At 39.6% G+C, this 70,764-nt stretch overlaps 5 protein-coding genes across 8 annotated transcripts; 2 read left to right on the plus strand and 3 right to left on the minus strand.

Annotated features, from left to right (window-relative positions):
• The first annotated feature begins 8,916 nt into the window (after positions 1–8,916).
• LOC122030301 (potassium channel KAT3-like) lies at positions 8,917–11,539 on the plus strand. The gene is made up of 9 exons (XM_042589481.1): positions 8,917–9,093; positions 9,171–9,386; positions 9,468–9,623; positions 9,719–9,776; positions 9,862–10,179; positions 10,256–10,594; positions 10,683–10,901; positions 10,983–11,217; positions 11,295–11,539. Exons 1-9 carry the CDS (start codon positions 8,924–8,926, stop codon positions 11,399–11,401), a joined length of 1,818 nt encoding a protein of 605 aa, XP_042445415.1. The 5' UTR covers positions 8,917–8,923; the 3' UTR covers positions 11,402–11,539.
• Positions 11,540–11,620: 81 nt separating this feature from the next.
• On the plus strand, positions 11,621–13,762 carry LOC122030302 (probable hexosyltransferase MUCI70). Of its 2 annotated transcripts, XM_042589485.1 has the most exons (5): positions 11,623–11,945; positions 12,042–12,245; positions 12,352–12,918; positions 12,989–13,283; positions 13,379–13,756. In XM_042589485.1, exons 1-5 carry the CDS (start codon positions 11,699–11,701, stop codon positions 13,428–13,430), a joined length of 1,365 nt encoding a protein of 454 aa, XP_042445419.1. In that variant the 5' UTR covers positions 11,623–11,698; the 3' UTR covers positions 13,431–13,756. The 2 variants fall into 2 exon arrangements, with proteins under 2 accessions (XP_042445416.1, XP_042445419.1); XM_042589482.1 differs by having other exon boundaries at positions 11,621–11,945; positions 12,352–13,283; positions 13,379–13,762.
• Positions 13,763–16,282: 2,520 nt separating this feature from the next.
• Positions 16,283–22,091, minus strand: LOC122030182 (mitochondrial dicarboxylate/tricarboxylate transporter DTC-like). The gene is made up of 6 exons (XM_042589352.1): positions 21,855–22,091; positions 21,574–21,657; positions 18,173–18,234; positions 17,060–17,421; positions 16,728–16,942; positions 16,283–16,590 (listed from the first exon to the last, which is right to left on the minus strand). Exons 1-6 carry the CDS (start codon positions 21,972–21,974, stop codon positions 16,534–16,536), a joined length of 900 nt encoding a protein of 299 aa, XP_042445286.1. The 5' UTR covers positions 21,975–22,091; the 3' UTR covers positions 16,283–16,533.
• Positions 22,092–24,417: 2,326 nt separating this feature from the next.
• LOC122030231 (50S ribosomal protein L17-like) lies at positions 24,418–27,561 on the minus strand. Its single transcript, XM_042589403.1, has 6 exons — positions 27,401–27,561; positions 27,273–27,327; positions 27,132–27,182; positions 25,526–25,617; positions 25,337–25,414; positions 24,418–24,706 (listed from the first exon to the last, which is right to left on the minus strand). The coding sequence occupies exons 1-6, from the start codon at positions 27,454–27,456 to the stop codon at positions 24,556–24,558; spliced, it is 483 nt and encodes a 160-aa protein (XP_042445337.1). The 5' UTR covers positions 27,457–27,561; the 3' UTR covers positions 24,418–24,555.
• Positions 27,562–64,140: 36,579 nt separating this feature from the next.
• Positions 64,141–66,641, minus strand: LOC122030454 (cytochrome b561 and DOMON domain-containing protein At4g12980-like). 3 transcript variants are annotated; one of them, XR_006125426.1, is made up of 4 exons: positions 66,195–66,641; positions 65,899–66,068; positions 65,468–65,810; positions 64,141–64,346 (listed from the first exon to the last, which is right to left on the minus strand). XR_006125426.1 is itself a non-coding variant. In XM_042589654.1 (2 exons), the coding sequence occupies exons 1-2, from the start codon at positions 65,621–65,623 to the stop codon at positions 64,236–64,238; spliced, it is 267 nt and encodes an 88-aa protein (XP_042445588.1). In that variant the 5' UTR covers positions 65,624–65,850; the 3' UTR covers positions 64,141–64,235. The 3 variants fall into 3 exon arrangements, 1 of the variants encoding a protein (XP_042445588.1); XR_006125427.1 differs by having other exon boundaries at positions 66,168–66,641; XM_042589654.1 differs by lacking the exons at positions 65,899–66,068; positions 66,195–66,641 and having other exon boundaries at positions 65,468–65,850.
• Between the last annotated feature and the right edge of the window lie 4,123 nt (positions 66,642–70,764).

The raw sequence follows: 70,764 nt of genomic DNA on the forward strand, positions 1-70,764 counted from the left end.
ATTAGTTCTTTGAAGGTTTTAGAAGATAGTGTTGTTACATTTCCAGACCATTAAGAGGCATTTCCAAGCTATAAGAGAATCAAGCAAGTAAGGTGTTCAATTGTAAAGTATTATTACTTTTATATTCATTTGTGTCTTGTATTTCTTGCAATCTTCTTACAAGAATGCATTGTAAGAGGCTTCTCCGCCTCTGGAGTGTTTATGAGAAGGAGGGAGTTTTTAGTGGATGTGATTGCTAGAAGTGGACCCTTAGATTAATCATCTCAAGAAAGTGGATACTAAGTAAATTCCGGATTTGTTCATGTGGAGCCGAGATTGAAGCAAGGTTTTTACTGCACATTCAATGACAAGCACAAAACATTAAAGAAAAGGGATATAAGCTATTCACCCCCCTTAACTTGCATGAGTCCTAACAAGTGGTATTAGATTGAGACCGCTCTTTATCAGATTAATCTCTGTTAGAGCATGAGCTAAGGAAGAGGAAGTTGAAGTTTTGAGCCTAAATTTCAACAATTTAAAGGGCTAATTTTCAAAGGAACTCAACTTCAAAATGGAACTCTGAGATGAATTTAGATATGATATCCGGATACCTTCATCCTTTGGATTTAGAAGCTTTGATCTTTGAAAGTCAAGGATGGAATACTTCCTCATGATGGGCATAGAACAATAGTTTGCTTTAACAAAAGGATTTGAATATCCGAGAGATAGCCAAGGAAAACTTCTCAAGAAGAAAAAATAGTCTAAGGAGCAAGTTCAAAGATCCAAGACTCATGAAAAGGTAATGAAAGTATTGTCAAATATTTTACCTAACGATATCTTATGTAAGATAAGTTAATATCGGGATGCAAAGGATCTATGAAACAAGCTTGCAAAGCTTCATGAAGATCCAACCTCAACGCTAAGTGAAAATGAATCTAAAGAGGGAGACTCTTTGGATCAAGAGCGTGAGGACTCGGAGGTTGGGAGGTGTTCAACATCTAAGGATGAAATTGAAGAAGAGGGGAAGAGCTCATTGACACCGAAACAAGAAGAACCCTCAACTTCTGAAATCGATGAGGAAGAAACATATGCCACCTCCACAAGTCGAGATATCTCAACTCATGAAAGTATAACAAATTTGTGTATTAAAAATAAAGATCATTGAGTGTACAGAAAGAGAACACTATAAGAATAAATATCCCAAATTGAAAAAGAAGAATGCTCAAATGACATCCAAGGTGAAGGAGAAGCTAAAGGAAGCCAAAACCTTGATAATAAAGGGCAAAGAGCACATTGTGTGCTTCTTATGCATTCAAAAGAGACATTATAAAAATCAATGTCCAAAGAGAAGATCTTCAAACAAGAACAAAAAAGGAAGCTCAAATCAAGTGGGAGCTTCTAAAAATAACACTAAGGTACTATTAGTTAATTGTATTGTCTTATATCATGATAAGCATGTTAGAAATAGATTTTACCATCTTGGTGCAAATTACCATCAAAATAAAAAAATTTATAAGCATAATGAAAATTTTAGGGTGTTTAATGGTAGACCTACAAAATCTAATGATAGAAATAATCTAGGCAAGAACCATATATAAGGAAATTAAAAATATGCCTAAAAAAAGGAATATCTAAGGAAATCATGAAAAATCTAAATTTGGTGATTTAAGAATTAAAAATTAAGTTTTGAGGTTAAGACTTGATAAATTAGAGAAGACCCTAGAAAAAAAAATGACAAATAGTATCAAAGGGTCCAAGAAACAAAACCTAGGTTTAGGAAGACAAAAGTTATCTAAGGGAAAGAAGGGTTTTGGATATAAACCTAAGTCCAAGGTAAGCATGACTTCCTATCATAGAGTTATATATAGCTATGAAACTAACTCTAAATTTATAAATCAAGCCAAGGTTACAAGGAAAGTTCTCCCAAGAGTTGACCTTGAGGAGACTAGTATGACTAAGGCTTCTAAGAAGCTTATGAAAGTCATTAGGAAGATATCTAGAGAGGTTATCCCTAGTGAGTACTTAATGTACCCAAGGAGCATCAATAGCTTTCGAGTTCCTAAGAGTGTATTCTCTACACCCTAGATGAGTTTAGGGTATGCTTACCTTAATTGGAAGGATAGTTAACCAAACCATAGTAAAGTTGATACTTTAAAAAAAATTCAAGGTATATTGTGACACCTTGAAAATGAGAAGTTAATTTTTACTCTTGAAAAGTAAAATATGCCAATCAAAATTTTGAAGTATTGAGGTTGATCAAATTGACACAAATATAATATAATTCAAAAGTAAAAGAGATATAACAGAATTATCCAAATTGACCGGATCAAATTACCAAATCAAATCATATTAGTATTTGGATTAATTATAACAGAATTATTAGAATAATTAATCCAAATACTAATATGATTTGATTTGGTAATTTGATCCGGTCAATTTGGATAATTCTGTTATATCTCTTTTAAAAAGAATGTTAAGTTGATATTTTGGTACATTCTAGGGAAATGGGGCAACTTATGCTTATTTTGGCTTAGTAAATTAGTTGATAATACTTAGATATAAAATCTAGGTAGTTTTTCTTATGATCCATAAATATTATGATTGTGTGTCCTATAACATGCCCTGATATCATATCTTGCATTCATATTATTATGAAAAATACTACATTTCATATCATACATGCATTATTATTTATGATAATCTTTTTTTGAAAGTATGCATTATGATGTATGTCATAGTCATTGTCATGCATTGTGTTAATTCCTTATAATTAAGTATAATAACATTAATCGACATCCTAGGTGTTGGATCGTAAAGTTCGCTGGAGGAGGGGGTGAATAACTATCGTTGAAACTTAATCGAGTAAGCAGCGGAAATAGAAAAATATGAACAATGCTAACACACCAAATTTTTACTTGGTTTGGAGTCTTCGTCGACTCCTACTCCAAGGCCCGCACTCGTCGAGTGCTTTTGTTAGGTAATCCACTAATAGTTCATACAAAGAGTTATAAGATTAGTACAAGAACTTATAAAACTAAATTACCGACAACAAGGAAATTAAAACTGAGTCGCAGGTTGTCGGAGGTGCTTCGTAGCATCGCAGGAGCGTCTTTGGAGTAGTGCGCAATAGAGCAATCGTGGTAGAAAGTTGTATGTCATGCTCTGGCGAAAGGCTTCTTATATAGGTAGCTCTAGGCGCCGGATCACTTTCGGGTGCCTGGACTATGACCTCGGCCCAGCCAATCAACGCTCTTCACGTTTGCGACGAGATAAACTTTTGCAAGAAAAAGATTAGTCCAAGGCAATAAACATTATACTACCCTGCAAAACAATGTTAGCACAATATAGCAAATAGAGTAGTAACTAGATTTTATCTTCTCGAGACCAGAATCTAGTCAAGATCACAACTTAGATTTTCCAAATGGATCTAAGTTAGATCGACGCCTACTATTCTCTCAAACAGGGAACGCGTCCTCACAAAGTCACTCTCCTCTAGTGACTTACCATAACTTACCGTCTTACCTTAACTTACCGACTTACCTTGTCAATCTCATTATCCATGACTCCCCCTGAACTGCTGCTTTCTTTCGATGTCGCTCCCGCTTCATCGATGCTCATTTCGGAAGAGCTTTCTTCATATTCGTCTTGATGACTTGCCATCAACACAAGCTCGGAGAAAGCCTCAACTTTTGATTCGGATGACGTTTCATTCAACGTCGCCTTTAAAGTCTTGTATTTGTTCGTTTGGACAGCCTTCTTTCCTTTGTCCTTATCCTTGTTCCTTAGCTTAGGGCGGTTGTCCTTAACGTGCCCTTCTTCGTTGTAGTGGTAGCATCTGATTGTCTTTTTCTTTTTACCCTGTGGACGATTAGTTTTTTTTATTTAAATAATTTTTTAAAATGATTTACCATCATTACCATTTTTTCATCATCAAGAGAGGATTTTGACTCATGTTCGTCTCTCATTGCTTTGAAGGTGATGTTGTGCTTCGGCTCCTTCGTACCTGCACATCTTGATTCATGCACTTCAAAAGTTGAAAATAATTCTTCTAAGGTAATAGACTCTAAGTCTTTAGAGATATAGAAGGCATCTACTAGTGATGCCCATTTTGTATTTCTAGGGAAGACATTAAGAGCGTACTTTAGCGAATCTCGGTTGCTTACCTTTTCTCCGAGATTCAAAAGTCCAGTGATGAGCTCCTTAATCCTCGAGTGAAGTTGTGTAATCATTTCATCTTCTTCAAATCGTAGGTTGGTGAGCTGGTTGTGAAGTAAGTCCCATCTCGCGAGCTTAACTTCGGACGTCCCTTCGTGTAGCTCAAGGAACTTCTTCCAAAACTTCTTTGCTGAATTATAGATGCCGATCTGGTTGACTTATTGTGGCGGAAGGACGCTCAGCAGATGAAATTCTGCTTTGCCGTTTGCCACGTAGTCGGCCTGCTCCTTCTTCGTCCACTGGTATTCTTCCTTACCCTCGGGTGCTACAAAACCAAACTTCATTATTAAAAGTAATTCAAAGTCGATTATAAAGAATACCTACATTCACTTTTTCCATCTAGAGAACTCCCCCTCGAACTTCAGTGGGTATATGCTCGGTCCGACCATTGATTCGATACTTCGATTGGTGGTTAGTTTTCTTGAAACATCCTAGCTCTGATACCACTTGTTGGGACCCGTTGGTCGGCTAGAGGGGGGGGGGTGAATAACCCCTGCACAAATACAAAAACAAACAAATATTTCTCGGACTTAAAAGAACACTTGCATAAATAAAAGATAAACTGAAAGACAGAGACATTGAAGTTTTACTTGGTACAACCGGGGAGATTGCTAATCCAAGGAAATGGAACGCACTAATATCTCCTTCAGACGAAGAAGCCTCTTTACAAAAGTGAAAGCTTAGAAAAGAAAAAGCTAAATGAAAATTGAAAGCGTACAAGTGTTGTATCAAGAATTGCTTGTTATTTTCTAGCTTCTGGACCAAGGCTGTTTTTATAGCCTTGGTCGGGGCACCTGGAAGGGTTCTAGGCCCCTGGAGTGGGATAGAATTCTATCCCCGATGTGTCGGTCAACGTCCACGTTGAACATGATAAAAATCAGGTTTCGAGAACCCAGAAGGGTTCCAGGAGCCTGGAATGGGTCCGGACCCTTTGCTCCTGTTCTGCTAGCCTCGGTCCGGGTCTTCCGCTCGCTTGGGTGATTTCAGCCATCCGAAATAGGACTCACCCGAACCCAACTTCCGACCTTCTCGAGCAACCTTCCACTTCGACTTCTCGTCCCTCGGAAACGTCGCGCGCCTCCTTCTTGTTCGCCCGTGTACTCTTCCGTAGCACCTCATCCCTCAGACACACCGAGCCCGTCGGCTCTCTCTCGTGTCGTCCTTCTCGCTAGCTACATCTTTTGCTCGACTTCTTGTGCTCATAAGCTCTTGCACACTTAGACATAAGGTTAAACACAACAGAACCTAACTTAACTTGTTTGATCACATCAAAACAACCTTGGGGTACCAACAAATATTTTGCAAGGAAGAAAATTATCTTCAGATGAACAGTGTTCGAAGGCGCCTTCGTACTGTTCATAAAAGGTGTCTTCCATGGCTATAGAAGGTGTCTTCCACAGGATAAACTTTTGGCATCAAAGAGAATAAGTGTCGGACTATTCGGGATCAAACTTGTCTAATTGAAAGCGCCTTCCATACTCTTTATAAGGTTGATCGCCCAAAGCTTCAAGAACAACACATATACGAGCTACTACGAGTTCATTTAAAGTTATGAGTGCTCCGGGCTCCTGCTACGACTCCACTGCAAAGTTGCTGCAGCCGACGACTGCTCTGAGGACTTTCGATCACGGCCGGCAGATCGACATCGACATGAGCGCTCTCACTTCAATCTTTAAAGTGTCAGCATTTTTTAATTAATTACTACAAAAGAACAAGTGTAGTGTGTTGCACTTGTTCAATTTTCTTTTTACTCGATTTCCTCTTTCGGAGGTATCAGAAGAGGCCTTTAGTGGATTACCCTTCGATAGGTCCGCAGGACCTAGGTCTTGGAGTAGGAGTCGTCAAAGGCTCCGAACCAAGTAAACCATTTGTGTCTTCTCGTGCTTGCTTTTCATATTTTTCTTTTCCGCTGCGTACTCTACTTTGATTTTAAAACAACAAAAAGAGAATTTTAAAAATCATGTGATTCACCTCCCCCTCTCACGTGCGTAATTGGTCCAATAGATTTCAGAAAGTTTAGAGGTCGTTCAGTGGTCAAAGACTATATTGCTAATCAACTGATGGGTAAAATCAGTCGACTAATGGCAAAAATCAGCCCCAACTTAAAGGTTTTAAAGAAGATGTTTTAAGGAATTTTTCATTGTCAGTTCTTGGGGGTCTTGGAGGATAGTGTCATTGCCTTTTCAGACTATTAAGAGGCATTTCCAAACTACAAGAGATCAAGCAAGTAAGATTTACAATTATAAAGTGTTATTACTTTCTTATTCATTTGTGTCTTATATTACTTGCCCTTGTTCTTGTAAGAACACAGTATAAGAGGTTTCTCTATTTTCGAAAAGTTTCCATGGAGGGATTTCTTAGTGGATGTTATCGATCACTAGGAGTTGACCCTTGGATTAGTTATCTCAAGAAGTCAAGTAAATCTCGAAGTTGTGTATATGGAGTCGAGATTAAAGTAAGGTTTCCACTGTACATTCAATGACAAACACAAAGAATTGAAGAAAAGAAATCCAAAATGAAAATATATTAATATCCATTTTACTATTCACATCGAAAATAATTCTAAGCCTTATTAGTAATTTCCACAAATTCATCAATCAGTGATCTAGAGTTCAAGACTTGACGTATTATTCAGAATTTTTCTCATTAGTCAATTAGAAATTTACTTTATTCTTATTAGTTTAATATCTGATATAAAAAATTAAAAGGAGGTATAATCCTCAGAAATTAAAACTATTTTTTATAGATCAATTATTCTTCCCTAAGATCTTTTTCTATATTAATCCATCTGATATAAGGGGCCTAGCTCATGTAATGTGTGTGCACAATTCGTTAGTATAAATTAAAATTTTATGACATTAGCTTCTTTCGTGATAATGCATATATAACTTAAAAGTTAAATCAAATTAAGAATGTATCGAGTTTAAAAGTTAGTTTCAGTTCATTTAAAATTTTATTTTTTAAAAAATATTGATTAATTTAGATAATTGTCTTGATTTAAAAAATTCTAATTTCATTAAACAAAAAATAATAATGGACCTACAACAACAATCACCATCACATTTTAAAAAATCAAACGGAATGTTTGAAGAACATGAGTCTAATTGATTATGAAAAAATATATTATTTTGATTAATGATAAATTAATCAATATTTTATCCGTTTAATTTATTCAGCTTTTAGTAAAAAATCCTCTTGATTTGTTTAGTTCGAAAATATTCATTTAGTTCGGTTCAATTTAAATGATTCAATTATTAACTAATTTCTCATCCCTGAAAATATTCATTTTAGTTCGGTTCAATTTAAATGGTTCAATTATTAACCAATTTCTCATCCCTAAATATAAGTGATTAAAAGTACAATTCTATTTCTTTTATAGAATAAAATCATATTAATAAATTATTTTAATTGATCTTCGACGTTGAAATCAATATATGACTGAGCGAAAAATGGAGAAGAACTATAATAAAATTAAGTGAGCATAGTAAGAAAAGAACTAGAGAAATAGAGAAGTTTTAAAAATAAAAATGATAAATTAGGTGACATTGAATTTGGAATTGAATTTAGGATGATTGATTTAATCCATAAAAATTTTCTATCGATCATAGACAAGGTACACCGAGCTTTAAAGGCTTGAAGCAGTAAGTACAAAGTTGAAAAGATCATCAAAGCATGAGGTAAATATCAATTTCGTTATTGGTACATTATTTAATAGAATTTTCTCATAAACCCATCTAACTTTGTCTAAATCTAGTAAATAAATTTTTATTCCTCGGTAATTCAAGCTCAAATATCTGTGAACTAGTAAGTATTCAAATAGCGATGATCAAATCAACGTACTTAACTTCTAAAATTTCGAATTTCAAAATTTTTCTAATGGTTGCCGAACTATAATTAGTACATATCGATATAAATGATACATATACAGATACCTACTTCCCGTATACACTCATCATCAGGCAAAGGAGTCAAAATAAGGAGAAAGAGGTAGGAATCCACTTCGGTGGCTTGAATTATGAACCTGGACCACACGAAATGGATGAAGAGCATGACATAACCTAAATGAAACCACTAGTACTCATTCATCTTTGAGACCAAACTATGTACGTTGATGTGGATTTTGTAACCCACTTAGAAACGACCACTATTATGTGCATTTTTCATGTCAGGCCTTTCAATAGAATTCACTTAGCTTCTATGTTGTTGAAATGCCTATTGTAAAGAGTCAAGTGGACATATTTTTCCATACAATTCCCATTTAGACACCATTTCTCCATAAATCCATGCCTTTTGTTCTTCCACTTTCTTTCCCTAATCTCCCACAAACACAAAATCGCCATCAATTGCCTTTTTTTTTTTTAAAGAATTTTTTTTTAAAAAACCTAGAGAGTTCTACAATATTACAAGGTCCTGTGGCCATGAAGAAACTTCACGAGATTCAACTAAAAGCTAAAGCTAGCTTTATCTCAAGCCAACAACCTTACAAGAAAATGAGATGTCCCGTGTTAATCAATTATCAAACAAAACTTCTACATTTACCGACTTTTCTAAATCTCGAGTCGGTCTAATTGAGTCGGAGGAACTTTTAACTTTTAACTTTTAATTTTACAGTTTGCTGGGCTCCGAACCTTCCCAACTTTTACCGGTCAACTGCGCGTTTCAGTTGTTATATATACTCACTTAGCTCCACAACATATAGCTCATCATCATTAATCCAACCATAGAAAGCATGCTCGAATCGCACCTCCATCTCTCCGGCCCTGGTGCCTTCCACGACGACGGCGACGACAGCAGCAACTACAGCTTCTCCGGCGAACTCTTGCCGTCGCTGGGAGCCAGCATCAACCGGTCGGCTAATCCGAGGAAGTTCATAATCTTGCCTTATGATCCACGTTACAGGTACCTAAACCTCCCTCACAAATCTTCTACGAAGGAATTTTATATCAAGCATTGATGATTTTTATTTGCTCGATCAGGGCATGGCAGATGTTCCTAATTCCGCTTGTTATTTACTCGGCGTGGATTTGCCCGTTCGAACTCGCATTCTTAAGATACTTGCCTTCGAAACTCTTGTGGCTCGAGAACATCTTGAACAGCTTCTTCGCCATCGATATCCTTCTGACCTTTTTTGTTGCTTATCTCGATCCTAGATCCTATCTCTTGGTTGATGATCCAAAGAGAATTGCAGCTAGGTTAGTGTTTATATATATATAGATATCTTATATTTTGAGTTCTGTTGCCTCCGGACACGATGAACACCATGCATTTTGCAGATACTTGTCCTCCTGGTTCATCTTCGACATCTTGTCTACTGTTCCATTTCAAGCAATCAGCTTTCTCTTCGAAAGCAATGACAATGTTCTTGGCTTTAAGATACTGAATATGCTCAGGCTATGGCGGCTCCGGAGGGTTAGTTCATTATTCTCGAGGTCAGCGAGCATACACCGATACACGTATACTTACTCCCAAGTGTTCTTGAAACTTGCATAAACTGATATATATTTTTCTTCAAAAATATATATAGGATCGAGAAGGATATCAGATTCAACTACTTCTGGACTCGATGCACAAAGCTGGTCTCCGTAAGCATCCGAACTCTTCTTCTTGGACGAATTGTAGATCAGATCTAGCTCCTTATATATATATATATAAATTTTTGGTGCTCAGGTGACTGTCTTTGCCGTGCATTGCGCCGGGTGCTTCAACTATCTAATCGCCGATCGGTACCCGAACCCGACCAGAACATGGATAGGCGCAGCGATGCAGGACTTCCGATCGCGGAGCCTGTGGACGAGATATGTTACTGCAATGTATTGGTCCATGACGACCTTAACGACCACCGGCTATGGAGATTTGCATGCGGAGAACACGGAGGAAATGTTATTTGACATCTTCTACATGTTATTTGATCTCGCCCTGACTTCCTACATCATCGGCAACATGACGAACCTCATCGTCCACGGCACCAGTCGCACTCGAAACTTCGTACGTGCCATAATTACATCATAATTACTTCATTTGGACAGACATTTAATTAATCTGCTAGCCGGTTTTGTAACAGAGGGACACAGTCCAGAGTGCTTCCGAGTTTGCAGCCAGGAACCAGCTGCCGAAGCACATCAAGAACCAAATGCTGTCCCACATTTGCTTGAGGTTCAAGACCGAGGAGCTGAAGCAGCAACAGATCTTGAGCAATCTCCCAAAGGGAATTCGATCCAGCATAGCCTGCAACTTGTTCTTCCCAGTTGTGCAGCGAGCATTCCTCTTCCACGGAGTTCCCTTCGACTTCCTCTACCAACTCGTTCCCGAAATGGAGGCTGAGTTCTACCCACCGAGGGAAGATGTCATACTGCAAAATGAGGCGCCCACTCACCTCTACGTACTGGTATCCGGAGCAGTCGTGAGTAAATTAAAGAAAGCTTTTAGTTGATTTCATTACACATTCACCGAGTCCATGTAGAATTGATTAATTGTAAGTTGGTCTACAGGATTTGAGAACAAAGACCGATGGAAATGAGCAGATTTGTGCGAGGCTCACTACAGGAGATGTCTTTGGGGAGGGAGCAGTTCTAAGCGGCACGCCACAGCCATATGCCGCACGCACCGTCGAGCTCTCACAGATTTTGAGGCTGAGCAGCGATACATTCTTAACCATGCTCCGAGAGAATGTGGAAGTCAGTAAAATTATCGCGAACAACCTTTTAAAGGTAGTGTTATTTGCCATTACCTTTCTACACCCTCACCAACCTGCAAAAGTAGCCTCTCACGCTTCTTTTGTGCTTCTGCAGAAACTGAAACCGGCAGATGAGGAAACCGATGAAATGATCAATGATCCACATTCAGCTAATGGGATACCCGAATTCCATATTCATGAACAACGAGTTCATGAAAAGATCAACAGAGGCAACTGTTCAAAACGAGCCATCATTCACATGGCATCCAGAATGCCACCGAGTGCCAGAGAACAGATTGGGAAGCTCATCAACTTACCTGATTCTTTGGAAGAGCTCTTCAAAATGGCAGGCAAGAAAAAGGGACGATTGGCTAGTTTTTATTAAACTGTGTAATATAGTGTTTGAGCTCAGTTCTGTCCGGTGCAGGTGAAAAGTTTGGCTGTCGAGAGCCGTCGAAGGCGGTGAGCCAAGATAACGCAGAGATCGATGACATCGGAGTCGTTAGAGACGGAGATCATTTGTTTCTGCTATAGTTTGGCAGAGTAGCTTCCATGATACTTAGTTTAACCTTAGAAGAAGTTTTAGGTTTAGTTTTACAATTCTAACCTTGATATTTACATAACTTTGTATGAAAATAAAATTTCATTGTTTGTGGAAAAATGCATGATTTTATTAGGGAGGTGCTTTTGCCCGATTTTGGGTAGAGGTTTGCTATTTTTACCAAGTTTTATAATAAATAATTCTTTCTTTAAGTGGGCGAGAGAAAAAAGGGGAAGATTTACTTTCTCTCTGATCTAACACTGCAAAGGAGAGGCAGATGAAGCCAAGAAATGGCATTTGTTTATGTGACGACCCCCCTCCTCTTCCAATCCAAACTCCTCTGCCTCTCTCTCCTCTACCTGCTCGCCACCCTCCCCCTCGCTCTCTACGTCTCCTTCTCCAAGTCCACCTGCCTCTTCCGATCCCCAACGCCCTTCCCGACCTCCCGTCGCTTCTCCTACCCGCCATCGTACTCCGAGCACAAGTACTCCCTCCCCACCGCCCACTCCGATTGCTCCTCCTCTGTTCCCTTCTCTGGTAAGCTCTCCCTTATGCCTCCCGTCCCACTCTCAATTCTCCATTTCTTCCATCCGAGACTTGATTCCGATACGTTTCTCTTGATTGTTGGATAAGATTACGGCGAGGTTCTGGACGAGATCCGCGATCGCTGCCGGAATTCGACGTCCTCCCCTGTTCTGAGATATCTGGAGGGAAAAGGCGACAGCTTTTCCGGCAACTTCTCTGCCCAGAAGAGGAAGTCTTTCTTCCGTCACAGACATGGCGATCAGGTGGCGATCCCGTGCGGATTCTTGCAGGAATTCCCAGTTAAGGAATCTGGTTCGTTCCTTCTAAACGTTTGGAAGAATCCCAAACAATAAAAAACAATATGGGCCTCTACTTTTTTGATATTTCTATTGTTTGATTGATGTGCTCTTGAATCCAGATAGGTTGGCCATGGAGAAATGTGACGGAGTGGTGGTCGTATCCGCAATCATGGGCGACCACGATAAAGTCCGGCAGCCAAGAGGCTTGGGATCTCACACGCTCGCATCGGTTTGCTTCTTCATGTTCATCGATCATGCCACCCGCAAAGTCCTCGTCGCCCACGACATCCTCTCCGACAAGGAAGGGGAAGTGAACATGATCGGAGTGTGGAGGATCGTGACACTCCGCGGTGGCCGATTGCCCTACGACAGCCCGGCGATGAACGGAGTGATCCCCAAGCATCTGGTGCACCGTCTCTTCCCCAATTCCAAATTCAGCGTGTGGCTCGACGCCAAGGTGCAGCTGACGGTGGATCCTCTGCTTCTGATCCACTCCCTCCTCGTATTACCAGATGCGGACACAGCGATCCCGAAGCACCCGTTTAACACACACACCATGGAGGAGGCCGTCGCGACTGCGAGGTGGAAGAAATGGGCGGACGTCGAGTCGCTGAGGGTGCAAATGGAGACATACTGCGAGAATGGGCTGCAGCCATGGTCGACCAGCAAGCTTCCTTACGAAACAGGTGATCACTCTGCCGTGATTGCTTCTCAATCAACAAAGAAACCGTGCACTATCTCCCTTTCCTTTTTCAGATGTTCCGGATTCTGCACTGATACTAAGGAGGCATGGATTGAGGAGCAACCTCTTCTCCTGCCTCCTCTTCAACGAGCTAGGAGCATTCAACTACCGAGACCAACTCGCCTTCGCCTACGTTCGGGATCTCATGGTGCCCAAGATCAAGATCAACATGTTCGAATTCGAGGTCTTCGAGCACGTGACCGTGGAATACAGGCACAACCTCAGGCCCGAAGGCAGCCAACGGTCCGTCAAGATGGCTTCCTCGCGAGACGTCAAGGGCAGCAGCTGCGATGACTACCTCTTAAAGATGTGGGGAGAATCCACTGACAGACTTTTTTGTTTTTTAATTAGATTTGTTTGTACAAATTCTACAGAAAACCAATCGTTGCTGTGGAACATAACAGGTCGCAGATTAAAGTCAATGCCCGCAGCAGTACGACATTGAGGGACAGATAAACTTGAGACTTTGCAGTGGCCGGGAAGGGTTGTGTTTGGCATCTGGGGAAGGAGATATTGGTGTGCACTGCACCAGTTGAATCTACTAGTTACATTATTTCAGATTTTTTTTTGTTTTTTGTTTTTTTGGTTGTAGTGAGGCACAACACATAAACTTGAGACTTTGCAGTGGCCGGGAAGGGCTGTATTTGGCGTCTGGGGACGGAGATATTGGTGTGAACTGCACCAGTTGAATCTACTAATTACATTATTTTTTTTTTTTGTTTCGTAATGATGCAACAATAGAATAGATGAGGTGAACCACATGGTGCTCGTGCTTTTGCCAGAGTTTGAAAGGTCCGAGGTTATAATCCGTGCCCTCTTATTCCTGCGTCAAAAAGTGACGTGCTCACTCCTGTCTTTCCGCTCAAAGGCATTGAAAAAACAGAAGATAGGTCAGGGTGATTTTCATTTTTTTCCCCTCCGAGATTTTATTTTCTAAAAAAAAATATTTTTTGAAGGAATTTAATCCTTACTTTTATGTAATAATCTACCATTCGAATAATAACTCAGTTATACTCATAGGAACTTTCTTATTTTAGTAATCCAAGTATTTAGTTCTTAATCCTGATGACCGATTCATTTTCATCGAAATTTTTCACTAACTAGTAGAGTAATTTGAGAAGCTTGTAGAGGTTCATCCAGGTGGCAAGCGTTCTTAGGATTATTGTCCCACTGGAAAAAATTTTTTATAGTGCATCGTAGTTGAGATTCGATTCTTAGATGTCTGATTATTTATTTGGAAAGTTTAACTACTGCATTATTAGTGTTTGGCCGACTCTCACAGAGTTGTAGCTAGAATTCGACCCTTAGATATCTCATTAACCACTTGAAATGTCTAATCACTCCACCATTGCCTCGAAACCCCGTTTATCCCATTCTTTTTCTATAAGAGGTCATACGTTGACTCCGAGTGCCCCATACAGCAGGTCTCACAGCTATTTGTAAAGAGTTAAATCATGAAATCGAGTACCCTTGTATCCGATTCTTTTTCTGTTCACACTGGACGCCACACACGGTTGGCCCACAATCATATGTAGAGAAGTAAATTACAAAATTGAATAGATCATCACATACGAGGGTATTTTTTTTCTTCGATTTCATCGGAATCAACCCTTATCCATTTTTACAAATTTACCACGTGCTAACTAATTCATCATGGGGCTCTCTTATCTCATTCTTGGAGCTTCAATTGGTTTGTCAATGACCGTAGTCACATTCATTTTGGTGATGATGATTGGTTAGGTTTTGGTAGGGCTCTAAATGAACCAAGCGTTCGTTAACAAGTTTGGTGTTCAGCTTGGTAAGAGCTTGTTTATGTTCGTTCAATATACACAAGATTAATTAAATAAACACAACTCGTTAAACTAAACAAACAATCTTGAACACATATGTGTTCAGCTCGATAACGTTCGTAAACAACGTTCGTGAACAATGTTCACAAATCATGTTCATTAATAAAACTCTTTTTCAATATGTTAAATAAATAATAAAATAAAATAAAATAAACAAATAAGTTTAAATTATCAAGTTCAATAACCAATCAAACAACTAAAATTTTCAAACAATCAAACAAGCTTGAATTGAGAGTCCGATAATATCTAAATAAACCAAGCTTGAACCAAGTTCGAACCAAGCTCAAGCCAAGCTTGAATTGAGAGCTCGATAACATCTAAACAAGCCAAGCTCAAGTCAAGCTTCAAACAAGCTCAAATTCATAAAAAAATAAACCTAGTCAAACTTGAACAATCATTTCAAAAGTTTGGTTCATTTTAAACTTGGCTCGGTTCGGCTATCCTATCAAATAAGTTTGAATACCTCAAAATTTGACTCGGCTCGTTTACCGTCTTAGATTTTGGTTTAACTCTCATAGGTAAACACTCGACCAAGGCTCTTTGAATTAACATATACCCTTCCTACACATCTTAATTATGTTTTTTTTCTGGCTTTCTAACAGGATCAGCTTCCTTAACAATACGGACTCGTGCATTTAAAACAAAACAGAGGCAATGTGCAATAGCGACTCATGCATTTGAAATAAAACAGAGGCAATGTGCAATACATAATTGAATCACTTTATAATTTTCTCATTTTAGGGAACACCATTCGGTTGCGCCGTGAATAGCGACTCGGTTGTTCCGTATCTCACAATATAATGTCCCTTTCTTTGGAAACTTTGACAAGGGAGACTTTAAGCAAGAGAGACGACACATGCTGGCTCAGGTTGACTATGGTTTGTAGCTGGAAACCATATTGTATGCCCTGCATGATCGTTTAGAAGGAAGTTCAAGAGGTTCCTTTTTTCAATGAGATTCAGTGACCTCTTAAACTCCACGAACACTATAAAATGGGTTGGCAACAACTTGAATGATCTCTCATTGCCATTTATAGATATCAAATGGTGCCAAATTTTCTCTTGCACCCAAACCAACCACCCTTAAGTCACTGAAGTGAGCACCACCGAGGTCATGCCCACCTAATTGCTACAGCTCTACCCAAGCCAGACCTCGAACAAAGACTTAACCAGACACAAGACTCTGATGCACAAGTGTTCAGGAGTGACTTGGCTCCATTTATTATAGACTATTCACCTTTTGGCTTTTACAACTGTTTATTAAAACGCTTCAGAACACCCACTAAATTATTATTTTGATGTATACATCTATAATTAGATGCATATGTTTTGAAAAACTTTTACCCAAAATGTTACAAACACACACACGCACATATATATATACATGTTCTTCATCAATAAATTTCCATACTTATTAATACAACCAAAATGATTTGAGCATATAGCAATGACATTGCAATTGCTTAGTAACTGAACGATTCAATTGAATATGATCGAAAATAAGAATGTCTAAATTTCCAGATTATTGTGAAAACAAAACCTGTTATTGGCAATGATTAGTCTTTCGCCAAAACCTGTGATGAATTGCTCTCGAATACAACAACAAAACCCTATGTTGTGATCATAGAGAACTAAGTGCTACTAAAAAGGTACCAAATAGCAATGAGCAGAATCGAATAAATCTGTGTTGATTTTTAGAAGTTTCAGACTTTATAATCCCACGGACTTTTCAAACTTCTGGATTTGATTCAAAAATATCCAAGTCATCTGTAATATGGAAATAAACAAATAATTAGACAAGAAGCATGATATACTGCATTTTGGGAAATGTAAAACAAATTAATTGTGCCACTAAAAGTAAAAAATAAATGCTTATTCAATACAAGATTGGGTAGAAAGTTTACCATGACATGAGGAGCAATCCTGACACAGTAGACAGGGAACCCAGTGTAAAACTTGAATGGGCCTCCACTCTTCAAAGTCTTCATGGTGCAATCCAAGGATCCGGTGTAAGGATACTTCCCATTTGCATCTGGCTGCATCTTCTGTATTTGTGTCTTGACATAATCAAATGGCAAACTGCAAGCGGACGCAAAGAAGCCTGAAACAGCACTTGCCCCTGCAAGTAAGGTGATATGGAATACACACTCAATAACAAGCCTTTTAGAGTCACCAATAAACAGGGGAAAAAAATGTTAACAAAATTATGTTTTTTTTTCAGTTACTAGCATCTTACCGACTACAGTGCTAATTTCACCAAAACCAAGTGAGTCCCGAAAAAGCTCAACACTCTGATCATATGATGCAAGCATACCCATGTTCAATGCCATTGCTCTCACCACTGTGGGTCCAGCACCTTTCCACAGGGACAAAACCCCTTCATCAGCAATAATACGATAAAGTGCATGAAAAGCATTTTTGTAGTTTCGTCGCTGTGCTGCAGGCAAAGTTGCATCAGCCTGCATCCGAATGAGTGCCAAATCAGCTGGGCTGCCAAAACATGCTCCAATTGCTCCAGCTGTGAGACCGATACCAGCTTTCTGAAGTAAAGGGAGGGGTTTCCCATCATTAGCCTCAATAGCTTTATTGGTTAATACCCTAGATAAAACAGAACATCAATTATTAACTGAGAAATCAACAATACAGCATGCTTTCTAAAAATAAAGTATGTTACTAAAAGTTGCAAGTCTTTGGTATCACAGTTGATCAAAGTGTATGTGTGAAGTATCAACTGATTGTCAATGATGCAAACTATCCTGAAAACATGCCTCCATCCATTATATCAAACACAAACTGAAGGTTGTAAAATTTTTCAAACACCAATGAAGGAATTAATGTTTTGGACAGAACACACCAACCGGTTATCCAATGTGAAATATAGTTGTCATGGTTGAGTAAGCAAGTGTGAACAATTGAACTAAATACGACCTTAGAATTAAGAATACAAACCGTAATATATGATTTGCGTTAATAACAGTCTAGGTACATAGAAATCATGGTTGATTCAAGATCAATCTTCAAAAGGACAACAGGATGTCAATTTATGTGATTTTCAGTCAAACTAGTATCCATTTGTGCATTAAGGAAAGTGAAAACAAATACCTGGTTGAACTGTATATTAATGCAAATTTGGTAACAAATGCATTTTTCATCTTGTATATAGTGAAGAAATTATTGGCACGTAAATGCAGATATGAAGGCCGAGTTAAATGCAGATATGAAGGTCGAGTTAAAATTAAATTTCAAGATTTGATATGGAGAGAGCGAAACATCTTGTTACATGTTGTCAGATAGCAAGTATTGTGGAACAGTTAACATAGAGACTAGCACTTGCAAGAGGTAGGCATACCTAAAAGAACCAAGTCGTGCAGTTGTATAAGTAGCTTGCCTCAGCAAACCCGCAGATAAACCCTGTACATGACAATAAATCAGAGAAAAGTGCATATCATAAAGAAACATTAAAAAAGAATAGGATAAAAAGAAAAGAGCATCAGAATTGGTTGCAAGGAATAAGGGTATCTGTTGGACTGCGTAACCAATATAAGCTGGTTGATGAAAAGTTTTAAGGAGAGCAATAAATCATCTTATACAATGGAAGTACTGCATGTTTAAGGAATCAATCTCTCCATTCTGAAATTTTCTCAAGTAAACTAAAAGTCAAGTTAAAACTTAAAAGGAAGCATGAGCCATGCCCAGCATGAGTCAGGTCCTTCAGGAGAAAAAATAAATAATAAAAATTATGAAAAATAAATAACAATCTTAAAATCTTAGAATTGGGACCTGTTTGGCCTGGCAAACCCAGCAAGCAACTCATGCCTAGCCCCCAACCATGTCAATCATCGCATGACCTGACTTTCTCTTGACCCGTCACAACATGTGGGGATGTGCATCAGGCACAAACTGCAAGCCTTCCCATGTTAGGCACAGCCAGGGCTATTTACAATGACATCATGCCCAGCATTGACCGAGCCTGATTGACACATCTTGCTGTGCTCTCTCCCTCCCGTATGTGCATCCCAATCTTGATCAAAATGTATTCTCCGTGAGACATCTCGCAAGCTACTATCTCTTTAGCACAACCTTTGACCTAATACAAGTGTCAAGTCCTGCTAGGATGGGCTGTGGCTGGCTTGATCTAGTAGACACCACAATTCACTACAATCTCCCTGTCTCCTTTCTCACATGCGCATCCAATCTTGATAGGGTTGTATCTCTTTAGATCACTTGCAAAATTTCCTCTTTCACACAAGCTTTGTCCTCTTTGCAATCTAACAGCAAGAAAATCACTCCCTTGGGTAAGTATCACAGGCAAGCCAAGGGAGCAGTAGAGCCTCCTCTTTTTCATGTAAAAGAATTTTTGAGAGTTGTTGTTCCTCCACCTGTTTGCAAGTAGTAGCATAGACTTAGGGTATCCACCCTCCTTTAGTGAGTTGATCTACTCTCTTAGGTGAGTTCCTGAGATTACCACCTTAGATGAGGTTTAGTAAGAGGTATTTTTAATGATTGTGTATTGAAAGCAGCCTTGATCTAATTGGGGTAGCAGCTGGAAGGATCATCCGGTATCTTTTTGTTGCAGATACACAATCTCCTCTTGGTAAGTACTAGGTTAGATTGTGCTTTGTTCCTGAGTTAGGGCTTTTGTTAAGTATTACTTACATTTGATTGCAAAATACATCTCTTTACCTAGGATCTTGTGGCTAATGGTAAAGGAAGGCTTGAGAATCAAACTATCATCCCTAATCTGCTGTGATTTGGGAGTGAGATTGAATTTTAGAGGAATTTAGCATTGCATTTGGGGGCAATGTAATAGTGAACTAGAGGTTCTCCATCAAAGTGGGTGATTCTTTCCTGTCTTCTCTTACAAGACCTTCTGTGCATGATTAATACTAGATAAATAATTTAAATTTCTGATTATATAATGCCATCCTGTTTTGAAAAGAAAAGATGATGTTTAAAATTTTGTGAGCTACAGGTTATCCATCAAAGTGGGTGCTTGCTTATCTTCGCTCACAAGACCTTTTTTACGTGAATAATACTTGATAAATAATTGAAATTTATGATTATATAATGCTCTCCTGTTTTGAAAGGCAGAACAAATGACGTTTAAATTTTAAAATGGAGTGAAATTCAGATTAATAAAGAGGCTATAACTTGAGTGAATGATAATTAATGAATCTTCTCTATTTTCATGTTATATGCTATCCAGCATGGGCATCATCCCAGGGGTTTATTTCAAAAATAGGCAACAGTTACCTTGGCCCTGCTAATTATTCAAAGATGGAAGCATGTGAATTAAAGCATAAGTTGATAAAAAATGAAGTAGAAATGATAAGAGTTTACTTGAGACTGAGGTAATTACTATACAAAAAGAATAATAAGTGGAATGGTAAACACTGTTAATCAAACTATTAGATCAAGAGCATTGTCTCAAACTGCACAAAATGGAGCTTCAGCCTATATGCACCCAAGCCAGTCTTTAACCCATTTATATATTCTCAGTTGTGGCTTCAGCCAAGTGCATGTCGTGGGGCCTCAAAACATTTATATTCTACTATTGGGGCTTCAGCCCATGCATCAGCTAATGTAAAAGAAGACGAATTGTTTATAACCTAAAGTAGTAAATGGCAATAACATAAAGAAATAAAAAGGATACAAATTAGGGAAGATAAAGGAGAGGGAATGTATAATAAAAATAAAAAATATCATAAAATTAGAGATCCCTTCAGCATGCCAAATTCATAGATAGAAAGAGATTTTGTTGATAAAGACTTTGCAACATTCTTCCTAGTATATGTTTTCTAGTATTAGAATCAATAATTTATGTGAACATGTTGCTTTCTTCCATTTCAGAAATGTTACTAATTTTCGCTGTCATAATTGTTCTGCTTCAGTTCTTGTTTTACCCTCCTATACTTCTTGATGAGATAATCAACTCTTACATACTATTTTGATTTTCATCAACTAAAAACCATGTGAGAATCCATGTCCATAGAGCTTCTGTGAAAGCATAATAAAGTTAATATTCACAAAATTTAAGATTTCTGCATCCTGTTCTCATTTCAAAGGCTTGAATGTTCTTGCCTATGTTCTATGAAGATAAGCCGAAATACTTTTCTCTAGATGTTAACTAATCCATTCCGGCAAATGAAGTAGAGTTTTCACAATTCTCCTAATTTTTTTCCTAAGAACACTAGTTTTTGTTTCTTTAAACATTTAAAAACCATCAATATCATTGTAAACTATTTGCTTTATTGCAAGAAATGATGGATGCATAACAACTAACAATTATATTCAATTCAAGGATGTATGCTAAACTGGATTTCTCAACATCTGGAAAAAAAAAAAAAAATCAGACCTGCACTTTTTCAGTTTAAGTAGACTTGGATTTTAGTTTTGTGACTATATCTTCCCCCAAGTGGTAAAAAAACATAAAAACTGTCATATGCCTTGTTCAACCTAAGACATTAACTTACTTTGAGTATTTAGATCCAAAGTTAAATCACATGCACGAGAGAAACAGGAAGATGAAGATAACTATATGGTAGAATTATATAACCCAATGATTAAACTACAATCAAGGACTAACAGAATTTTTGTTTTGGTCCCTAAATATAAAGATTCTAGATTCACATTGGTAACCATTCAAATAGCATCAACCGACTTTAAATCCTGCCGAAATCCATGAAATTTACAAAGCAACAGCAAACCCACCAACCCCATTAAATAAAACAAAACAGAGAATAATCGAACCTTATAAAATGAACCGAAACCCTCGTTCGCAAGCATATTCTTTGTGATTTGTACTGCTGATCCCTGACCCAATTGGATCCTGACCTGAAATCAACTACACATAGGTCAATGACAAACCAGAGACCAAGCACGCCTTAGCAAAGATCTCAGATCCAACAAACATCAGAGGTGAAAATCCAAAAGTTACCATCTCTCCGATTTAAATCTTTATTTTTTTTCTATAGATCCGCAACAACAAAGGCAAAGTTTCTGGAGGAAGTTCCGTTTCCAAAACTTCTTACCTTGACCATATCGATGGGTTGGATAACGCAGGTGGCAAGCATCCCGGAGGCGCCTCCATTGACGAAGGGCTTCACGGTGCTCCAGACTCCGGTCTGCGCCTTCACCTTCGCGTCCGCCATCTCGCCTGGATCGATGCAAAAACGAGAGAGAGAGAGAGAGAGAGAGAGAGAAGCAATTGATATGCGAAACTTTGGAAAGTTTGGTCGGGGACTGCTGCAATTTAAATAAAGCGACGAACGCCTCGAGGATCGCAAGGTCGCGTGTTAAATGCTCGAGTCCGCACGGAGTTGGCGGATGCGGGGCGCCCTATGCGGCTATGCGTACTTTTACTTCGCTCGCCGTCAGTGCTTTAGGCAGGCAGGCAGCCCTTTACGCAAAACCACGTGAAGGCCCACCGTCCCAGTTTTCTTGGCCAGATTTATACCCGACTCCGATTTGGATTTGACGGTTTTACGTTCTTGATCGATCATTTAACTATCACTTACTGTGAACTGTTCACAGTTTTGTTCCCGGTTTATATTATTATATTAAAAAAAAAATAAATTTATAAATTTATAAAAAAAAATAATAGAAAAAGATTTAAAATCAGTTGTCTATTTATTCCATTAAAAAATAGGGGAATTAAAATTTACCAAGTTCTCTTATCTTTTAATCGTTTACCTCACTTTCGTTTTTTATCTCCATAGTATTTGTTCCTCCCATATCAAATTTTTCGATTTTATTATTGGAAAGTCATATTCCTTGGATTTTTTTAGCTATGTTTCAATCTTTGAGTAATATTTGGATTCCTTGGAAAGTCTATTTTTTATTTGTATTTCATAGTTTATATAAAAACTAATATTATATTATAAAATTTATTAAAACTAAATCAGAAATAGAATAATAAAAATTAAAAAGTTGTTCAATTTTATTATTAAATACTTTTAAAATATCATAAATACTATTATAAATATTTCATTAATAATTTATGAAAAAAATAAATATAATAATTCTTTACAGGTAGCCGACCCGACAATGAATAGCCAATCCTGTAATTGGATCAACAGATAATCGAATAATCGACTTGTTGACCGGTAATAGGTCCAGAGTCCTAGCCAAGCCAACCCTACGCAATAAGACCTTAATAAGACGAAGAACATTTGAAAGTTTACAGAATAAAATAAAATGTAGTGCAATCGTAGATGAAAAGTCGAAATTTAAAAAGTGAAAAGAGAAAATTTAGGAAAACAAATGTGGATTTCTGACGTAGTAATGATTTCTCGTATGCACTTGCGAACACTAATGCAATGTTTACTCCAAAACACGAATGAGAAAAAGGAAAAGAATCTATGATAAAAAATTATCCTTGGAGGAAAGGAAGAGAAAGGGTGAAAAAATCTCTTCTTTTGCATGCTTGTTTATCATGTTAGAAGGTGTATACCTGTAATGTAATTTTGTAAATAAAAAAAGGTATATGCGTCATTTTTTTAAGTACATGATATAATTTTGTGAGTTAAAAAAGATACGTCAGTTTTTTTAGATATATGGCGTAATTTTATAAATGAAATTTTTTTTTTTCCATCTACTGTTTTCCGTCCGATTTTGAGATGATCAATTTTGACTTCTAAATCATCCGTTGATAGATTATGTTTTTTTTCCATCTGAAAATTTTAATGAAGTAAAAGATGAAAAATTTTCTACTTTGAAAATTTTTCCTTAATTTTAATTTTTACTCTCCCAAGTAAACTAATATAATAGTTCTATTATGAAAGAGTTTGAAACTTTGGGACATCTAAAGCGCGACTCCCGGATTCATGTTTGTGAAGGACGAGGCGTTTTGGATACTTCTCGGTAGTTTCTCGAGTACTCCAATTTGGCTCTGCCAAGAACTTCCTTCAAGATCTTGTTGAGAACAGATGGTGGTCAGCACCGACACAACTGGCGGGTGGCTCCACAACAAAGGGTACTTCACAGACAAATCTCAAATCACCCACTTCCTGGATATCTCCGAACCTAAATACCATTTGTTCTGTACTGATTCATCATATAAGAACGTTGAATACGACAAAAAAAAAAGGAGTTCCATAATGTGAATATTTCATTTGCATAGGAGTAAAACTAACCAAACAAATCAACGATGTATTATAATGCAAGTGTTGAGCTGAGTAGATCATAACTCAAGCGCATTCCAGAGAATCCTTAAAAATTAACAATCCATAAGCCAACATAACAACTTAATTAACTATCACTAAGATGCTTTCACATTAGTACATACATAAATGTCCTTATCTATTCACCAGTTACATATTGTGTGCTGAATTGTGCATATAGTAGTAGTCAGATTGCAACATGGATAAATCTTAACCACATAACAATGTATAAGAATTACTAAGAGTACATCCTTGGTTTATCAGTCTGCTAATTCTAATTGTGAGCAGAGAGAGAAAGCAACCTTTGATATTTGTCGTCTTTCAGGCATTCTATAAGGCATCAACCAAAATAATTACTAAAGTTGGACATCAACATTTACATGCCATATTATTTACCATATTACAAGCTCATGTGTATCAACTTGTACCCAGATTAGATTGGATGAATATCCCTTTGATTTTAAGGACTAGTAATAACAGACAGTAACATGAATGCCCATAAATGTCTGCAACATAACAAGGTATATCAAAGTTGTGCATAAACGCTAACAAAAAAAATGAAATAAAACGACTAGTTTTTTGATGCAGACTTTGAATTGTCTTTAGGAGAGGCCCACTGTTGGCTAGCACGTGATTTTGCCCATGGATCAAGTGGGGTCCTCTGAGGTGGCTGTGGCTTTGGTAAGTTGGCCTCTCTAAGCTCATTCTCCCTGTCAACAAACCTGCATAAAACTTGGAACAAATGATTCAGAAGCTAATAATTGCATTTTTGTCTGATTACAGGGGTAATGTTTTTTCTGCTGCTAGAAAAAAATATATATTTAGTTAAACTTAGAAAGATAAAACGACTTTAGAACAATATCGGCCAAGGATATAACAAACAGCATTTGACTTGTCAGTACCTTTTGGATTCAAGTTATAGATTTAAGCAAAATTAAGTCAACAGAGATACTTGAAAAATAAGAAGCTAAAGGCAAAAGTCCCAAATTTCATAAAAATATAATAAATATTGGAACTATCAGAATGCATGTACACTTGGTGCTATAATTGCTAAAGTGCATACATACACACAGATCCACAGATTGCCTTTCCTTCTACAAAACTAATGGTTGAGAAAATTTATCACTGATTAACTACCATTGATTCAACTAAAGAAGTATGAATGACAACAAATTAAAAGTAAGATTGATAAGAGTCCTAATAGATGATAACAAGGCATCTAGAAATAGAGCAGGAAATGGAATCTTCTGTAACAGGTCCATTATGTAATGAGAACACATACATTAAAAGGTGGGTAAGCAATGCCACAATAAGCACCAAGTAGCCAACTAAATTAAAAAAATGAACATTACTCAATGTAAGCCATTGGTGCAGCATCCCCCATTCGTATGCGTGTCCGAAGAAATCTTGTATATCCACCTACTCGGTCCCTGGTACTCACAACAATTTTACTTAGATTTAGCAATGTATCCAGCTAAACAAGTTAATAGGTTATTATTCTCACCAAGAAAAAAATGAAAGAAAGAAATGTTAAACATTACTTGTAGCGATAAGCAAGCTCTGTGAACAGCTTATGAAGAACATCATCACCACGAACAAAGGCTGCAGCTCTGCGTGCAGCATGAAGTGTACCCTGAAAATAAAATTGTGTAAAAATAATTATACCCATCTAGTCATACTACAACTTATGCATAAATATTAATAACAAAAGAACATTGTTTGAACTAAAGTTCAGTATGACTCAATTAATGAAGATATTATTGAGAAATCATGCAAATGTAGAAAACATCAAGCAGATAATAAAAGATGTCAGACAGACAGGTGACCTATATTCATTTTCCCTGAATTTCAAGAAGATTTTTCCACCATTGGCCAACTAGACTAAAAGGAATTGAACAGAAAACCTTAAATAACAGAAGCATATGCATGTGGTTAGAATTTAGAGTTTAGAAAGTCCTCGTTGAGTTTCTTGTGTTACAAAACAGGTGTATTATGTGTTATTGCACTAACTCTGATTTTGCTTTATACTTATAATGACATAAGGTAAAATTGAGTTATTTGTAATGAATTATTGATTTTCACCGATAGCACTAAGAATGGAAATGCAAGGTACCCAACTTGTTAAGAACATAATAACAAGAAAAAGATAATCAAATTAGTACAGATATAAAGATCATTGTGATGACAAATAAGGAACGAGAGTGCACAAAACAGAAAATTGATCTGTATATAAATTTTGAAAATAAGCTCCAAGCGAACATGTGATAACAGCCAAACTCAAATTTCTACCAACAGATCTTTAGATATTCAGTCCATTCCCTATGAGAATAAGAAAAAATCATATTACAAATGAGGTTTGAAATATTGAACTATGTAGGAGTTTCAATCTTTCACTAGATCAATACAGTTTCAATAGCATGTCAAAGTGCCAAAGCATGAGCCAGTGGTGAAATAGAAGTGGAGGGAGAAAGAAACGAGATGATAAAGAAGAAGAGGAACCACATTTTAGGATCTTAGGATATGCCTAAACTAACTAGAACCTGGAAACGACAACAGCATCAGCTTCACTTTCAGGCTTGCTTATCCGATGTTCTACTAGTCCAAGCAAACCCTTTTTACCCAAAATGTCCAACAAATTCATTATGATAACTTTATCTCAACATTATAGTCCCATGGTGTCCTTCCTAATCTAATGCCCAAGAATCTATATGGATCTTGTTTCTGCTTATATTTGATATCTATGGTAGAATCAACACAACCTAGAAAATAAAAGACAGAAAAGTTTAGTACTGCCTTGAGAACCAAAAGTTCAGCGTTATAAATCTGTTATGAGAAAATACACTGATTTAAACAGGGAGCAAGTGAGTGCCTACACTTTCCGGTCATCTGTTCAGTGGTTTAGGACACCGAAAACAATCACAGATTCCTTATCCTGTAGAAATACATCAACAAATGCAATGGATGGCAAATATTATCTTGCGAAACAGCTAGTAGAGCTACTATTTGATCTATAATTTTGGTTCTCCTTAAATTGATCGAATAAGCATTGACAGAAAAACTCAACCTTTGAGTTGCTCTCTAACATTTTAGAAATGATGCATCACACACACACACACACACACACACACAAAAGTCAATCAAACGCACCTCTTTTCCAAGCTCCACCATGTTATCGGCAAGTCGTCGGATTTCCTTCGCCTAAGAACAAGCAGGAAATTTTAAATAAAGGCGTCCAAGAAAACGGTAAGTCTCCCTCCCTTCCTCCCTCCAATAAAAAAATTAAACTACCTTGGCGACCGTGGTCTCGATGCGCTCGTGCTTCACCAGTTGCGAAACCATCGTCCTGCAAGGTGAAACAGGAAACTGAGTATATTCCAATATAAAAGAGAACCCAATAGAAAGATCGTGCACAGAACTTGAGCATGGAGACGCGGTGAGCGGCGGGGCGGCCGAGCTTCCTAAATTTGGTCATGGTGACGAAGAGAAGCCGCCGCCGGTGTCTCAAGTAAGGGTTTTGCTTTCGAGGGCTGCTTTTGCTGTACGAGTGAGGCGACGGTCAATTAACTGTCCTTGTGTCGAGTTTTAATAAATCGGACTCGGTTGCGTTTCCGGATCGAGTCTCTAAGAACCGGATCCAAAGTGGTAATTTACAAATTAACCCTGCTACTTATCTGCAATTTAAAATATTTCTTTAAAATTTTATTTTAATGATTTTTTTCCTTAAATTAATAAATGTGTAATTTAAATAGTAATTTAAAAATCAAATTAATATTTTAACAATAAATTATAAATTAATGGCATTTCAACATTAATTAAATTCTAAAATATATTTTTAAAAACTAGTTAATGTTAAAGATAATTTAAAATTTACGTTATTTTATTTTAATAGTCTACTATACATTTTTCTTGATATATATCTAATCGGTTAAGAAGTTGGCTGTAATAAGATTAGCTCGAACTTTGATTCTAGTTTTTATATAAACCTAATCATTTGAATTTCAAAATTAATTTAAAACAATGAATTGTATTTTAGGAAATAAAGTAATTCCTAAAACTAATTTAGGAAGCAAGTTTTAGAAAAGTATTCAACCATTTTAATATGATAAAAAAAATATTGATTGATCCGATGGTAAGATGAGACCCACTTGAAGAAGGTCATGGCCACGTAGAAGGTCCGGATCAAGGCAGTCAATGTTCTCGGATCATCGTCTAATCGGACGCCCTACTCGTCCGGTCGGATCAAGGAATTGTCGGACCAACATCACTACGGCTCGCCCAGGTACCAAGCTTCCGACGCTTAGAGAAGTTCATCGCCGAAGCATGTGCCGAGCGCCCGTCCCGCTCGAACTCTCACCAAGTCCCGGATCCTGCAACGCAGAGACACGACTCCCTCGTTCGGCAACAGGGGTCAGATCAGTCGAATAGCGGCCGAGCAGTCTTCCCGCTCAGCCCTAGAGACGACAACGCCAGGACATCGGCGGTTAACCGAATGGCTCTTCCACTCGGCCACCATGAAGAGTAGCCATCTGACGGGCACGGATCGGCTGAGCGGCTCTCCCGCTCGGCACTCTCCCACTCGGACCAGTAACGGACAAAAGGTGCAATTGGGAATATCTTCCTACGAACCAGTGTTGGCGACAGGCGGAACGGCTGGCGGCATGGTCAGACAGAGAATCATATGGTGGAAGCTTCCATTGTCACGTCAGGGATATACTCGGGCTGTTGAGGTATGACGTCAGGCATACTTTTCTCACACGTCCTTTCAAGGTATGCTTTGAAGGTCATGGCCACGTGGAAGGTCCGGATTAAGGCAGTCAACGTTCTCGGATCATCGTCTAATCGGACGCCCTACTCGTCCGATCGGATCAAGGAATTGTCGGACCAACATCACTATGGCTCGCCTAGGTACCAAGTTTCTGACGCTTAGAGAAGTTCATCGCCGAAGCATGTGCCGAGCGGCCGTCCCGCTCGGACTCTCACCAAGTCCCGGATCCTGCAACGCAGAGACACGACTCCCTCGTTCGACAACAGGGGTCAGATCAGTCGAATAGCGGTCGAGCGGTCTTCCCGCTTAGCCCTAGAGACGGCAGCGCCAGGACATCGACGGTTAACAGAATGACTCTTCCACTCGGCCACCATGAAGAGTAGTCATCTGACGGACACGGATCAGCTGAGCGGCTCTCCCGCTCGGCACTCTCCCGCTCGGACCAGTAACGAACAAAAGGCGCAGCTGGGAATATCTTCCTAGGAACCAGTGTAGCCGACAGGCGTCATGGCTGGCGGCATGGTCAAATAGAGAATTGTACGATGGAAGCTTCCACTGTCACGTCAGGGATATGCTGGGGTTGTTGAGGTATGACATCAGACATGCTTTTAAGAGTGTACACGACTTGGGAAGCATGCATGCGTCTCCTAGGAGCCCTATATAAGGACCCCAGGAGTTTCGACGGAGGTATGTTCATTCTACTGTAACTACGATTACGTTGCCGCTTTCATTTCTTTGCTTGCTGCTTCGCCAGAGATATGACTTGAGCGTCGGAGGGCCATCGCGGGAGAGCCACTCCCTGGCTCGACACTGATGCTTTTGTGCTTGCAGGTTAGTCTCGTCGGAGGTCCACGCACGGTCAACAGGAGCCCCACATCCCCAGCGTCTGTCACCTTGACTCTCGGACTGGATCAAATTTGGCACCGTCTGTGGGAACGCACGTGCATCCAAGCCGAGAGGATGGAAGAAGCTAGACGACTTCACACGGTGACGCTCACTCAAGAGGAGCTCAACTCACTTGTACAATCGCGAGCGGCAAAATTAGTCGAGCAACAGCAGCAAAGATCGTTAGCCGATCGGTTGGCTCAACAATCAACATTAGCCTTGGGAGGTTGAGCGGCCTATGAAGACCGACCGGAGCAATTGTCCATCTGGGGGCAGAATAAGGGGTCGACCGACACTCAAGGGGAGGCTCTACCTGCGCCTATTCCATTTCACCGGACCTTGTTTCAAACGCCCTCCGAGATTGCTCAAGCTAATCAAGGAAGGGGCTCTTCCTCAGATGAAGCACCTGTGCGGGACGCAAGGAAAGGCAAGGCATGCCGAGCTGATTCGTCGCCCGAGTGGATCAACTACCAATTCTCTGAGGCAATCCTACAAGATCCACTGCCAAGGCACTACACTCCCTTGGCAATCGGAGAATATAACGGGTCGAACGACTCGGACGACCATCTTGGTAAGTTTGATAACGCCGCTACTCTTCATCAGTACACAAAGGGAGTTAAGTGTCGAGTCTTCCTCACCACGCTTTCTAACTCGGCACAATGATGGTTCAGAAGGCTGCCAAACGGGTCCATCCAAAGCTTCAAGGACTTTCGAACGACCTTCTTGCACCATTTCGCTAGCAGCAGGCGCTACCAAAAGACGAGCGTCAGCCTATTCTCTATGAAACAAGGTCCCAGAGAGTCCCTTCGAGCATACATCCAACGCTTCAATCAGGTGGCCATGGACATCCTGTCGGTCTCGTCCGAGACCATGATGAACGCGTTCACCCAAGGGCTCGTGGATGAAGATTTCTTTTGATCTCTCATCTGAAAGCCACCTCGGGACTACGACCACATGCTGAAGAAGGCCAACGAATACATAAACGTGAAAAAGGCTCAGGCGGCAAGGAGGAAAGAAACGTCGTTCAAACCATCGGCATCGATCGAACGGAGGCCACCAATCAGCCATCAGCCACCACAAGGGCCCTGAGCCAAAGGGGCGTGGCTACATCAGGAAGAAATGCCTCATGCAGTTCAGCAAGTGGCCGCTGAGCGTCCAAAGCCGAAAGGAAAGGTATGGGCCCCTATGTTTTGTTCCTTCCACCAGTCAGCAACTCACAACACGCGCGACTGTCGCGGATTCAATTCGGTGGCCCAACCGGCGCCTAGAAGTTATCACCGCCAGTCTCCCTCTCATGACTGGCGATACGAGCACCACGACGCCGAACGACAAGAGGAAGTAAGGAGATCATCGCAGCAGCCCCATCGAAGGAGCACCGAGCCCGATCCAGCCGCTTGTAAGCGAAGCAGACCGTCCGCTCGGGAGGAGGAGAATAGGAGCAACGTGGTGCGAGGCGAGATCAAAATTATAGCCGACGGACCGACCAGCAGAGACTCTAACTAAGCCCAAAAATCATACGCTCAGCGGCTAGAGATCCACGTCATTGGCTACAACAGGGAGAATGCGAGCGGGCTCGAGATCAGCTTCGGTCCCAGAGATCTCGAAGGAGTCGAAGTGCCGCACGACGACACCCTCATTATCCGAGCGATAATTGCAAACTATACCATTCACCATGTATTCATTGACACAGGCAGCTCGGTCAATATCGTCTTCAAGAGGGCGTTTGATCAACTCCAAATCGATCGGGGGCGAGCTGCTACCGATGACAACCCGCTATACGGGTTCACCGACAATGAAGTCCAGCCGATCAACCAAATCAAACTGGCAATATCACTTAGAGAGGAGTCGCTCTGAAGGACGAGGGCCACAAATTTCATCATGGTAGATGCCGCCTCAGCTTATAACGTCATTTTGGGCCGACCGGCCCTCAATGAATCCAGAGCGGTCGTCTCAACCTTCTGCCAGAAATCAAGTTCCCGGTAGAAGATCAGGTAGGAGAAGTAAAGGGTGATCAGTTGGCCGCTCGGCGATGCTACGTCGAGATGATCAAGACGGAGACCAAGTCCGCCCGGAAGACTCCTCGGCTAGTAACACCATAATTGAAAAACCTCCTACTTTGATTTATGAAGAGAAGGAAGAGGTGCAAATCCACCCAAGCCGAGCGGAAGCTACTACCTTCATAGTTGCTGATCTGAAGGCCGAGCAGAAAGCCGAGCTGATTGAATGTCTCCGACGGAACCACGATGTCTTCGCGTGGTCGACACATGAGCTCCCTGGCATCTCTCCTAAGGTCCTGTAGCACGAACTCTATGTCCGACCAGACGCTCGGCCGGTGAAGCAGAGGAAGAGGGACTTCATTACCGAACATAATTTAATCATCCGAGTAGAGATAGAAAAGCTCTTGGAAGCTGGCTACACCCGGCAGGTTCAATTCCCAAGTTGGCTTGCAAATGTGGTGCTGGTCTCCAATTCCAGGAATAAGTGGAGAGTCTGCATCGACTTCAGAGACCTTAATAAGGCGTGTCTGAAGGACTTTTATCCTCTACCTTGGATCGATCAAATGGTAGATTCAACTGTTGGGTGTGAGTTGATATGCATACTGGATGCTTACCAAGGCTATCATCAAGTGTCGCTCGCCCGGGAAGACCAGGAGAAGGTCAGCTTCATCACGACCGATGGAACTTACTGCTACAACGTCATGTCGTTCGGGCTGAAGAACGCCGGCGCTACCTATCAGAGGTTGATGAACAAAGTCTTCCGGCGGCAGATCGGCCGCAACATGGAGGTATACGTCGACGACATTTTGATCAAATCCCTCTGAGCTGTTGATATATGGGCCAATATCAAGGAGACGTGCCAAACGCTGAGAACATATGGGATCAAGTTAAATGCGAATAAGTGTCTGTTTAGTGCGAGAAGAGGACGTTTCCTAGGCTACATAGTCACCGAGCGGGGCATTGAAGCAAACTCGAGCAAAGTGAAGTCACTACAAGATATGTCGCCGCCCAGAAATCTGAAGGGAGCCCAACGACTCACCAGACGGATAACTGCCCTATCACGGTTCATCTCCAAGTTGTCCGACTGGAGCTGTCATTTTTCAAGATACTGCGTTGAGCCACCAAGTTTTAGTGGGACGAGGCGTGCAATCGGGCATTCGAAGATCTTAAAGAATATCTCAACTCGTTGCCCGTACTTAGGGATGTAAACAAGCCGAACCGAGCAGAACAGTATTAGGCTCGAGCTCGGCTCGTTTAAGTTATATTCAGGCTCGAGCTCGGCTCGAGCTCGAATCGAGCTTTTATCACAAGGCTCGAGCTCGGCTCATTTTAGAATTATCAAGCTCGCGAACAGTTCAAGCTCGGCTCGTTATTAGCTCGATTATCAAAGTTAACGAGCCTAACTCGTTAAGCGAGCTCAGGCTCGTTTTTGGCTCATTTTAGAGCTCGTTTTTGGCTCGTTTTAGAGCTCATTTTTTAGCTAATTTTAAAGCTCATTTTAAGGCTTGTTTTAGAGTTCGTTTTTTTTGCTCGTTTTAGAGCTCATTTTTTGGCTCGGTTTAAGGCTCATTTTAAGGCTCATTTTTTTGGCTCGCGATCCTATAAACGAACATGTTCGTGAGCTCATGAGCCGATTATCCTTAAGCTTGAGCTCGGCTCGATAAAACTGTCGAGCTCGAAATCGAGCTCGAGCTTGGCTCGATAAGATAAACCAACGAACTCGAACGAACTTTTTACCAAATCGAGCTCCGAATAGCTCGCGCACCGTTTGGTTCATTTACATCCCTACCCGTACTAGCTAAGCCAGTTGTCGGTGAGCCGCTTCATATTTATTTGTCCTCAACCGAGCATCCGGTCGGTTCGGCATTAGTTAGGCAGAATGGTGATGAGCAACCCGTGTATTTTCTAAGCCATATATTAAAGGATGTTGAGTCTCGCTACACCGATCTTGAGAAGTTGGCCTATGCGCTGGTGCTTGCCGCTCGGAGGCTCCGTCCATACTTCCTCGCGAACACAATCATTGTGATGACCAATAGCCCTTTGGGAAGAGTCCTTCTTAACCCAGAGGCATCCGGTCGGTTGATCAAATGGACAACGGAGCTCAGCGAGTTTGACATCCAATATCAGCCCCGAACGGCCATCAAAGTACAGTCCTTGGTGGATTTCGTCACGGAGGTACAGAATCCTGAACCAGAGGTTATCTGGAAGATATATGTAGATGGGTCGGCTACTCGGTAGGGGAGTGGGATTGGAATATTGCTGATCTTCCCACAAGAAGAGCGAATACAGCTGTCCGTTCGGCTAGACTACCGGGCGACCAATAACGAAGTCGAGTACGAGGCGCTCATAGCTAGCCTACAGGCCGCTCGGCACATCGGAGCTATCTGAGTCATCATACACTCAGATTTGCAGTTAGCCGCTCAGCAATTGACCGGGACGTTCGAGATAAGTAACACACATCTCAGGCTCTACGCAGAAGCCTTCGAAAAGTTGAAGGCCAACTTCCAGGAGGTAACTATACAGAAGATTCCCCAAGCAGAGAATCAAGCGGCGGACGAATTAACCAAACTAACGAGCTCACTCTCGCCGATCGTATTAGCACAACCGACTGAGCATGTATCTTTTATGGCGTACATCGATCAGATGGAGGGACTCACCTTCCCGAGCGACTGGAGGACTGCGCTGATAGAATTTTTACGATCGGGAGCTACACCATCTGATCGGGAGGAAGCCCGGCTGCTAAGAAAATGGTCTAGTCGATTCACCCTGATCGGGGACCAGCTCTACAAGAAGACTTTCTCCCAACCTTTGCTCAAGTGCGTCGAGTCAGAGGATGCCGACTACATACTGCAAGAAGTACATTAAGGCTCATGTGGAGGACATCTGGGCGGCCGGTCGTTGGCAAGGAAGATTCTATTGGCCGGATACTTTTGGCTAACCTTACAGGAAGATGCTGCTTGGACAGTTGCCACCTGCCTGTCCTGCCAGAAGTACCACAACCTCTCGCATCGACCGACCGAAGAAATGAAGGCTTCTACGGTATCATGCTCGTTAGACCAATGGGGCATGAACATCGTGGGACCCTTTCCTATGACGACCGATCAACGAAAGTTCTTGCTTGTTGAAGTGGACTACTTCTCCAAGTGGGTTGAAGTCGAGCCGCTAGTAAGAATAATCGAGCAGATGGTTCAGAAATTTATTTGGCAGCACATCATTTGTCGGTTCGGCATCCCTCGCCGACTCATCTCGAATAATGGGAGGCAGTTCGTCGATCGAAAGCTCAAAGAGTGGTGTGAGGAGTACGACATCTAGCAAGCCTTCACCTAATCACCTCAGTAGCATACCCTCAGAACAACGGACAAGCCAAGGTTGCCAATTGGGAGATCCTGCGAATCCTACGGGCTCGGCTCGACCATGTCGGAGAGAGTTGGGTCGATGAACTTCCCAGTGTGCTATGGGCGATCCGCACGACCCCCAAAGAAGGAACGGGAGCAACCCCCTTTCACTTGGTGTACGACGGCGAAGCGGTAGTCCCCATTGAAGTGAGGGTAGAGTCCAACCGGATACCACACTATGACGAGGACAACACCGAGCGCAGACTTCTGGAGCTGGACTTGGTGGACGAGGCACGTGCTAAAGCAGCCATCCGGCTGATGGCCTACTGACAGAGGATGAGGCAGAACTACAATTGAAGGGTGATCTCAAGATCATTCCAGGTCGGCGACCTCGTGTGGAAGAAGGTAAAGTCGGTCGGCGATGTCACCAAGTTGGAAGCTCCATGGGCCGGACCCTTCAGGATTGCGGAGAAGCTCCGCTCGGGCGCCTACTACCTAGAGGATAAGGACAGACGACGATTATAACGTCTGTGGAGCGCTAACCATCTCTAGCCATACCGAGCCGGTTGAGAGGTGTGCTGATGTAATCAATGTATTTCCTCTTATCCCTGCGCCCTTTAAGTGCAGGACTGAAATCAAAAGCAAAAGGTTGCCGAAGCTCAGGCCGAACGACAAGTCAAATCGTCGAGCGACAACGTTAAACTCAGGTCTCCATCGACGGTCGAGCGACGATCTTAAATCTGGATCTTCATCAAATCGTCGAGCGACGACGTTAAACCCAGGTTTCCACCAACGGTTGAACAGCGACCTTAAACCCGGGTCTTCATCAAATCGTCGAGTGGCGACGTTAAACCCAGGTCTCCACCGACGGTCGAGCGGTGACCTTAAACCCGGATCTTCATCAAATCATCGAGCGACGACGTTAAACCCAGGTCTCCACCAATGGTCGAGCGACGACCTTAAACCCGGGTCTTCATCAAATCATCGAGCGGCGACGTTAAACCTAGGTCTCCACCAATGGTCAAGCGATGACCTTAAACCCAGATTTTCATCAAATCGTCGAGCGACCATGTTAAATCCAGGTCTCCACCGACGGTCAAGAGACAACCTTAAACTTGAGTCCTCATTAAATCGTCTAGCGGCGACGTTAAACCCAGGTCTCCACCGACGGTCGAGCGGCGACCATAAACCCAGGTCTCCACCGACAGTTGAGTAGCGACCTTAAACCCGAGTCTTCTTCGAATCGTCAAGCGGCAACGTTAAACTCAGGTCTCCATCGATGGTCGAGCAGCGACTTTAAACCCCAAAGGTAAAACCTGATAAATTCTCGAGGTCGAATGGCGGCTCAAACCCGCGGAGAGGTCGCCCGTTTGGGATTATATAACTAATGACTACCCCCGGTCGGGAAGACTACGCGCAAACATGGAAAAGGGAAGCATCACTACAACGAGCGAGCATGCATTTCATTAACAGAAAGAGCACCACTGAACGGCGGGGATACATTCAAGACTTACAAAAAAAAATTCCTATAAACTCCTCGCTCACTCAATATAGTCAAAAGCTTCGTCAGGAATAGAGTCGAGGAGCTAGACACGGTTAATGACACCATCAGACAGGGCTTCGGAGAGGCGGTCATTCATCCTCAGCTAGCTAATCGTCGTGTCGATGGCCAGCTCAAATGACCGGACGATCCGCTTGACTGCCTTGTCAAGGAACTGGCCCGAGCGGAGGTATGCCCGCTTCATGGTCTCGAAGTGGTTCGGCTCATCCGCCTGGTAAGTTACCAGAGAAGAGCGGGCGATCTCCAAAGCTTCTTCGAGGGCCTTCAGCTAACCTTGGAGAGAAGCCACTTCGGGCAATCGACCGTCTTGTTCGGTGACCAGGTTGTCTTCAACCCCCTTGAGCTTCTGAGCTAGATTTCGAGCATCTTGGTTTTTCAGTTCCGGGTCTGATATAGCTCGGTTCTTCCTGTTGGTGGTCAGCTCGATCTTGTGGTCGTAAGTTTTTATTTGAGACTCGAGCTGGCCCAACATAATGGCTTGATCGGCGGACTTCTTCCGCTCAGCCTCCAAAAGTTTGCTGGTTTTGGCGAGGTCGGCCTGTAGTTCGACAATCGAGGGCCCCTGGGATGAGGATGCTCCACCAGAAATCTTGAGCTTCTTGAGCTCATCCTCCACAAGTGCCAGGCGCCGACACATCGCCACGCTCTCCACCCAGTGCTACCACAAAATCGAAGAATGTTAAGGCTGAGCGAGGTAAAATCATGAATAGATAATTGCATACATACCCCGATGGACATTTGCAGATGGCTATCGGCAAGCAGCCCTGGAGGCATGGTTGCAGTGCGTGCTTGGGCCTCCTCCCAAACCTTGGCCAGCGGCCTGCGAATGAGTATCTGATGTTCCAGAGTTCGTGGTTGATCACTGACCGCCAAATACTCCTCCGTCGGGAGGTGGAGGATTGTTGTTACGGAGCGTCGACCGGTTGGCGCTGACTGAGAAGAAGTTGCGGGTCCAGAAGCTTGGGAGGTCGAGGCCGAAAATATGCCAGATTGTAAGACCCTACACCGAGCCTGAGGAAGATAGGCGAGTGGTTGGACTGCGATCGGTTTGGGCAGTAGATCGGCAAACAAGGGGGTCTGATCGGAGGAAATGACTTCGACTGTCTCGGGAACGTCCGGAGAGGAAGTGCCACCCCATTCGGGAGAACGCATCACTGAAGTAGCCGAACGGGACGGGGTGGTCGTGCGACGTCTCTTGCGCCTAGATAGAGGAACCTCACCAGAGGACCCTGAGCCTTCGACTTGGGTGACAGGCTGCAACTCAGGAGGGAGTGGGTCCACAGTCGGTTCAGTATGGGGCGTCCGATCGGCAGCACCTTCTACTCCAGTTGGCATCACCTCGCTCTCGCCTTCATGAGAGCCAACCGGAGTTAGGACAAGGCTCGCCATGCCCTCAAATACTATTACGATGCATCGTATTAAGCACAATGAATTTTTAACTCGATTTGGGAATAAGAAATAATGTTGAAAGCTCATTATAAACGATATGACGATGATAATTAGTGACTAATACCACAAATGAGATCCTTGGACTATCCCCTTTTGGAACATATAAATTTTTTTATTTCTTGAATGACTAAGGTTCATTAGTCGATTTCATCCAAAAGTGGCTTATGTACTTACACTATAAAAAATCCAGCGTTTAATGACGAACTTATTCTGTCACTAATTCGTTATTATATGCAATTAGAGATAGAGATGGATCAACAACGAAATATATTCTATCGCTTAAATTTCCATTATTGACATTTTTTACGACAGAATATACAACGCTGTCATTGATTAGCAACGTATTCCATCACTAAAAGCAGCGAAGGATTTATATATTTCTCGCTATATTCCCTAAGCTAATTAACGACATATTTAAATAAAACTATCGTTAATTAGTGACAGTAAGTTATTATTCTTCACTAATATTTGAATAGAATTTAGATTCCAAAAATAAATTAGCAATGGATTTATATAAATACGATGCTAATTAGCAATGGTAAGTTAATATTTGTCGCTAATTAGCAATGACGATGTATTAGAGATAGATATTAAAATCGGTCGCTAATCTTCATTAAAATTATATAAAAACTCCTAATCTTCGTCCATTTCCCTATTTACATCCAAATATAATCAAATACAATCTTCACAAACCATAATTTTCGTGACAAACTCACTAATACAATCAATATCAACAAGCTCACAACACAAAATCACATTAACAAACATTCATATAAACTTAAACACTACAATCCATACACAAAAAAAAAAAAATAACATCCAAAACTAATATAATCTATTGCATAGTATATCCAAAATTTGGACATAAAGTTTATATCATCCATACAAGAGATCATGATAAAAATCTAATACAAAATTTAAAAAATAAAACATACCTCACTTTAGATTTTAGATATTTGGATATGATGATAAAAATATGCAACATTTGAAAATGATCATGAAAAATTAAAATATAATTAAAGATGCATATAATTTTAAAAAATAGTGATATTTTTTTTACTGAAACACAAAGAAAAATTAAAAGTTAAGATAAATGATAACATACCTCAAAATGATCTACTACGCAGGAGAATCGTCAGGATCCTCACTCTCCTAGGATTCCAAACGATATGGACGCGACATTTGTGAATCAAGAGTGAACGATGCTGCAAGCGCTTGCATATGGCGAACTATCTCCTCAGTTTGAGCCTATCACTCACGCGTCTCCTATGCCTCTGCATCTCTCTCAACCATCTTCTCCTCCAATGATGAGAGTCGAGTTCACAAATCCTAATTTTTCACCCACAATGCTTGTATCTAGGTAGATGAGGAGGAGAAACTAGCGTACCCCCTGATCCCTGGAGTCTTCATTTGGTCAAATACAACTTTTGCCTGAGAGCCAAGCCCATAGAGGAAGGTTTTCTTCCTTCCATCGATGACATCATAATGAATGTCATTAATCTCATTAGTGGAAAGAGATTGTTACCCCCATCTCCCTCCACACTAGGCTATTAGTGACGGAATTAAATATTTTGTCACCAATGATTGACTGATTTTTTTAATTTTATTATATAATTAGCGACACAGTATTTACTCTATTGCTAATAGCGACAACAAATAAGTTATCCATCTCTAATAGCAACTGAATAAATAATCTGTTGCTAAAATAATTGCTAATACATGATTTTCTTATAATGTCAGAGATCTCGAAATTACATGGAATAAGGACCTATGTGCTCAACTAGTGCTCCTGAATGTATCCATGCCCTCAAATGCCATTGTGAGACACCTTATTGAGCGTAGTGATTTTTTCAACTCGGTTCGAGTAGATATAGCATTAATTCTTAATAAGTTCATGAAAATCTTGAAATTTAAATGTAGATATAACAAAATTACTCAAACTATAATTATTTCCCATCCGTTGTGAAGCAATTAATTAAGTTACTATAATTAAACATAATCTAACAAATCCCCGTAGTTAAGATGATGTAGTTTGTCTGCACTTCAACTCCACACATACATAAACCACACATCTAGTATTAAAATAACTAGAGATATCTCAAGTTGATAGTTTTCTTTTTCTTTCACAAAACAATATGAAGAAGTAAATATTCAACTACACATTTCAAATTTGACAAATTGCAAAAACATATAACATAGTTTTATTCTATCAAAAAAGGTTGGCACATCTTATATACAACATTTTCATATTCTTAGCGTCTTATCTGAATAGGAACGATAATTAAAGTGGTCCAAAATCCACTTCCAAGCTTTCCTTTAGCCATTCAAGTCTATGAACTTGGACAAAACTGTTAGATTGTGTGGACCAATTAAAGGGAGGTGAATAACTTGCAAATAAATGTTTCTATCTTAGTAAAGACACATTAATTAATTAGATAAAAATAACATAAAAATAAGGAAGGGACTCAAAAGATTTACTTTGTTACCACCTAGGTGGTTGTTAATCCAGGACAATGGAAAACACTAATAGAAACTCCTTCGATAAAGGTCGGAGGCAAAGAAGTCCCTTATAGCAGTTGGAAGCTCAAAAATAAAGTATAGAAAATGAATACTAAGTGTGTTATCGAACTCCTAGCTTTAAGGGACTATTTATACCATTCTGGTCGAAATAACTATTTACTAATGTGGCATTAGAGGCGCAACCAATGACATCCAGGGTGCCTTCAATGAGCTGAGGTTTATTTGCATCACAACGACTCCTCAATGGCTACTGTTTAATGAAGGTGTCTCAGAAGCCGCCAGTCCATCGGAGGTGCCTTAAGTCCCTCGGTTGGTAGTATCTCTGCTAAGCATCCAAGGTGTCTTTACTACTGTTCATTTGAGGTGCATTTGCTACTGTTCATCTGAGGCGCCTCAAGTCCATCAAAGGAACCTCAAGTCCCACGGTTGGCAACATCTCTATTGAGCATCACCTCAAGACAACTGAGGTTCCTTGGGTCTTCAAGTCTCCACGGTCAACTTCCGAGTTAACATTTTTGAACTCCGCTCACTTAGGTTATGCTCTTGTTGTCCGGAGTTGAGCTCACCTGAACTCAACTTTGACTTTCTCGTTGGGCAGACTTTCTCCCAGCTTCCCGTCCATTGAAAGCGTCGCGAGTGTCCTGAGTGTCCTTCTCGCTCCACCTATGTTCTCTTTTCCAACTCCTCGTCCCTAGGATGCATCGAGCCCGTCAACTCCCTTTGCGTGTCATCCTTATCTAGCTCGCTGCATCTTTCACTAAACTTTTTGTGTTTCTAAGTCCATGCACACTCAAACACAAGGCATCAAATACATAGGGTCTAACTTAACTCGGTTTATCACACCAAACTAACTCGGGATATTTACAATCTCTTCATTTTTTATGTGCATCAACCTGAGTTAATGTTAGGGAACACAAATAAGAAAAATGATTTATAAATTATAATTAAGTAAAAATGTCAAATATTACAATTAAGAACAAATAATAACTTAACCCCCATAATTTCTCCCCTTTGATCATATAAAAAAATGGAGAAAAAAAAAATAAAAAATAACACAAGAAAATTTGAGAAAATTTTATAATTTGTCCACATATGATCTAAGGTTTTGTACTTTTACCAAAATTATTTTTCAAATAAAATAATTGTTAAAAATAAAACATCAGATTGGCCAAAAATAATTTGAAAATGATTTTTAAATTTTTAAAAATAATAAAACTTTTTGTCAATGTGAAACATAATCAATCTAATCTTAAAGAAAATTCCATGATAAAATTATTTTTCTTTTAGTTAGAAGATATTTTTCTTTATGGACATAGATGTTTTGCAAAATAAATATTTAAAAATAAATTTTTACTTCAAAAAATCTTGATAATTTTTCTTAACATTCAAAATCAAATTGCTATTTTTTTAAAAAAAAAATCAAAAATTTCAAAAAATAATCTCTGAAATTTTCAAATTTAATTTTTATTAAAAAGATTCATAAAAAAAATTATTTAACAGTAAAAAAAATCTTAAAAAATTTTATACCAATGGATAATATAATTTTTTTATCATAGAAAAAATTCAAACCGAAGGAAAATCAAACATAAAGTGTATGAACAATTAATTTAGCCAATGTTTTTAAAAATTCAACTAAATTAATTTTAAATATGCATATAAAATTAATTTAATAGGCTAGAATAGATTTTAGAATCCAAAATAAATTATTACCTACTGAATTAATTAAGTATTTCTCACAATATCATTTTTGTAATTTTTATACTTTAGCCTTTGTGATTTCTAATATATCAATTAAGCTCCCTATAATATCTAAAATTTCTTTTTGGAGCTTGTAAGCAATTTCTTACAATTTGAGCATGTATGATCCTTTTCTAGCATTATATTTTATTTTTCAATTTTGTATTTTTAGTTATAACTTTATCAAACTCTTCTTTTAAGTATGCATTTTCTATTTTATTTTATAAGTTGGTGTTAATCTGTTTTAGATTCACATTCTTGGTTCATAATTTGTATAATGATCTACTTAATATTTTTATTATATCATATAATTGGTCAGAGAGTAAGAGTCATACCTCACTTATTGTGTCAGACTCATAGGTAGATGTTACCCCTTCATTGATGCTTTATACTGAGGTGGATTCGTCATTTGATTCTTGATGGCTAGCCATTAGTGCTAGTCTGACATATTCTTTTGTCTCGAACTCGGATAATGATAATTAGCTCCATGTTACTTTGAGGTTTTTGTGCTTGGACTTTCTCGAACCTTTATCCTTGTCTTTTTCTTTGTTTTTTATTCTGGGACAGTTGTTGTGAGATCTCGAAAAATTTAAATAAATAGGGTTATTTCAGAAATAGCCTTATAAAATTTTTTTCGAAATTTTTAAAAATTTTCTGGGAATTTTTCGGAGCTCATATGGAGGGTTTTGAGGGGATCGATCGGCAGACATGGATAAAGCCTGTTTGGGATACCCGTTTAAGTGAGGAAAAGTTTTTATTTTAAAATTCCTTTTCTTATTCTCTTCTAAACGCCGAGCCTTCCCCTAACCCTCTGTTTGGGAGGAGGTGAGTAAAGGGGAAGGAAAGGTAAACATGGGTAAAAAAATTTTTTACACTTGTTTGGGAGAGAGTGAGCCATGAAGGGGAAGGGGAGAGAAGGATAAAGCTTCCCCTTGCATGCTCGGGAATCAGCGAAATTCCTTACACCCCAAATTGGGGTGTAAGGAAGGGTAAGAAAAAATTATCCCAATTTTATCCTTATTTATATTTTCACATGCAGATTTATTAAAAAAATAAGAGGATATTTTTGTAAATTTGTATATTTAACCTTCATTTCCATCCCTTTGAACTTTCCCTCCCTTCCAAACAAGGACAAGATAAATATATTACTTTCCCTCCCTTCCCCTCCCTTCCCCTTCCATCCCCTTCCATTAATGAACCTTACCTCACCCTATCCAAACAGAGGGTAAAACGTCGATCCACCCTTTTCCTTCCCTGACCCCGTGCACACTCCCTTCTTCCTCCTTGTCTCTCTCGCGGACGAGTTGAAGCCAAGCCGAAGGATCTTCGTCGATCGTCGACATCGCCGAGGAGGAAGTCGCCGGAGCTTGCCAGAGATCGAAGAAGGAGGTCGGATCATCTTGATCTCCTCTTCTCAACCTTTCCCCGAGCCTTGCATCCGCAGTTGCCGACTCCTCTTCCCCGACGCCGACACCAAGGGAGATGATCGCCGGAATGAGGAGGCAATTAGGGCTCCGAGGCTAGCTTTGATTTCCTTTTCTCTGGATCTTCTCTGATCTGTACCCTAGCACGGTCTGCGATTCCCCGATCCGATGCCACTGGTTTGATCAAGATCCACCCGATCGTCGGCGTGGAAGGGTCTTTAGGGCTCCGAGGGTAAGAAACCTCGACCGATCCTTTCTTCTTTACTTTCTTGTCTCTGCCCTAGATTACCGACGCACCTCCATTTCTTTGAGGTTGATTTAGGTCACGGATTGGAGATGCTGGGATCATTGAGGTGTCGGACAGGGGCTAGAAGGATTGTTGCTTGATTAGTGATCTACACTGGTTGATCTCTTCTCTTGATCCGATCAGTGAGGTGAGTTTTGGTTACTATGATGTTCTGGTATTGTGGTGTTCTTGATCTCACCTGGATCCGAATGGTAGGGAAGAAATCCAGCAGAGAGGAGGTTCTATTCCATTCTGTTGGGATCTGTGGATTTGCTTGGTTCCAGCCTCAACAGTAGGTTGTTTGCTGTGGGAAGTTGCTGTTGTCGATCACCACTTCCTCCTTGATCCGGTTGATTTCAGTGAGATGAGTTCTGTTTTCTATGAACTGGAATTGTTGAAGTGTTAGCAAGAATTAGGTTTGATTGGAGGTGAAGTAGTGCTCTGTGGTATTTTTGTCCAGCAGCAAACAACTTTAATCTATTGAAGGAAGGGTTGTGAACTAAGGTAAGGTGTTGAGTTTTTGTTCTTAGTTGTAGATTATGTTTCGAATTTGGATATTTGTTAGATGATCATGTGTTAGATGATTAGGTATGATCTTGATGCCTATTGATAATCTATTCATCATTAGGTTGTGTAGATTAATTTGGTTATATGGATTCAGGTTTGCTTTGCTTATTTAATGGTTAATTAGGGATTAGGAAATTATCCCTAATTAACCGTTAGAAAGGTTGAGGGTTACGGTTTAGGGTTTGTTCCTAAATTTCTATTTAGGATTTATTTAGCTATTTGTTTGTATTCTAGCTAAATAAAAGTAAATATATTTATTTACACAAGACTCTGATTCGAGATGAGCATCTCGACATTGGATTACGACTGGATTGTACCTTCTATTTGAGGCAGGTACCCTTTGACTTATCTTTTTGATAATGTCTTATGATATGTGTAGTTTATATATAATTACTAGTGGTAGATGGTAGATTATCTCTTCCCTGGTCTTGGCTTAGTTGATACCTATCACATGCTTCTTCTGTTAGTTGCTTTACTTTAGAATTGGATGCCTTTATCTTTTGCCATGTGTATATGTGTTAATAGAGATAGAGGTATTTATTGTGTTTCCCTCTATACTGGATTAGTTGATAGATATGTTGGATATGTGATATTGGATTCATGTTGTTTATTATCCTTGTTATATATGTGTTTATCTTTTTGGCACCTACACATATGGAGGAGGATATGTTCAGGTATGACATACTGTAGCCGCATGCACCATATTACATGATTGCATGCTGGGCGATTGACGACTCCATTATTGTTGAGCTTGTCGGCCGGCTACATGGACCTCTGCACACGTGACCACTGCATGGGTAGTGGTACAACACTTAGGGTGTGTATGGTAGGTTGCTCGGTGGTGCTCCGCTAGGACGCTCATGGGTAGCGTAACAGGAGCGTGGTAGCACTCCGAGGTCCCTCCCCGTCATTACGTACCGGGAGATGAGAGTGTTACGCTCCCTCACTATGTTTGAGGTAGGAGGATAGGTGTACTCCGACAGCATCCCGTCCACTCGGTCATTCATCAGGGGTAGTGACGGCAAAGTGCACGGTTGTCACAGCCCTACCCACTCAGTCTCACCATTTTGTGTGAGATGGCTGACTGGTAGTAGGGGTGACCAGAACATGTCATTTGCATCATATGCACAGATTGCATTATTTATGATTGATGCATTTTGGTGATTGTATATGATTGACATGCATACAGGTTATATGCTTTGCTCTGACTATTTTTATCTGTGTATGTTCACAGTCAGTTGCACAAGCCTCGCAGGTGAGTACAGTTTATTTCAGTTATGCACTTCTTATTATTCTTGCAGTAGACTGTATTACATGCTTATTGTGGTTACTGCAGTTTATTCGGTTATGCATACCTGTTATACTGTTAGGAGACTGTACTATATGTTATATTGTTAGGATATTATACCGTAGGATTGTTGCTGGTAGTTATATGTTACTGTACATATCTATTGGATTACCTGCTGAGTTCTTTGAACTCACCCCGTTGTTACTATTTTTCAGGTTGAGGCCGTCAGGAGAGATTCCAGTCGCTAGCCCCTTTGTTATGAGGATTTCTTATTTTAGATTTCTATTATTATTTCTATGTATATACTGATGATGTGGGTTTGTATTGTGGACATTGAACATTCGGTTTTGCTACTTTTGTTTTCCGCTGCGGATTTTCTCATTTCTTTGTGGATTTGTTTCTTCGTTGTAGTGGAGTAGGATGTTTACATATATCTTCGAGGATTCTATATCGTCCTTCCTTATTAAATTGCATTGATTGATTATATATTGAACTGTGTGGAATGTTGATATAAACTGCGTGGTTTGTTTCTTATTTGTATTGTATTATTCCAGCCGTGTGGGCCGATGTATAGATATATGTATTCTGGATTCATATTGTCACCCGTACAGGGGAGATGCTGCCGAAATTTCTTCGGACAGGGACTACCTGGGGCGTGACAGTTGTCCTTGATATTCCCTTCATTGTAGTTGTATCACCTTACTTTTCTCTTCCTTTGAAGAAGCTTTGTTGCTAGTTTCTTATCAAAGTTGTTAGATTTAAACAACTTTAAAAAATTTCTTACTATAAATGCATCTTTATCTTCATCAAGTGATGATTCTGAATCTGGTTTAATCTTCTAGGCTTCTAGGGTGAGGTTCTGACTTGACCTCTCTTCATTTCTTGATTCTACACATCTTGACTAGTGTAATTCGAAAGTAGAAAATAATTTTTTTAAACTACTTACCTCGAGGTCTTTCAAAATATAATACGAGCCTACAACCAAGGTCCACTCTTGAGTTCTTGGAAAAAAATTTAGAGCATATATGATTGAGTCTCAATTCGTTACCATTTCTCCGAGATCGGTAGTCCGGTATTTAGCTCCTTGATCTTTGCATGCAATTGAGCCACATTTTCTCCCTTCTCCATCCAAAGGTTTGTTAGTTGATTTTGGAGCGGGTCTTGTCTTGCCAGTTTAGCCTCCGATATTCCTTCCTGCAGCTCTAGGAACTTCTCTCAGAGTTCTTTGATGGAGTTGTAGGCATCGATCTGGTTGACTTCTTGATGTGGTAGTACGCTCAGAAGATAGAACTCGGCCTTATAATTTGCAATGAACTCGGACTGTTGATTCTTGCTCCATAATTTTTTTTGTTTTCTTCTCCATTCTCATCCTTAGGCACTTCAAAATCATATTTTATTGTTAGTAAAATATCAAAATAAGTATTGAAAATATACCTGCATTTTGCGCTTCGAAAGCATGAACTTCCCTCAAACTTTGGCAATTAGATGCTAGATCTAGCCATCTTCCTATTACTTTAGCTAGTGGTTAGTCCTTCTAAAGTGGTTGAACTCTAATACCACTTGTTGGATCGTATGACTGGCTAGAGGAAGGTGAATAGCCAGCAAATAAAATTAGAACCTCTCTCACTTCTATCTTAGAGATACATTAATTAATTAGATAAAAATAACATAAAAATAAAGAAGAGACTCAGAAGATTTACTTAGTTACAACTTAGATGGTTGTTAATCTAAGGTAATGGAAAGCATTAAAAGAAACTCCTTCAACAACGGTCATAGGTGGAGAAGTCTCTTACAGCAGTTGGAAGCTCAAAAATGAAGTACATAAAATGAATATTAAGTGTGTTGTTGAACTTCTAACTCTACGTCACTATTTATAGCATTTTGGTCAAAATGACTATTTTTTGATGTGGCATTGGAGGTACCTATAATGACATCTAGGGTGACTCCAATGAGTTGAGCTTTATCCACATCAAAGCGGCTCTTCAAAGGCTATTGTTCAATGGAGGCATCTTAGATCAGTTGGAGGCATCTCGGCTACTGTTCATCTGAAGCACCTTTAGTCCATCGGAGGCACCTCAAGTCTTGCGACTGGCAACATCTTTGTTGAGCATCCGAGACACCTCAAGACAACTAAGGTGCCTAAGTCTTTAAGTCTCCACGATTAACTTCCAAGTTGACAATTTTTGAACTCCTCTCGTTTGGGTAATGCTCTGATTATCTAGAGTTGAGCTCACTTGAACTCAACTCTGACTTTCTTCTCGAACAAGCTTTCTCCCAGCTTCTCATCTATCAAAAGTGCCACACGCATCCTTTGTTGGTTGCTACTCGAAATATCGTACCGGTTCCCCTATACAAAAATTTTGTACAAGTCTTGAACCATTCCTAACAACCTATTGTGTTCTTTAGAAATTAAATTTGGAATCGTAAACAGAACTTAACATTATTGATTCCAAATTCAATTTATCTGTTCTTAGTGGTTTAGACTTGGATCGCAAACGATGCGTAACATTATTGATCCAAATTCACCTATGTTACAAATTTGATTAAATATTTATTTCAGAGATCGACTCCCAGATCAAACATGGCGAGGCATTAGGCCTTCTTGGGTATGAGATCATCCACCACTGTCTCGACAAAGCCTTTCAAAGAAATTCAATATTTAATCTCCTTATAGTAACCCTAGGTTTAACCAATAAGAACAATCGAATCATAAGATCGAAAAACAAAAGAAATACAAAACCAAAAATATAAATTCGATTTCCTAGATTCATTAGCCTCTTGTGTTTGATATTTCAAGATCTAAATAAAAGGATGAATTAGTTATAATGTGGAAACTAATAACTAGTTATACCTTTTATAGCTTATAGGCCTCACGATCTTCTGTCGTATTCCTCTTCTTATCTCGGACGTCGTGTGGGTGACGATCTACCGAGACGAGAATCCACCCAAGCTTCCTTCTTCTCCTTGCAAGTTTCGACCACCAAGAATCTCCTAGAGATGAAGGTCTTCGACCACCAACCAAGCTCCAAGGAATGCAAAGAAACAAAGCCTCCTTTCTCTACTTCTTCTCCAAGCGAAATTCGGCCACCAAGAGTCTCCTAGAGAGTTGATGTCGTCGGCCAAAGAAGAAGAAAAGGAGGAGAGGATGAGGGCCGGCCACCACCAAGGAAGAGAGGAGAGGAAATAATAGATATATTGTTATGAGGTGAGGCACCTCTACCCTCTCTTTTATATTCCTTGGTCTTGGCAAATAAGGAAAGTCAACTAAAATTTCCTTATATTCCTTGCCAATGTTTAAGAAGAAAATTTTAATTAAAAATTTCCTTTTAAAACCTTTAATGGCCGATCACCTCATTGTCCTCCAAATAAGGAAAGTTTTAAACACAAAATTAAAACTTCCTAATTTGTTTCCAGAAATTTTTAAAATAAAAATTTCTCTTTAAAAATTCCCTTCATGGTTGGTCATAAAAGGAAACTTTTATAAATTAAAATCTCTCTATTAAAATATGTGGATGATTTCAAAAAGAAAAGTTTTTTCCAAAATTAAAATCTTCCTTTTAACTACAAATAAGGAAAGATATCAAATCTTTCTCTTAATATTTTGTAAAAAACTATAAAAAGAAAGATTTATAATTTTAAAACTCTCTTTTAAAATCATGAGGATGGTTACAAAAAAAAGAAACTTTTATCAAAAATTAAAATCTTCCTTTTAACTACAAATAAGGAAAGAAATCAAACCTTTCTCTTAATCTTTTGTAGAATGCTATAAAAGAAAAGATTTAAATTTTAAACTCTCTTTTAAAACCATGGCTTTCACATAAGAAAAGATTTTAAATTAAAATCCTTTTATTTTAATTGTGGCCGACCACTTAAGCTTGGGTTCAAGCTAGGGTCGACCACCAACTCACCTTGGTTTGGCCGACCCAAGCTTGGGCTCCAAGCAAGGCTTGGCTGACCACCTTAAGGTGGGTAAGAAGGTGGATATGGGTGGGTATAAGACTTTATAAATAAGAGGCTACGACAGGGACCGAGAGGAGGAATTGGTTTTGGTCTCCCGATGAACTTGAGCTTCCTGTGTTCGTCCCGAACACCCAACTTGAGTTCATCAATAATAACTCATACTACTAAAGAGTTATTATTGAACTACTGCACCAATCCCATATTACTATATGGACTCCTTCTTATCATGAGTGTGTTAGTCTCCCTGTGTTTAAGATATAGAATGTCCACTAATTAAATGAGTTACTGGCAACTCACTTAATTAATATCTAACTCCAAAAGTAGTACCACTCAACCTTATCATCATGTCGGACTAAGTCCACCTGCAGGGTTTACATGACAATCCTTATGAGCTCCTCTTGGGGGCATCATCAACCTAGATTACTAGGACACAGTTTCATTCTATAATCAACAACACACCATATAAATAATACAGTTTCCCAACTTATCGGGCCTATTGATTTATTGAACTAAATCACACCCTTTGATAAATTAAAGAAATGGATATTGAGTATATGTGCTTGTTACTATATCATGATTAAGAGCATACACTTTCATAACAACAAATGTCTTGTTGTTTTATACAGTCAGTATAAAAAGAACTTACCTTAAATGGTCCTACTCAATACACTCAGAGTGTACTAGTGTAATTTTATAGTCAAGATAAATTAATACCAAATTACACTACGACTACTCCAATGGTTTGTTCCTATTCATTTTAGTCGTGAGCAACTGTTTATAATTTATAAAGAACTGATAACATGATCTTCTGTGTGTGACACCACTCACCATGTTATCTACAATATAAACTAATTGAACAACTACACTTAACATATAATGTAAACATTTGACCAATGTGATTCTTATAAATATTCAAACAAAAGCTATGCTTTTAGTATACTTTCCAACAATCTCCCACTTATACTAAAAGACTATGCTGTCATATACACTGCCATACATTTGATTCCCAACCCCTCAACATGCCCATCAAAAGCTCTTGCCTTAAGGGCCTTAGTGAAAGGATCCAGATTATCTCCTAATGCAATCTAAGCGACAACAATTTCTCCTCGTTATACGATGTCTTGTATTGGGTGGTACTTGCGCTCTATTATGTTTACTTGCCTTATGGACTTATGATTTCTTCGAGTTTGCTACTGCACCACTATTATTACAATAAATTGTAATAATATTTGGGCAAATCAGAAATCATGTCTAAGTCCATTATGAAGTTTCTGAGCCATATAACTTCTATGACTGCCTCAGAGGCTGTCATATACTCAACTTCTATGGTGGAGTCAGGAAGAGCACCTATGCTTAATAATCCTCCATTGTTATGGCTTCACTTCCTAAAGTAAACACAAAACCCTTAGGTCGACTTACTGTCCCTATCTGATTGGAAGTCTGAATCCGTGTAACCCACAGGAAATAAATCATCTGCATTGTAAATTAACATATAATCTCTAGTCCCTCTAAGGTACTTTAATATATGCTTTACGACAATCCAGTGTCCCGGTCCTGGGTTATTTTGACATCTGCTAACCATGCCCACGGCAAAATAGATATTCGGTCTCGTTCACAACATATCATAGATTAGGCTTCCTATAGCTGAAGCATAAGGAACTGCCTTCTTTTCTTCTATCTCTTTTGATGTCTTTGGAGACATCTCTTTAGATAAAGATACTCCATGCTTAAAAGGTAGAAAACCTTTCTTGGAGTCTTGCATGCTAAAATGAACTAGGATCGTATCGATATATGAAGCTTGAGATAAGCACAATATTCTTTTCTTGCGATCCCTTATTACTTTGATTCCAAGAATATGTGCACATTCTCCCAAGTCCTTCATATCGAATTGCTTGGACAACCATACCCTTTCTTCCGACAACACTTTGATATTGTTTCCAACTATCAAAAATGTCATCTACGTATAGTACAAGAAATACCACCACGTTTCCATTACACTTCTTGTATACACAAGACATATCCAGACACTGAATAAATCCATAGGTCTAGATTACTTTATTAAACTGGATGTTCCAAGACCTTGAAGCTTTGCTTCAGTCCATAAATAGGCCGATTGAGCTTTCATACAAGATGCTCTTTGCCCTTTGCAATGAACTCCTCTGGTTGCTTCATATGGATGCTTTCTTCAAGATTTCCATTAAGGAAAACTATCTTGACATCCACTTGCTAAATCTCAAAATCCATATGAGCAGCAATAGATAAAAGAATCCGGATAGACTTCAGCATGACTACCAGTGAAAAGGTTTCCTCATAATCGATATCCTTTTTCAACAAGTCTTGCTTTGAAAGTTTCCACCTTCCTGTCTGTCATTCTTTTTCTATTGTAGACCTAATGGCTTTTACACCATTTGGTGATTCTACAAGTTCCTAGACTTTATTAGAATACATATATTCTAATTCTACATTCATTGCTCTTTTGCCAAGATGTTGCATCTTTATCTTGGAGTGCTTCATCATATGTCCGGGGATCAGGTTCATGTTCACCAGGGATCAAGTCCAAAGACTCTCCTAAAACATAAATCTTTCAGGTTGCCTAACAACCCTCCCACTACGATGAGACACTGTCTGTAATTATGCATTATTTGTGATACATGTTGCAGTTTCTTGTGGTATCTCATCCTGTACTGTTGGTACTAGATTAGACATGTCCCTTATTATTTCCTTAAAAATAATTTTACTCATGGGCTTGTGGTTCATGAAATATTCCTCTTCCAAAAATCGTGCATTGGTGCCAACAATAACCTTCTGATTTTTAGGACTATAAACCTCCTTTCGTTCTTCTAGGATAACCCACAAACAAGTGAACTCCTGTCCAACTTATCAGTGTCTCCCTTCAGCACATGTGCTGGACTACCCCAAATCTGAATATGTTTCAAAGTAGGCTTACGCCCATTCTACAATTCTATGAGAGTAGAGGGTTCTGACTTCAGAAGGTACTATGCTCATTGTCGTTTCCAGAGTATATCCTCAAAACGAATTTGATAATTCTGAATAACTCATCATTGATCTAACCATTTCCATAAGAGTCCTATACCTTCGTTCTGCTACATCATTCTGTTGGGGTGTACCAAGTGCAGATAATTGGGATTGAATCCCGACTTCTGATAAGTGACTCCTAAACTCTCCTAAGAGGTACTCGCTACTACGATCTCACCGTAGTGTCTTGATACTTTTGCCTTGACGTTTCTCCACATCAACCTTGTACTCTTTGAACTTATCAAAGCACTTAAACTTGTGTCGCATCGAGTAAATGCACCCGTATCTCGAATAGTCGTCTATAAAAGAGATGAAATATTCGAAAATCACCTCTTGCCTGGATAGTCAAAGGTCCACACAAATCAGAATGAACCAATTCCAACACATCTTTGACTCCATACCCCTTAGACTTAAAAGGCTTCTTGGTTATTTTACCTTTCAAGCAAGATTCGCAAGTTGGAAAATTTTCCACCACCAATGAACCCAAAAGTTCATCGGCTATTAGCCTTTGAATCCTACTCAAGTTAATATGACCAAGCCTTAGATGCCAAAGATATGTTTGGTTCATTTCTGAAGGTTCCTTTCTCTTATTAGAATTAGAAGATATGTTATTAATTTCCACTTGTTGCTTTATGGGAGAAATTGGATTTAGAGTATACAAATTTGCTACCAACGTACCAAAACAAATAACTTCCCTATTTTTCTTGATAACAATTCTGTTATCAAAAGAGACAGAATATCAAGTTCTTAGAATAGTTTAGAAACTAAAATCAAGTTCTTTCTAAACTTGGTACGTAAAGACAATTTCTCAAAATCCATGTTTTATTCCTATCAGAGGATAAACTTCTCCCACTACAACAGCTGCTACTTTTGTAGCAGTGGTCATGTTGACGGTGATTTCCCCTTCATATAGTTGTCGGGTTTCCTGGAACCCCTGCAATGAATTGTAGACATGATTAGTGGCTCTCGTATCTACACACCAGGTACTGGTAGATAACACCACTAAACATGTTTCAACAACTGATGAATAAAATACACCTATATTGTTCTCAGTTTTGAGAGGACAGTCTACCTTAGTGTCCAAGTTTTGATTCCAATCATTATGATTGAGACTACTAAGTCTATTCTATAGTATAATAGCTAGGGGATTGGCAAACATTTGAAATCCTAAGAATCACAAAAATATTTGGTCAAGACCAACACCTCAAAATCTCCGTGAATTTTGTATGTCACGTTAGTGTAGACGTATACAAATTCAAACTTTAAGAGGAGATTTTATCCATTAATTTTATTTCGTCAACCTAACTTTATGATAAATAAAATTAATAGTTGGTCTGTTTTTGATCAAATATTTGGTCAAAACTTTAAATTTAAAATAATATTGATTCCTCAAAATAATGTCATTTAAATTCACCAACACCTCAAACACTGTGAATTTTGTATACCACGTTAGTGTGGACGTTTACAAATTCAGACATTTGTAAGAGAAGGGTCTTACCCATTAATTATCTTGTCAATCTAACTTTATGATAATTATAATTAATAGTTGGTTTTCCTTTTGTCACACAAATAATAGCAGTGACTCCGTTGGGGAGGATACTATTAGATGTGCCTAAGTGTATACCATTACTTGATACTTAGTCCATTAAATAGAATTGTGCCCCTTTAGTTGGAGAAGATCATGTTAGAGTGTATACTAAAAGCCTAGCTTTTGTATAAACATTTATAAAAGAATCACATTGGTCAATATTTATATTTATTTGTTAAATGTAATTATTCAATTAATTTATATAGTAGATAACATGGTGTGTGGTGTCACACACAGAAGATCATGTTGTCGGTTCTTTATGAATTATAAACAGTTGCTCACGACTAAGATGGAAAGGAACAAACCATTGAAATAATCGTAGTGTAATTAGGTATTAGTTTATCTTGACTAATAAATTATACTAGTGCACTATAAGTGTATTGAGTAGGATCATTGAAGGTAAGTTCTTTTTATACTGACTTGATAAAAGAACTAGACCTTAGTTATTATAGAAGTGTGTGCTCTTAATCCTAATATAATAACAAGCACATATATTTAGTATTTATTTCTTTGACTTATCAAAGGGTGAGATTTAGCTCGATATATCAATAGGCCCGATAAGTTGGGAAATGATATTACTTATAGTGTGTGTTGTTGATTATAGAGGGAAACTGTATCCTAGTTATCTAGGTTGAGAATGCCACCAAGAGGAGCTCATTAGGATTGTCATGTTAAACCCTGCAGGTGGACTTAGTCCGACATGACGATAAGGTTGAGTGGTACTACTCTCGGACTAAGATATTAATTAAGTGAGTTGTCAGTAACTCATTTAATTAGTGGACATTCGACATCTTAAACACAGGGAGACTAACACGCTCATAATAAGAAGGAGCCCAAAATGTAATTTGGGATTGGTGTGGTAGTTCAATAATAATTCTTTAGTGGTATGAATTATTATTGATGAAGTTAAGTTTTGTGTTCAGGGCGAACACGGGAAGCTTAATTTCATCAGGAGACCAAAACCAATTCCTCCTCTCGGTCCCTATCGTAGTCTCTTGTATATAGAGATTTATACCCACCTATACCCACCTTTCTATCCACCTTAAGGTGGCCGATCAAGCTAGCTTGGAGCCCAAGCTAGGGCCGGCCAAAGCTATTGGTGGAGCCAATTATAGGTGCCCGCCAAAGGTTGGGTCCCAAGCTTAGGTGGTCGGCCACTAGAAAATAAAAAAGGATTTTTGTTAAAATTATTTCTTATGTGGATATCATGGTTTTAAAAGAGAGTTTGAAATTGAAATCTTTCCTTTTATAGCTTTCTACAAAAGTTTAAGAAAAGATTTAAAATCTTTTCTTATTTGTAGATTAAAAGGTGGATTTTAAATTTTAAGAAAACTTTCCTTTTTAACCATGTTCATATTTTAAAAGAGAGTTTAAAAATTAAATATTCTCTTTTATAAGTTTCTACAGAAGATTAAAAAAAGATTTGATATCTTTCCTTATTTGTAGATTGAAAGAGATTTTAATTTTTAGAGATAACTTTCTTTTTATCCACATGTTTAAAAGAAAGTTTTAATTTATAAAATTTCCTTTTTATAATCCACCATGAATGGAAAAATTATTGGAGAAATTTTTTATAAATTTCCGGAGACAAATTAGGAAGTTTTAATTAATTAAAACTCTCCTTGTTTATAGCTTTAATGTGGCCGACCATGTAATGTGAGAAGAGAATATTATTTTTAATTAAATAAATTTTCCTTTTCATGGCAAAAGAATTAAAGAAGTTATTTTATTTAAATTTCCTTATTTGCCAAGACCAAGGATTATAAAAGAGGGGGTAGAGGTGCCTTCATGGCTAATGACTCTATTCTATTCTTCCTCTCTTTTCCTCCTTGGTGGCCGACCCTAACTTCTCCCTCTTCTCTTCTTCTTGTGGCCGGCGGTAACTTCTCTAGGAGCTTGGTTGGTGGTCGGATTTTACTTGAAGAAGAAGAAGGAGGAGGCTTTGTTTCCTAGCATCCCTTGGAGCTTGGTGATGGCCGAACCTCATCCTTTCATGGAGCTATTGTGGTGGCCGAATATTGCTTGGAGAAGAAGGTGGCTGAGGTGATTCTCTGTAGCAACCCCCCCCCCTTTCTTACCACTACTCTCTAAGGGAGGTTGTTACCTAACTATAACTTCACTCCTAGTGGCACTGACTCTATAATTAGAGTCAGGTAGATTTTATCACGGTTCAGAGGAATTCCTACCGAAAAATTTCGGCAGAGTCTCTCCTGTACCGGTGACCAAATCCATAATACAAACAATCTATACTCAGCCACAGGCGGCTGGAACATATATTTTCTTCACAACCACGCATTAATAAATCATATTCTAATCAAAAACTAAACTAGCAATAAGAATTAAACTCAAAACTCTCAGAACAAAGCATAACAAACTACAATGCACTTCAAAATCAAGCATAAACTCATGGTTTCATAATGGAAATAAGGAAAATGAACTAGACATAAACTCTAAATGAATAAATCTTGCTAGTCCCCTCTGGATCCCTCCATAGTTCAGCCACCACACACATCCAACATCACCACCACCCTGTCGCCTCCCTTCATATCTTAGCTTTTCCTTTATCTGCAGTAGGAGGAAAAAGAAAAAGTATCTATAAGCGAAAACGCTTAGTAAGTACTAATCTATCTCACAAAACTCGAAATGCATAAATAAAATGCATAAGTGCTGAAATTGAAATAATAATAAAGCTATCTGCATGTGCTCATGGTATACAGAAAATGAACAGAATACAAATCATACTCAGTATCAAGCAGAATAACGAGAACTAACAATGTAAACTTAGAATCAAAGAAACTAACCATTCTTATTTATTCTAAGCTTGGAACTTATTTCATTTCTTGTATCCTTGTGTTAGAAATTAATCTTTTAATTTCTATCCTTTACTTTCTTCTTCTTTCTTTCTTTCTTAACTTTTCTTTTCTTTGGTTTTCTTTTCTGGGGCCCAGGCCTAGTACCAACTCATGCGCGTTCCCTAATAGGTTGGGGTTGCGAGCCACCAATCCTAAAAGAGCAGACCTCGGTCTACCAGGGCCAAGACCTCGGAAATGGTCACCTGGATTTGTTTAACGACAAGCTCTTGGATGTCGGGTACTAGCCTCTTGCTTGACTTACTTGTTATCTTTCTTATTCTTTTATCTTCCTTATTATCTTTTATTAAAGATTGTGGGAGTCCTTTAGATATACTTAATAAGTATAGGTGTATACTCAACTAACCATGCTATATAACAGAATAAAACAAATAACTTAAAGCTTACTGATCATGCTACAAGCTAACTAAAGAAAGCAATTTAAAGCCTTTGAATCATACGGTGAAAACATGGCAAAGGATGCTGTTTTAGTACTTCTAAACATGCTGTAAAATCAAGTATGGAATGATTCTAATCATGCTATAAATAAAGCAAAAGAAAGCTAATTCAAACTTGCTAATCATGCTACAAAATAGAGCAAAAAGGAAGCTAATTTTGGACTTCCTAAACATGCTGTAAAATAGGGCAAAAATGCTACTTTAGGGATTCTAATCATGTTATAAAGCATAGACAAAGAATACTACTTTAGGGCTTCTCAAGCATGCTGTAAAATAGACAAAGGATGCTACCTTTAAGGCCTTTAAACATGCTATACAAAATAAGGTAACATGCTACTTTAACTATGTACAACATGACCTTAAAGCAAGGAAATTCATGTACAACATACAACTCAAAGCATTCAACAGCAAGCCAAGACAATGCATCCTTAAGCGAACTCATGGCAGCGACATGGGATAACTATAATGATCTGTTCGGTATGATCCTAAACAGGGCAGCAAGGAATCAACCGAAACTCCACTGTGCACGGCCAAAATCTCTAGCAATAATTAAGGATAGAATGCATACAATTCTACTTGGCACTAGAATCATACTACATGCTCAACTAACCTAAACGAAACCTTGATTTCCCTGTGAAGCTCACGGCAGAATACCCAAAAGAAAGCCAAAGTCCCCCAATTCTTTCCACATAGAACTCACGGCAGATTCAAACACAAGGAGAACCAAGACCTCAAACAAGGGATGTTCGGTCTGCTGCAATTGGAGCATGTCCATTCCCAAAACTCAAAACTCTACTGCAATTAGGTATAACCGTTCGGCTTGACAAACAGAGCAAGGAAGGAAAACCCTAGCATAAAGTTCTACTCGGCACTATGAAAACCGGAAGCAAAGAAATCAAATCGAAGCCCGGAGCAACTCCTACCGCAGGTGAGTAGTACTTACTGCCGGTTCTTGGACTTACAACCGAAGGAGAGGAAGGTCTAGGGTTCCAAAGCTTGAAACTTTTGACTTCTTCTTGTGCCCGCGCGCTCCCCTTGACGAGAGAAGTTCGGCTTCGTGAAGAATCCGTGGAGGAGAGAGCTCGCCGGTCGCCGGAATCGCCTAGGTTTGAGCTGCGATTTTCGCCCGAGGAGAGGAGACGCCGTCGCGAGGGAGGAGAGAAAATGTTTAGGTTTTCTAAAATCCCAAAACTTATTTCCCTTTTATAAGTAATCGGATATAACTCAACTATACTATAACCTTATTTAACTCTATTTGAGATTAACATAAATCTCTTATCCCAGCTGGTCAAGCCGGTTTGGCTTGGTTTGGTCCGACCCGAGGTCGCGGGTTCGAACCCCTTCTCCAACGCTTTTTGCTTAAACTTCTTTGGTTTTGTAAAAATACTAAACGACCTCCAAAAATTACGTAAAAATACTCTAAAAATTCCTAAAAATCTCTAGAATATTTTAAAGGCATTTCCAAATATTTTTATGGACTTTTAGAACTCGAAATGAGAAAAATTGGGTCGTTACAATCCCCCATACCTTATAAAAAGTTCGTCCTCGAACTTAGAATAGCTCTGGATACTTCTGTCTCATACTGTCCTCCCGCTCCCAAGTGATTTCCTCGTGCCTCTGGTTCTGCCAGACGACCTTCACTAGTGGTACTTCTTTATTTCTCAACCTCTTGACTGCTCTGTCCACTATCTGTGTAGGTCTGCTCTCATAACTAAGATCCTCTTGGATCTGCACTGACTGCGGCTGAATCACTTGGCTCGGGTCATGGAGACACTTCTTTAGCATAGAGACATGAAACACATTGTGTATCGCTGACATGTCTTGTGGTAAGTCCAGCCTGTAAGCTACTTTCCCAATCCTCTCTATGATCAGGTAAGGTCCTACATAGCGAGGACTTAATTTGCCCTTCTTGCCAAATCTCATCACTCCCTTCATAGGAGCGACCTTGAGGAAAACTGAATCTCCTATTTGGAATTCCAATGGCATACGGCAGTTGTCAGCATAACTCCTCTGTCTACTCTGGGCAGTCTCAATCCTCTGTCTAATCTTCACTTTGCTCTCTCTGTATGTCATCAAGCAAGGTAGACTCTAAGGTCAATGCGGAGAGCTGTCCGTAAATCATTTCGCCATATAGTACCTCATAAGGTGCCATCTTGATGGTGGCCTAATAGCTATTGTTGTAGGCGAATTCAGCTAAGCACAAATACTTGCACCAACTTCCCTTGAAATCCAGCACACAAACTCTGAGCATATCTTCTAAAATCTGATTCACTCGTTCTGTCTGTCCATCAGTCTGTGGATGGAAAGCTGTGCTGAACTTGAGTTTGGTGCCTAGTGCATTCTGAATGCACTCCCAAAAGTGTGAGGTGAAGCGCCCATCTCTATCAGAAACGATAGATTTAGGAACTCCATGAAGTCTGACTACCTCTTTAACATATAGCTGCGCCAACTGCTCTATAGAGTGGGACACCTTGATGGTTAGGAAATGAGCAGACTCGGTCAATCGGTCTACTATTACCCATATCGCATCATATCCATTGGTGGTTCTTGGAAGACCTGTTATGAAGTCCATGGAAATGTCTTCCCATTTCCATTCTGGTATTGGAAGAGGCTGAAGAACTCCTCCTGGTCTCTGGTGTTCTGCTTTGACTCTCTGGCATGTCAAGCAGGTACTGACATACTTAGCTACATCTCTTTTGAGTCCTGACCACCAAAACCTCTGTTTCACATCTTGGTACATCTTGGAAGAACCAGGATGCATGGAATATGGTGTACTGTGAGCTTCCTCTAAGATCTTCTTTCTCAGTTCCTCATCATTGGGCACGCAAATGCGACTCCCCTGATAAAGAATTCCGCTATCTGTCACTCTAAACTCTGAGTTGTCTTCTTTCTGTATCCCTTGCTTGATCTTCTGGATATCCGGATCTTCACTTTGCTTTCTCTGTATCTCCACAAGCAATGTGGACTCTAAGGTCAATGCAGAGAGCTGTCCTTCGATAATTTCAAGCCCAAAATCTGACAACTCCTTCTGCAGTGGCAGGGCTAGTGATGACAACGACATCAGTGATGCACTAGATTTTCTGCTGAGTGCATCTGCCACTTTGTTAGCTTTGCCTGGGTGGTAGAGAATTTCACAGTCGTAATCTTTGACCAATTCCAGCCACCTACGCTGTCTCATGTTTAAGTCCTTCTGAGTGAAGAAGTACTTAAGACTCTGATGATCTGTGAAAATTCTACACTGGACTCCATACAAATAATGTCGCCAGAGTTTAAGTGCAAAAACTACAGCTGCCAGCTCGAGATCATGAGTAGGGTAGTTCTTCTCATAGTCTTTGAGTTGTCTGGAAGCATAAGCTATGACCTTTCCTTCTTGCATGAGTACAGCTCCTAAACCCATCTTGGAAGCATCGCTGTAGATGTCGAAACTCTTGTCGCTCTGTGGAGCAGTCGAATGGGAGCACTGATCAGTCTCTTCTTTAGCTCTTGGAAGCTCTGCTCACATTTATCGACCATTCGAATCTCTTGTTCTTTCCGGTGAGGGCTGTTAGCGGAGAAGCTATCTGGAAAAATCCTCCACGAACTTCCTGTAGTACCCTGCTAGACCAAGGAAGCTTGATCTCTCTGACGTTCTTGGGTCTACTCCGGTTGTTGACCGCTTCCACTTTGGTTGGATCCACTTGAATACCTTCTTTGGAAATAATGTGACCTAAAAACGCCACTTTAACCGAACTCGCACTTTGAGAATTTAGCATAAAATTGCTTTCTGCAGTACTATCCTCAAGTGCGTGTCATGCTCCTCTGGGTCCTTGAATAGACCGAATGTCATCGATGAATACAATGACAAATTTGTCAAGATATTCTCTGAACACTCGTTCATTAGGTCCATGAAGACCGCAGGTGCATCCTCCAAATGGCATAACTACAAACTCGTAGTGTCCATATCAGGTCCTGAATGCCTTGGGTATATCTCTTTCTTTCACCTTCAGATGGTACCCAGAGCGCAAGTCTATCTTTGAGAACATCGTTTAACCGATCAAATAAGTCATCGATCACGGGAAGGGGTACTTGTTCTTGATTGTCACTTGATTCAAAGCTCTGTAGTCTATGCACATCCGCATTGTCCCATCTTTCTTCTTGACAAACAACACAGGAGCTCCCCAAGGTGAGTGACTAGGGCGAATGAAGCCTTTGTCCAGTAACTCCTGTAGTTGCTCTTGTAACTCCTTCAGCTCTGCTGGAGACATGCGATACGGAGCTTTCGAAATTGGACCGGTTCCAGGAACCAATTCAATCTCAAATTCCACCTCTCTGTTGGGAGGTAGTCCAGGTAGCTCTTCTGGAAATACTCGGATACTACCCGGACCTCCTCCTGCTTGAGTCCCTTCTCCTCTTCTGCCTTTACTATGTATGCAAGAAAACCTGCACACCCTTTAGCTAACATCTGGTGTGCTGCTAGAGATGAGAGGAGCTTCTGGGTCTTCTTCCTTGGCACTCCTGTGAACTCAAAAGTTGGCTCACCTTCTGGACTAAAAATTACTTTCTTTCTGCGGCAGTCCACTGAGGCACTGTACTTGCTGAGGAAATCCATACCAAAAATGATATCGAAATCCTGCATGGCGAGGACTATTAGATTTACATATAGCTCTCGGTCTGCAATTCTAACCAGTACAGCTCGAAGCCACTGATTGGATTCCATGACTTCCCCAGAAGGTAGGGTTGTCAGGAACTTGGAGTTCATACTTTCTGTAGGCACCTGTAAACTACTGGCAAAAGGTATCGATACAAAAGAATGGGTCGCCCCAGTGTCAAATAGTACAGTAGCTATGTGCTGGAAAATAACTACTTGACCTGTTACGACCGTGGAGGCACTAGCAGCTTCTTCTTTGGTGAGGGAGAATACTCTGGCACCATCAAAGGCTGGGACTGGTGGGGCTTCTAACCTTCCTTGACTGATGTAGGGTCCCTCTAATGCTGCTCCCATGTGGTGCAACTGTGCAGGCTGGCCTCCATATTGCAATGGCTGTGGCTGAGGTGCTTTGAATTTATTAGGACACTCTTTAGCCATGTGTCCTTCCTGACCACAGGAGTAACATCAGTCTTACCCGGAAGACAAGCTCCTGGATGTGTTCTCCCACATTTGGGACAGGGAGGGAACTTGGTCGCTTGTTTGTTGGTCCTCCCTTCTGGCCACTGTTCCACTGCTTCCTTTTACCTTTGCCCTTCCAGTTCCGCTTGCTTGGCTGTGACTTCGGCTTCCTGCTGTCTTGTCCTCTGTCTTCACTGGCTTATGTTGTGCTCGTTGTGCTTTGATGTTGTTCATGTAATGTTCAGCAATTAATGCTCTACTGATCAATTCTTCGCCAGTGCAGGGTCGATGAGCTCCTGCTCACATTCGATGCTATCTGTGGTCTCGGCATTCGAGCATCACCGACTCGCTCCTTCTCTGTACTCACTAGCTCGGACAGGAGCTAACCTGTTGAACTTCTTAGCCGCTTCCTCCGACAGGTCACCTTGCTTGAACTCTATAAACTCCTCGTAGTGCTTGTTGGTGATCTGCGGTGAAAGAACTCTTCATAAAACTCGACCGAAAATCATCTGATCAGCTGCTCTCTTGGTCTTTATCCTCTCCCACCACATACGAGCATCTCCAGACAGGCAGAAAGAGGCGCACTTGACCTTCTCGACTTCTGGCCAGTCAAGAAGCTCCATAGTGCTCTCTAGTGTTTTAAACCAAGCCTGGGCATCCCAGGGCTCAGTCGTGCCTGAGAAGCTCTCTGGTTTCAGCTTCAGCCACTGTATAAGATAAGCTTCTGGTCTCTGGGGTGCTGTGACGGTTCCCTGAGTAGCTGGTGGAGTCTCAGTTACCACTGGGGTCTCTGCAGTGACAACTGGAGGAGGGGGAGGAACTGCTTGCTGGTTTGCCATCAGATTGACAATCACTTGCTGTTGCTCTGCTACTTGCCTCTGGAGCTGAGCAACCACTTCAGAAAGGTTGGGCTCAGTTGCTCTAGGCACACTACAACAAAAATGACTTTTCGCAGCGCGCAAATTCGCTTTCCGCAGCGCGCATTGCATGCTGCACAATTGAAAGCTGTTAAAAGTTCTATGTTATTGGCAGCGTGCCTTGCATGCCGCGAATATTATTATTTACGGCGCGCAACGCATGCCGCAGAAAATAATATCCGCAGCATGCGTTGCACGCCGCAAATATTATTATCCGCAGCATGCAATGCACGTCGTGGAAAATAATATCTGCAGCATGCATTGCGCACCGCGATTAAAATACATATAATTTTCACTAATATTTATTTAAAATATATAATATAAATTTAAAATTTAGACATTATCCCAATTCATACACCACTTAAAATAGAATAAAAATTATAAAATAAAATCAAAATGTGAATACATAATTTTTTTCATCTAATAATCATTTTACAAAGCTCATCAATTTCTCTAAACAACATTATAAATATTGACATGAACTAAAGAAAGACCCTAAGTCTATTGCCGAGTACCAAAGTTACACGGTTGAAACATCTAGATCTATCGTTGCGGCGATGCTTCCTTTTGCAAATAGCACAAAGCTTCGTACATATGGTGCACAGCAATGTCGTAGTTCAGAAACCCCATGAACCAGAATTCATGATTGTCGACCTGAATATATTTTTCAGCAAAATTCTAACAATTAATGAACAAATTGTAGGAAAAAATACAATAAAATTCTCTACCTTCACTACTGTAGAATAAGTATCATAATATAACACTAAGAAGCTAATTAAGACTCTCTAACTAGCTTCAGGAAGAACAAGTATAGATTCAGGTGGACATTCTTGTATTTTTTTTTGTAAAAAAAAATGATAATTCATAAGAAAGCAACATCAAGATTTAATCGTCATATAAAATGATAACAAGAACTAATTTATAAGAAAGTAACATCAAGATTTTTAAACTAATTTGTGATTGGATCAAATTCAACCAACTCAGTTTGCATCTAAAGTTTGTATAAAAATGTTTGATACAAAAAGGCAATTCAGCTTAAGATTTGGCATGAGGAATCAACTCCAAAATGAAGCACTTTGTTGATATTCAAAGAGATACTTCCAAAATTGCAATTGCTTTCTTTTCCATTTGACAACATAAATAACTAGAAATCATTGTATCGCAAGAACTTTTATCTTATTTAATTGTTAAATTTCAACATAGTTAACAAACTATTTGAATAACTATCGAAGAAAGCAATTTCAAAACAGGAACAAGGGTAGCTATGTACATCTAATTGTTAAATTTCAACATAGGTAACAAACTATTTAAATAACTACCAAACAAAGCAATTTCAAAACAGGAACATGGGAAATAATCAGACAAAGCAATAATGCAAGTATGATATAGACCTTAACTATGTACATCTATTTGGTAGCTACTAAAGAAGGAACGAGGGTAGACTTAAAAATATGCAAGCTTGTTCATATTCATGAACATTAATAATGTGAACTCAATATAGTCTAATCTTGTTCATTTATCTTGCTAAACTTAAAAAAATGCGCAACATCGTTTGTAAGATCTAGAAGAGTTTATAATAGCAAATATGACACCTCTAGAGAGGCACTTCAAGTTGCTCAAAATTTAAAACTACTACATGAATCTCCAAAGAGTTCCCTATTTCTTCAAACACAAGAACTAATAGCTAACTTATAGATATTTCATTCACTAAAGTTAAAATATGTGCCAAAACTTAATTGATTTGATAAGGAAAAGGAATGGGAGTTGCAACTTACTTGTAAAGTGCAAAGAGTGAAGAGGGTGATGCCAATGTTCCTGTGAGTGGTGTGCACAATACCCTTGGATTTGTTCCCAAGGGCAAGACCAGTAGTCCAGCCACTAACACCAATGTCATAGCCAAGGATTTGGCAAGAAACATGGAGGTAAACCATGCAGGGTCTGCGGACTCTCTTTTCAGCCAAAATGAAAAACTATCATTGTTAAGTGTGTACAGTCCAGAATAGCTCACTCTTGATAGTTGGAAACAGAAGTTTCTCTCGCCATAAGAACTTCCTTAATTAGCTCACTCTTGACAGTTACAATAGGGTAAGCTGAATCAAGAGTTTTAAAGGCCAGATCCTGCTTGAAAACCACTTTGTTTATTTCTACCTCTAGAGAATGTGGTGGACCGACAAGAACAACTATCAACTTGTTCTCTTGGATATACCTGCCAGTTTCTTTTCAGAAAAAACTTGGAATGATGTCCTCATCCATACAACCATAGGAACAACTGTGGTCTAAATCAGGAACTTATCTTTTAACTGCATATTAGATGGGGTGTCCTTTGATGCTTGTGTAGTAACTATGAAATCGCATGTTGATCTTGGTAGATGATTCCTGCATTTGAACGAACACAATATCACTTAGGAGATGTAGTTTTAACCTTGAATGCAATAAAATCTTTGGAATTGTTAACAAGTTGAACAGAACATGTACTCTATATTATTAACGTCCAAAGTGAACCTGAGTTCCTGAGGATAGATTTTGACAAGCATTTCGCTCGCACCCATCGCCACTTTCCTCAATCAAAAGCACATGGATCAAAACGAATGGATGAAATCAAAATAGAAAGTGAAAAGGAGTAAGAAACATCGCCTGAAACGAAATCTCCAAGCTGCAGATTTAGATCTCCGGATGGCGTCGTGGCGGTATGAAATAGCTGAGCTCGCCCACAAATTCCCCCAAGATCAGTGCACAAGATGACAGCGACGATGAACCCTAAGAAGTTATTTTTGCTACCAGAGAGGAGTTTTTGAGTAAATAACAAGATGGAAATCGCTAAAATCTCACTCACAATTTTGCTTCTGGATGTTGAAGACCCAGTGGCGGAGATTCCTCTACTGAGGAGATCCACCTTCCCCATCGACTTCAAAGGCTTGAAATTGTCCTTCTGGGGCACACCATCCATGACCTTTGCCTCCATCTGCCACACCGTTCACCATCGTTGTCCCCTTGGGTAGCTTCACCTTCCTGAGCATCCGCACCACACCATCGGCGAACTCCGTCACCAAATCCGACGTCTCGTACTCGATCGGACCCTCGGAGATGGGTTCGTACTTGGTGATGTTGTAGGTCTTCACCCCCATCGTGTTGTCGGTCTGGCGGAAGGTGATTAGGGTCTGGTACTCGATCATTACACCGCCTGACGGATTAATCGCCTGAATGATTCGGAGGTTGAGCCACGAAGAAGAAGATGGCGGAAAGGCGGTGAGAAGGAGGCAAAGATTAGAGGCGCGAGGAGCGCGGAGAGTAGAGGCGCGAGGGTTTTGGGAAAGACATAAAAGAAAGAGGCAGAAATAAAAGAAAAAGGCTGGATAAAATAAACATTACATTTTTGTAATTTCATTTGCGGCGTACCACGCGTCGTTGATAATAAACAGATGTATTAACAGCGTGCCATTTTTTTATGCCCTTGTTATTATTTACTATTCACAGCTCACGTTAACCTGCATGCCGTTAATAATAATATTAACGACATGCTTTTAATGTGCACTGTTAATGTCTCTTTTTTTCTTCAAGTTTATACTATTAACAGCACATATTAATATGCACACCGTTAATAATATTATTAACGGCGTGCTTTTAATGTGCGCTGTTAATAGCGCGCTGCGGAAAAGTAATTTTCTTGTAGTGGCACTTCGTTCTCTTGGGCTGGTTCCTCAGTGTGAGTAGCACGGGGACGTCCTCTTCTTGCCATCTAATTATGAAAGGTAAAGGCTTGATATCTTACTTTAACCCTTCTAATCATACTTAAATATGAATAAATAAAAGGGAAACTAAATCTTCTATCTTACTTTAGTACTAAAAAGGAAAGTACTCTATACTGCAGTAAAAATAAGGAAAGCAGAAATAAGAAAGGAATTTTAAATACTTCTTACTTGGAGACGGCAAGGATGATGCTGATGTGTGTGTGATGCTGGAGAATGGAACAGTGCTCTGATACCAACTGTAGCAACCCCCCCCTTTCTTACCACTACTCTCTAAGGGAGGTTGTTACCTAACTATAACTTCACTCCTAGTGGCACTGACTCTATAATTAGAGTCAGGTAGATTTTATCACGGTTCAGAGGAATTCCTACCGAAAAATTTCGGCAGAGTCTCCCCTGTACCGGTGACCAAATCCATAATACAAACAATCTATACTCAGCCACAGGCGGCTGGAACATATATTTTCTTCACAACCACGCATTAATAAATCATATTCTAATCAAAAACTAAACTAGCAATAAGAATTAAACTCAAAACTCTCAGAACAAAGCATAACAAACTACAATGCACTTCAAAATCAAGCATAAACTCATGGTTTCATAATGGAAATAAGGAAAATGAACTAGACATAAACTCTAAATGAATAAATCTTGCTAGTCCCCTCTGGATCCCTCCATAGTTCAGCCACCACACACATCCATCATCACCACCACCCTGTCGCCTCCCTTCATATCTTAGCTTTTCCTTTATCTGCAGTAGGAGGAAAAAGAAAAAGTATCTATAAGCGAAAACGCTTAGTAAGTACTAATCTATCTCACAAAACTCGAAATGCATAAATAAAATGCATAAGTGCTGAAACTGAAATAATAATAAAGCTATCTGCATGTGCTCATGGTATACAGAAAATGAACAGAATACAAATCATACTCAGTATCAAGCAGAATAACGAGAACTAACAATGTAAACTTAGAATCAAAGAAACTAACCATTCTTATTTATTCTAAGCTTGGAACTTATTTCATTTCTTGTATCCTTGTGTTAGAAATTAATCTTTTAATTTCTATCCTTTACTTTCTTCTTCTTTCTTTCTTTCTTAACTTTTCTTTTCTTTGGTTTTCTTTTCTGGGGCCCAGGCCTAGTACCAACTCATGCGCGTTCCCTAATAGGTTGGGGTTGCGAGCCACCAATCCTAAAAGAGCAGACCTCGGTCTACCAGGGCCAAGACCTCGGAAATGGTCACCTGGATTTGTTTAACGACAAGCTCTTGGATGTCGGGTACTAGCCTCTTGCTTGACTTACTTGTTATCTTTCTTATTCTTTTATCTTCCTTATTATCTTTTATTAAAGATTGTGGGAGTCCTTTAGATATACTTAATAAGTATAGGTGTATACTCAACTAACCATGCTATATAACAGAATAAAACAAATAACTTAAAGCTTACTGATCATGCTACAAGCTAACTAAAGAAAGCAATTTAAAGCCTTTGAATCATACGGTGAAAACATGGCAAAGGATGCTGTTTTAGTACTTCTAAACATGCTGTAAAATCAAGCATGGAATGATCCTAATCATGCTATAAATAAAGCAAAAGAAAGCTAATTCAAACTTGCTAATCATGCTACAAAATAGAGCAAAAAGGAAGCTAATTTTGGACTTCCTAAACATGCTGTAAAATAGGGCAAAAATGCTACTTTAGGGATTCTAATCATGTTATAAAGCATAGACAAAGAATACTACTTTAGGGCTTCTCAAGCATGCTGTAAAATAGACAAAGGATGCTACCTTTAAGGCCTTTAAACATGCTATACAAAATAAGGTAACATGCTACTTTAACTATGTACAACATGACCTTAAAGCAAGGAAATTCATGTACAACATACAACTCAAAGCATTCAACAGCAAGCCAAGACAATGCATCCTTAAGCGAACTCATGGCAGCGACATGGGATAACTATAATGATCTGTTCGGTATGATCCTAAACAGGGCAGCAAGGAATCAACCGAAACTCCACTGTGCACGGCCAAAATCTCTAGCAATAATTAAGGATAGAATGCATACAATTCTACTTGGCACTAGAATCATACTACATGCTCAACTAACCTAAACGAAACCTTGATTTCCCTGTGAAGCTCACGGCAGAATACCCAAAAGAAAGCCAAAGTCCCCCAATTCTTTCCACATAGAACTCACGGCAGATTCAAACACAAGGAGAACCAAGACCTCAAACAAGGGATGTTCGGTCTGCTGCAATTGGAGCATGTCCATTCCCAAAACTCAAAACTCTACTGCAATTAGGTATAACCGTTCGGCTTGACAAACAGAGCAAGGAAGGAAAACCCTAGCATAAAGTTCTACTCGGCACTATGAAAACCGGAAGCAAAGAAATCAAATCGAAGCCCGGAGCAACTCCTACCGCAGGTGAGTAGTACTTACTGCCGGTTCTTGGACTTACAACCGAAGGAGAGGAAGGTCTAGGGTTCCAAAGCTTGAAACTTTTGACTTCTTCTTGTGCCCGCGCGCTCCCCTTGACGAGAGAAGTTCGGCTTCGTGAAGAATCCGTGGAGGAGAGAGCTCGCCGGTCGCCGGAATCGCCTAGGTTTGAGCTGCGATTTTCGCCCGAGGAGAGGAGACGCCGTCGCGAGGGAGGAGAGAAAATGTTTAGGTTTTCTAAAATCCCAAAACTTATTTCCCTTTTATAAGTAATCGGATATAACTCAACTATACTATAACCTTATTTAACTCTATTTGAGATTAACATAAATCTCTTATCCCAGCTGGTCAAGCCGGTTTGGCTTGGTTTGGTCCGACCCGAGGTCGCGGGTTCGAACCCCTTCTCCAACGCTTTTTGCTTAAACTTCTTTGGTTTTGTAAAAATACTAAACGACCTCCAAAAATTACGTAAAAATACTCTAAAAATTCCTAAAAATCTCTAGAATATTTTAAAGGCATTTCCAAATACTTTTATGGCCCTTTAGAACTTGAAATGAGAAAAATTGGGGCGCCTTTTTATTGTAACGACCCGGCCCTCTTGGCCCATTTGGCGACCCTCGGGTCGTCGACCGTCGACCGTCGACTTTCCACCCCTGGCTTTTTGCCCCAGATTCGAACTCTAAACCTCCAGCTTATATTAGAGTTTATGAATCTGTAACCAAATGAGATGATCTCACTTGGTTACGAGATTCATAAACTCTAATACTTAAGCTTGGAGGTTTAGAGTTCAAATCCTGGGAGGCAAAAAATCCAAAGTCCTAGTGAGTAACGACACGGCCAAGGGTCATCGGTCGACGACATGAGAGGTCGCCAAATGGGCCGACGACATAAGG

Source organism: Zingiber officinale, chromosome 10B (genome assembly GCF_018446385.1).
Source record: "Zingiber officinale cultivar Zhangliang chromosome 10B, Zo_v1.1, whole genome shotgun sequence".
Lineage (NCBI taxonomy): Eukaryota > Viridiplantae > Streptophyta > Magnoliopsida > Zingiberales > Zingiberaceae > Zingiber > Zingiber officinale.

What these genes read in the sequence shown, in the direction of transcription:
- LOC122030301 (XM_042589481.1), top strand. Translation starts at nt 8,924, where the DNA reads ATGCTCGAATCGCACCTCCATCTCTCCGGCCCTGGTGCCTTCCACGAC. An exon ending in CCTTATGATCCACGTTACAG is followed by an intron (nt 9,094 to 9,170) that starts GTACCTAAACCT and finishes TTGCTCGATCAG; the next exon opens with GGCATGGCAGATGTTCCTAA. An exon ending in CCAGTCGCACTCGAAACTTC is followed by an intron (nt 10,180 to 10,255) that starts GTACGTGCCATA and finishes GTTTTGTAACAG; the next exon opens with AGGGACACAGTCCAGAGTGC.
- LOC122030302 (XM_042589482.1), top strand. Translation starts at nt 11,699, where the DNA reads ATGGCATTTGTTTATGTGACGACCCCCCTCCTCTTCCAATCCAAACTC. An exon ending in CTCCTCTGTTCCCTTCTCTG is followed by an intron (nt 11,946 to 12,041) that starts GTAAGCTCTCCC and finishes TTGTTGGATAAG; the next exon opens with ATTACGGCGAGGTTCTGGAC. An exon ending in ATTCCCAGTTAAGGAATCTG is followed by an intron (nt 12,246 to 12,351) that starts GTTCGTTCCTTC and finishes TCTTGAATCCAG; the next exon opens with ATAGGTTGGCCATGGAGAAA.
- LOC122030182 (XM_042589352.1), bottom strand. Translation starts at nt 21,974, where the DNA reads ATGGCGGACGCGAAGGTGAAGGCGCAGACCGGAGTCTGGAGCACCGTG. An exon ending in GTTTCGGTTCATTTTATAAG is followed by an intron (nt 18,235 to 21,573) that starts GTTCGATTATTC and finishes TGTCATGTACAG; the next exon opens with GGTTTATCTGCGGGTTTGCT. An exon ending in TGAAATTAGCACTGTAGTCG is followed by an intron (nt 16,943 to 17,059) that starts GTAAGATGCTAG and finishes CCTTACTTGCAG; the next exon opens with GGGCAAGTGCTGTTTCAGGC.
- LOC122030231 (XM_042589403.1), bottom strand. Translation starts at nt 27,456, where the DNA reads ATGACCAAATTTAGGAAGCTCGGCCGCCCCGCCGCTCACCGCGTCTCC. An exon ending in TGGTGGAGCTTGGAAAAGAG is followed by an intron (nt 25,618 to 27,131) that starts GTGCGTTTGATT and finishes TTTTATTTTCAG; the next exon opens with GGTACACTTCATGCTGCACG. An exon ending in GCACCAATGGCTTACATTGA is followed by an intron (nt 24,707 to 25,336) that starts GTAATGTTCATT and finishes AGTTTTATGCAG; the next exon opens with GTTTGTTGACAGGGAGAATG.
- LOC122030454 (XM_042589654.1), bottom strand. Translation starts at nt 65,623, where the DNA reads ATGGTTTACCTCCATGTTTCTTGCCAAATCCTTGGCTATGACATTGGT. An exon ending in TCACTCTTTGCACTTTACAA is followed by an intron (nt 64,347 to 65,467) that starts GTAAGTTGCAAC and finishes AAATATATTCAG; the next exon opens with GTCGACAATCATGAATTCTG.